Source organism: Sus scrofa, chromosome 17 (genome assembly GCF_000003025.6).
Source record: "Sus scrofa isolate TJ Tabasco breed Duroc chromosome 17, Sscrofa11.1, whole genome shotgun sequence".
In the NCBI taxonomy this organism is placed as follows: Eukaryota; Metazoa; Chordata; class Mammalia; order Artiodactyla; family Suidae; genus Sus; species Sus scrofa.
The window spans coordinates 8,072,837-8,144,925 of record NC_010459.5 but is presented as its reverse complement, the minus strand read 5'-3'; the positions used below and the strand labels follow the sequence as shown (position 1 = coordinate 8,144,925).

At 38.4% G+C, this 72,089-nt stretch overlaps 1 long non-coding RNA gene across 1 annotated transcript; it reads left to right on the top strand.

Annotated features, from left to right (window-relative positions):
- On the top strand, positions 25,908-33,616 carry LOC106506594. Its single transcript, XR_001301998.2, has 3 exons — positions 25,908-26,283; positions 28,372-28,483; positions 33,510-33,616. It is a non-coding gene; the product is annotated as an uncharacterized LOC106506594 (long non-coding RNA).

Sequence of the window (72,089 nt, the reverse complement as noted above, 5' to 3'; positions counted from 1 at the left end):
AACACAACAGACATTTATTAGACACCATATGTTATCACATGATATATGTATGCACATTAAGCAAGGTTATTGAAGTAGATATAATCCAAAGAATAAAAATATTGAAAACTTAGGGCAAAGGGAGATCTCTATAAGAAAATAAAAATAGTAGCCTCTAAATTGGCCTTCAATGACCTCACCTCTTTGTCTCCATGTTTTGTGCAGTTCTCTCCCCTTGACTGTAAGCTGGACCTGATGGTTTCCTTTTAATTGAATGGAATATATCAGAAGTGAGGTCTCATCATCACGTCAAGATTACTTTACAAAAAGATAGTTTCTTGCATCTTCTTTATTGCTTTTTCTATTGCTTTCTTAGTCTGCCATGAATGTGAGCTGAGGCCCTTTGACAAGGAACAGAGCAAGGCCTCTGACCACAATCAGAAACTGAGGACTTTAGTCCAACAACCTGTGAAATGCCAGATCCTATCAGCAACCATGTAAGTATCTTTGAAGCAGATATTCCTTTCTATAAGTCCTTAGTTGAGAAGACAGCCCTGGTCAAAAATTAATTATAAACTTGTGGCAGACCTTGGGGCAAAATCACCTGGCTAAGCTGCACCCACAGAAATTATGAGATAATAAGTGTTTATTGCCCTAATGTTTTGGGTAATTTGTTATGCAGCAGTAGAAAACTAATACATTCAGGAATAAATATATATTAATATTGCATAGTTGATACACAATTACTAGAAACAACCCTAAGTCTTATCTCTAAGTTAATGGAGAGCCAAAGTGAAGAGGGTCACCACCATTTAAAGAAATAATGTCCAGACAATAAATATGACTTAATTGTTTATGAGAATCATTGCTTCATTTTGGAGTCAGAATAAATGCTTCCCATTAGTCCTCTTAAGGTGATCTCAGGTGATGTTTTCACTACAGTGAACAGTGATCCAAGAGGCTCACTCAGTATATTCCATCTCTCTCTATATGTCAACAATGGAATGCTGAAGCTTTTTGTTTGTGAGTGTTTTTACAAGAGACAACAAAACCGGTGTAAAACACATTATTTTGATACTCAGCCTTGAACTTAGATAATTTAGAATATGCAGATATATGGATGAATTCTAGCTCATTCTTAACTGCAGTTGGAGAGTATAAACTTCAAGGTTGTAATCAAAGTCAAGAACCAAAGTAAAGACATTTCATGTTGCAATTTTAAAAGAGGTCCATAAATTAAAAAAAAAATCTTTAGGGTAGAGAGTAGAATAAAAGTCCTTTTATTAAAATTTAGTACAATAAAGTACTGATGCTTTTGTATCAATGCAGGCAAGCTACCATGTCTTGGCTATTGTAAATAGTGTGCAATGAACATTGGGGTGCATGTATCTTTTCAAATTATGGTTTTCTCTGAATAGATGACCAGGAATTATTGTTCTATTTTTAGTTTTTTGATGCACCTCCATACTGTTTTCCCTAGTGGTTGCACCAATGTACATTCCCACCAACAATGTAAGAGGATTCCTTTTCTTCACACCCTCTCCAGCATTTATTATTTGTAGACTTTCTGATAATGGCCATTCTGGCTGGTATAGGGCATACTTAATAGTAGTTTTGATTTGCATTTCTCTAATAATTAGTAATGTTAAGCATCTTTTCACTTTTTTTTGCTTTCTGTATGTCTTCTTTAGAGAAATGCCTATTTAGATTTTTCTGAACCTAAATGTCCATCAACAGAGGAATGGATAGAGAAGACGTGGCACATATATACAATGGAATAATACTCAGCCCTAAAAAAGAATGAAATAATGCATTTGCAGCAACATGGATGAACCTAGAAACTATCATACTAAGTGAAGTTAGATAGTGAAAGACAAACATCGTATGAATTTAAGATTCCACTTATGTGGAATCTTAAAAAAAGGATACAAATGAATTTATTTGTATAACAGAAAGAAACTCACAAACTTTGAAAAACTTATGGTTACTAAAGGGAACCATTGTGGGGCAGTGGATTGGGGGTTGGGATTGACATATACACACTGAGTATATGGAATGATTGGCCAACGGGGACCTGCTGTAGAGCACAGGGAACTCTCCCCACTATTCTGTGATCATCTGTGTAGGAAAAGAATCTGAGAGAGAATGGGTATGTGTTTATGTAGGCTGGGTGGGTCACTTTGTTGTACAGCAGAAATTATCACAACCTTGTAAATTAATTATACTTCAATAAAACTTAAAAAAAATGTAGGCATGTTACCACAATTGCAGGTAGTTGTTGAAAATGAGGGTAAGACCAGAAGTCTCATCCTCCAGCAGCTGTTCCAGCCAATGTCAACAGGTATGACATACAAGCTGGTTGTGAAACAGCCCGTGGCTGGTTAACAAAACTTTGGGGTGTTCATAATCTCAGTTGTAGTAAGTTCCTTTCCTTGAAACAGCTCATTTTATCCTAAACTGGGAAATAACTCATAGTAGTTTTGATTTGCATTTCTCTAATGATTAGTGATGTTGAGCATCCTTTCATGTGTTTTTTGGCCATCCATATGTCTTCTTTGGAGAAATGTCTATTTAGATCCTTCTGAACCTAAATGTCCATCAACAGAGGAATGGATAAAGAAGATGGATAAATAACCCTAGAAGGTGTTAAGAACTGACGAGCATCTGTTTTCCTTTGCTCACTAGTAGCATATATACCCACAGAAGGACAGTTTATACTGTCTTCAAACTCAAGTAACCTTAAAACAGGAACCCTGATTCCATGTACTGTGAATGACTAGGTAATAACTTTTCAGTTAAGAAGTTTTATTAACATGACTCTTTTTTCCTTTTAATCCCCTTTAATTTCAACAAATATATTTCTGTCATACCTATCTCCTTGATACAGTGGATCACGTGGGGTACTTTAAAAACACACTTTCTGGAGTTCCCATCGTGGCACAGTGGTTAATGAATCTGACTGGGAACCATGAGGTTACGGGTTCGATCCCTGGCCTTGCTCAGTGGGTTAAGGATCCGGCGTTGCTGTGAGCTGTGGTGTAGATCACAGACGTGGCTCGGATCCCGTGTTTGCTGTGGCTGTGGTGTAGGCCGGCGGCTACAGCTCAGATTAGACCCCTAGCCTGGGAACCTCCATATACCCCGGGGAGTGGCTCCGGAAAAGGCAAAAAGACAAAAAAAAAAACCCAAAAAACAAAAAACACACACTTTCTACTTATACAACCTCATTTTCTGCTCTACGTTTTTTTTTCCCATTTGATTGAAGGGAACATGAAATCATCGGATTTATGGAGGGAGATTTGTCAGTCTTCTCGTATTTATTTCAACTGTGAGATATAACTTGATTTGGGGCCCTTTCTTCAAGAGTATGTTATTTATTATCAAATAAGTTTATGTTAGTGAAACAGACCTGGGTAAGATGTTTCTATGATAACCTTTTAAGGTGGGTTTGAGTGCTCTGGATTCTAGAATAATGGCTTGCTTGCTTGCTTTCTTGCATGCACAAACTTGGCTTTTTTTCCCCTTAGTACCTCATTTGAACACCCTTGGTCTGCTGGAGAATGAAAATCTTTTTATGTAAAATCGAATATTCTGAGGACAGCTGAACTACTTATTGCCTCCAGTTTAACAGATACAGAAAATGATCACGTTTGCCTTAGTGACTGTGATCGTTATTGATTGAGAATAAAATCTACGAGAACCGGTTAATAGTGTAATGCCTGCTTCCTTGCTTGCTGAACTCCTGTGACTTTAGTAGATAGTAATTGTGGCATTCTGGAGTTTGAGGAATAATCAAAACTTAAAGATGAGAAGATGATTAAAGCCATTTTAAAATATGGTTGGTATATGTTAATATAAATCAGTCATACGAATTTCTTAGTGGACTAATTCAGTGTTTAAATAATGATTTGGGCATGAAAACTGTGAGGACATCTGATATTACCTGAATGTATTAAGGAGCATTTGCATATGTGGAATAAGGTATTATCCAAAATAATTAAAATTCAGCTGCAATTACAGAATGAATAGATCGCATCCTATATCTCAGCACTTTATGTTTCTTTTTTAAAATTGGACTTATTTATTTAGTGATTAATCTGGGTGTTTAGTCATTTGCATTGGGGCTCCTCATCACTACTGAGAATTAACAAAACGGTTCTGTTGCCCTTAATAATTAGAGTAGGAAATGAGGAAAAGGCAACACATTCTAAGGGCTACTCAATACTATCTTTATCTTTCTTTGATGTTTGTTAGCTAAATATGGAATTTTCATTTCCTCTCTAATTACCAAGGAGTCTTTTGCTAAATGGGCATACCTTCCAGGCACCACTGCTTATTTTCAATCTATATTTTCACTCATTTTTTAAAAATGTGGTATTTATAAACTTGCCTAGTAGTTCACCAGCATTTCTATGGGAAAAAAAGAAAAAAACTCACCAATATTAAATAGCATCTGAGAGTTTTAAGCCTTCTCCTGGACATCTTCGATCAGGATCCTCTGAATAGAGTGGGATGGACTGGGAGTTTGGGGTTAGTATTTAAACTGGGTACATAATGAGGTCTTATTATACAGCACAGGGAATTACATCTAATCACTTGTGATAGAACATGATGGAAGATAATATGAGAAAAAGAGAAAAAGACAGAAGATAATAGATGAACAACTAGGTCACTTTGCTGTACAGCAGAAATTGGCACAACTTTGTAAATCAACCATGTTTTAACAAAAAGAAAAAGAAGAAAAGAAAAAGAAATGGCTATAGGGAATATGTGTTGCTAGGAGAAAACAGGCTCCTTGAAGTTATGTCCTCAGCATCCCATGTCTGGGTGGGTAAACTGAGATCCAAACTTAGGTAGGTCGGGTTGTAAAACCCACAGTTGGGACAAAGCAGTGCATTCTTTTATTTATCTTGAATTGGCTTAGATTGGCCATCTCATCAACATCTCTTCTCTGTTACCAGTCGGCCTGTGATGCTTAATAGTTTTCCTACTTTTACTTTGTCATGGAAGATCAGAGATATTCAAGCTCAAGTGCTGCTCTTTTCCCTAGACGTTGCATATTCTATGTAAACTAATTCTGGAGAACTGCAATCTTCTTATGTTAACATTAACTATAACATTAAGTATAATATCTGAAATTTGAGCTAAAACCATCCCCACAGCATGTTTCTTTAGTCCAAAGAATTCTAGCAAGCTCAATAAAGACTTGTCATTTTGGTCAAGTTTTATGTGGCCAATGTAGTAATAACAACAACAACAACAATAATAAAAGTAATAATGATAGCTACACTTTACTGATTAAGAAATACAGCCTAGGATTTCACACACACAGAAATATTGCTGGGTAAGTTAGGATTATCCAAGTTTTCAAAGAGGAAAGATGCAGTATGTTGTAGTTAAGAAATTCATCCAAAGTCTTACAGCTAGTTAGTGGCAGTGTTAAACTAATATTTAAAAACTAAGAGTTCCCATTGCGGCTTAGCTGGTTAAGAACCCAACATAGGGAGTTCCGTGTGGCGCAGTGGTTAACGAATCCGACTAGGAACCATGAGGTTGCGGGTTCAGTCCCTGCCCTTGCTCAGTGGGTTAACGATCCGGCATTGCCGTGAGCTGTGGTGTAGGTGGCAGACGCGGCTCGGATCCCGCATTGCTGTGGCTCTGGCGTAGGCTGGCGGCTACAGCTCCGATTAGAACCCTAGCCTGGAAACCTCCATATGCCAGGAGCAGCCCAAGAAATGGCAAAAAGACCAAAAAAAAAAAAAGAAAAAAAAAGAACCCAACATAGTGTCTGTGAGGATGTGGATTCTATCCCCAGCCTTGCTCAGTGGATTAAGGCTCCAGTGTTGCCGCAAGCTGTGGTGTAAATCACAGATGCATCTTGGATCGTGTGTAGGCCGGCAGCTCCAGCTCCGTTCGACCCCTAGCCCAGGGTACTTCCATAGGCTGCAGGTAAAAAGAAAAAAATTGCCCATCATTGGTTAACATTTTATATTTTCCTTGTACTGGTTATAATGCAGCATTTTCTCCTAATATTGGCCTTTGGTATTGCATTTATCATGTTAAAACTTTGTGTTTGTTTTACCAAGATTTATCATGGTGACCACTGAAATAATTTGGAAATCAGTGGCAATTTTTAACACAAAGAGAAATTTTTAAAATTCACAGTCCTTCAGGAACGTCTCGCCAAGAAATTAGGATAAAGATGATATCATTCTTGCTTTTCCCATAAGGGGAAAACAGAGCCTTCTGTTCTATAATCTATCTTTCCCATGTGGTTCCCACTGCACACCTTGAGAGGGTTGTCTCTGAATGCCAAGACAACTATTGTCAGAAAATACCTTGCAGCTAGTGCTGTGCCTTGTACAAATCCCACAGACCAGCAGGTTGTGGTACCACTCACGTGGATAACTGGCTCTGAGGAGATGGATGACTTGGATTAAAACAAATGAAAATGCCATCTTCTTTGTGGTTGGATTATTAACCTCACTATGATCAATAGTCAGGTATGGGGATCTCTCTATAACTTTAGAAAAGACCCTGATCAAGCCCAAGTATTATTACGACAAGTCTGTAACAGCCAAAGCTTATGCCTAATTGAAAATTGCCATTCAAAAATTTTGAAAAGAGAATATTATCAGGGGTCTTGGTTGATATGGCTAAAATCAGTATTTTAGGTATAGAAGATACTCTCATCCCGAAGTCCTCCAAAACTTCTGTTGCCCAGTGCCAACTTGTACATATATTGACACATTTATAAAACACACAGTAAGTGCACTGTTACACATGTACGAAAATAGAAAGTAAAAGTTATGAAATAAAATTTCTTTCTGCACTTGTAATGGATTGCAAAAATCCCCTTGGAATTTTACCCTTTGCAATGTGGAGACTATTGCCTAATCCAAATTTTTGGCTTCATAAATCAGTTCATATACCTTAGAGAGAGAGTTTAATTAGCTATAATTTGGTGTTATTAGTCATAATCTTACCATGTTAGGTAAAATATGTATTTTCCCTAGTAAAGTTACAAAAGGAGATAAGTCTCTCATTTCATATGTTCCCCAAATGGTGATGTGAACCTGATTGGAGAAAACTATTCCTATTAATACTATATATCATCCAATGACTTCTGTTGACTGCACATCTTGCCCTTCTCAAAGAGATGAACAGGTCAGGAGTTGGAAAGAAGAAGGGCATTTGAATGGTATTTCTTTGCCAATTCATATTTACCACTTTTAAATCATATCCTCTTATTTTCTGTTGCAAGAATATAGGCAGAGAGATACGTGGATGAAGCCAGGAAACTGCCAAAATAGAGAGGAAAAGAACAGATAAAGAGGGAAGTGGAGTGAAAACAGACAAGGGCATTTGTGAGGGATATTATCTACTGGGGGTGGGGCAAAGTGAAAGCCAATTAGGCTACCAAGAGACCCCCCCCCACGCCCCGCGCCTTTAGCAACCTTCAGTGAGCGAATGGCTTTTTCCCAGCTGAGGGGGGAAGCCGGTTGTGTAAATTACCCCAAGTGCTATTGAAATATATCTCCTGGAAGATTCTGGAACATGTCTTTATTCGACAAGTCTAATAATTATGACAATGACAAATATCCCTTGTGGGACACTGAGAGATGATAGGAAACGAAATTTGGGCTTTTGTGATTCCTGTACTATAAAATATATGCCTATTGATTTTTCTTTTCTTCTAAGAAAATGTCCCTTTGATATATTCTGACTGCAAAATTGGAAAGTGTGGCTTGTCTTTTTTTGTTTTGATTAGATTTGATTTGGTTTCCCTCAAGAGAAATGATCCATGGCTTCTGTTGGGGATGGGAGGTTGTCACGTAAAGTGTGATGTTCCTGTGAAATATCTGGTCCTTGAGATTATTGGCATCTCTGGCGCTTGAGTGATATGTAGATTCCAAGTGATATGTAGAGTCCAGTTCCAAGTGATATGTAGTGATATGTAGATTCCAACTTTCCCCCAAGTTTCAGAGGGACAAAAATTACCAAGGGCCAGAAAATAGTACGAATAAAATTCATTGTATTTTTAAGGTATTATCTTAAAGGAAATAAAGCTCATGAAAATAATCCGCATATTGATGCTTTTCCTATCTTTCTCTTCATCAAATTATTTTGTTAGGCAGATTTATTTATTTTTATCTGTAAATATATGTATATATATAGTATATATGTAACTGTTATTCTTAATCCTTTTGTAAATGATTGAAAATAAATTGACAAAAGTTAGTTTTTCTGCTTTTTAAATGCAGTTTTTTAATGCACCGTAAACGTTTGACAAATATTATTTTCATGTATGTGATTTCTAGCATACAAGATAATCTTCTGCTAGCTGTTTTTAATGTCTGTTGTCTTAACGATACTGACATCTAAATGAGAAAATAGCGCCCCCCCCCGAAATCTAGAATAGTGATCTTAAGACAAATATTTACAGATACTTAAATAATTATCTACATGACAAATGGCATGAAAAGGAGTGGCAACCACTGAATGTAAAGTAAGGTTTTCTGCAATGGTTATATTTTATAATTCCCCTTTGACATCTAATTCCTCACACGAAATAAATTTGACTCTTTATTAGCTAATTTGAATATACTTTGTGGTCTATATGAAGTAAAGTTTGCTAGGAATTTATAATCCAGAAAGCATTCTTGGTACTTTGAAATCTCTTTGGAGTGACATACAGTTATTTCATCCAAGATTACACTTTTAACAGGAGAACGTTACCAAGTTAACTGTGCGAGAGAGAAGAAAAGCTAATTGAATGAAGTGACAAGAAACTTGGAATAAGTATTTTTATTTTAATCTCAGATCTTCTAAAATAATTTTTGGAAAGACCTTGGAAAAGTCATTTAACCTCCTTTCATCTATTCATGAAAGAGCCTACAATTGTATTTAATTTACAGCCTAAGAATTTTGTGAGACCCAGAAATACTGCTTGTACAAATCAGGGTGAAAATAAAACCGGCTCATGTCATAGACTTTAAAAAGTTAGAATTTGTTGAAAACTAAGTAGGGAATTAATTTTTAAGTTTCCCCCCTTTGTATTACGTCTGGATTTATGGTTACAAAAGAATCATAAACCCTGAGACCTGGAAAGAGCTTAGAAATAATCTATTTTACAAGTGAGAGACGTAAGACCAAAACAGGTAACATGGCATGTCCAAATCCCCACATAGTTGACATGTGCTCTAGGTAGCATTGTCTTTCTGCTAATTTATTCTTTTTAGCATTCAAATAAGATTGAAAATCATAATCACACACCACCACATCTTCTGTGAGCAAACCCCACCCCAGCTTACAATCTGGAGTTTGACAGAAGCATCTGTGTTTTCTTGTTAGGATGCCTCCCTGGCAGTAGTTGCTTGGTCTAGGGATGTTGATGATGATGCTAAAAACAGCCATTGCTTGTTCAGTGCTTGCCACAAGCCATACACTCTTTGAAACCCTTCAGATGCCTACATGCATTTAATCCTCACAACACTTTGGGATAGCTACTGTTTTGTCTACATTTTCCAAATGGAGAGACTGAAATAGAGGTTACGTGCTTCATCAAAGATCACGCATCTGGCAAGGAGCAGAGCTGTCATTCAGTGTGGCTTCAGAGTCTGTGCACTATATATAAGGCACTAAGCGTAGTCACAGCACAAGCTCCTTAGAGGATGGATTTCAGAGAAGTATTGCAGGAAAAAAAAAGTAATATTCTGAAGTGCTTAGCACTTGATTATTTTTCCTTTGCTTTCATTTATTCACAACCACTTCCTCTGTGTCAGCCTCTAGGTTTTGTTTCAAGCAAACAAAACTAAACCTGGGTCCCATCCCAAGAGAACTTACATTCTCAGGGAAAGAAGCAGAAAGTTAAGAAAAAAACAGTAAGTTTTCAATAAGTTGTTGAGTGCTCTGAAGGGAAGCGTGGTGTGTAGTGCCACGCTCTGGGGCAGGTCTTTGGGAGGAGACGTGGAGGTGGTGAGACAAACCAGCAATGTGAAGATTTAGGGCAGGGTGTGTTTGGCCTGAGGAACGGCTATGGCAAAGGCACAGGCAGGTAAGGCACTTGTCTCATTGAAGGAACAGAAAGCAGACCTCCATAGCCGTGGATAAAAGAGCTAGCTGGAAGGAGAGTGTGGTGGGGAGTGGGGAGTGAAGACAGAACTGGGCTAACAAATCTGGATTTGAATTTAAAGTCACTGGAAGGGAGTTCCCGTTGTGGCCCAGTGGAAACATATCCGATTAGGAACCAGAAGGTTGTGGTTTCAATCCTTGGCCTCATTTAGTGGTTTAAGGATCCCATGTTGCCATGAGCTGTGGTGTAGGTCACAGACACGGCTTGGATCCTGTGTTGCTGTGGCTGTGGTGTAGGCTGGCAGCTGTAGCTCCGACTGGACCCCCTAGCCTGGAAACCTCCATATGCACCAAGTGTGCCCCTAAAAAGCAAAAAAAAAAAAAAAAAGAAAAAAGAAAGTCACTGGAAGTTTTGAAGTGGGAGCAACATGATTGGACTTGTGTTCTGAAACAGAGATGGACAAGCATTTTCTGTAAAGGGCCGATAGGAGATGTTTTAGGCTTTGTGGATTCTGTTGTGTGGACTGCACCCTCATTATGCGGTCCTGCAGCTGTGGTGCTGAAGCAGCCGTAGGCCATATGTGTACAAATGGCTGGGTTCCAGTAAAACTTTAGTTTTACCAAAGTTTGCACCGCTTATCTTCTAAAACATCATCCTGGCTGCTCTGTAGGTCTGATGAAGATCTGATAATTATAAAGAATCAGAATCCCCTGTGCAGTTCAGTCAAGCATATTCTCAGGGCTGAGTCATGCTCAAAGAAATGCCAATCCTATTTCAAAACATCCTTGTAAAGCAATTGTGAATCTTTTCAGGGGTGCCTCAAAAAAATGCCAGGAAAGAGTTCCACTGATAATAAACAAGCCTTCCTACAATGCTTGTGTATATGTTCACATACAGCACATGCCAAGCTATCCCGAGGTGTTTCTTCCTCTCCCCAAATTTCTCCAAACTCAGCAATGTGAACTCTGATCTTTTCTTGCATTAATTCTTCAAAACTTATTATTCTGTGTTTTCAGTGTTCACTGACTCCATGACACTTTTAAAATTATCTGTAATCCTCAACCTTACTTTTCTTCCTCCATATTTTAATTTATATTGACTATAAGTCTAGTTGTTCCCTTGCAAACAACCTTAACTTCCGTGCCTCTCTTTGCCAATATGATTTTACCAGCAAAATCCTGAACTTGCTTAATCCCAACTCTTTGTGTACTAAAAGTCTCTAAAGATGACACACAAGCCAGTTTCCTGAGCTCAGCCTAAATCAGTGCCCACAAACCTCACCTGACGGTCTCTGCAACCCTCATCCTCACACCTTCCCCTGCACAGTTTGCCGGTTTACACTTTGAAACAACAATCTTAGGTCTTGTCATCTCTCTGCTACCTCCAATATGCCCCCATTGTTTTAATTAATCGGATAATGACATCGTCACATATTTTATTGAGAAAATAGAAGTTTTCAGAAGGAAATGTCTTCCTTTTTGCCCACCATCAAATCCATCTGAATACTTTCATCTTCTGGGAGTCACCTTTGTGGCTCAGTGGTTAATGAACCCGACTAGGATCCATGAGGATGCGGGTTTGATCAGTGGTTGTTCAGTGGGTTAAGGATCCAGCATTGCCGTGAGTCGTGGTGTAGGTTGCAGATGCAGCTCAGATTTGGCATTGCTGTGGCTGTGGTGTAGACTGGCAGCTGTAGCGTCTATTTGACCCCAGGCCTGAGAACTTCCATGTGCTGCAGGTGTGGCCCTAAAAAGCAAAAATAAATAAAAAAATAACTACTTCCTTCTCCATCCATACACGGTACCTTCCTCCTCTCCTGTGATAGCGGGTGAGGGCTCCAGCCTCCATCAAGAGCCTTTCCTTCGCTGGTGCTGTGGGTCTCATCCTTCTCTGCTTCTTAGAATTTTACCCATGAATAATAACCCATTCCCACACCTTTTTTTGGCATTACAGTTTCCCATTCTCTTCTGGATTATTTTTATAATTATCAACTTGTTTTTCACATGTCAGGGCTTAAGAAAACCATTCTTTGAGGACATTGACCTGTAACTGCTGCCATGTTTCTCCTTTCTTCGTTCCACATTTCCTTTACTGCCCACTCCATTTTGGGCTTCCATTACCATCAATCCACAGAAACGATTCCTGTCAAGATCACCAGTGAGCTCATGTTATGTAATCCAATGGTCAAATCTCTGACACCATAACACCTTCTCTCTCAGAAGCATTTGACACCACACTCATCTCTCCTCTTGAAAAGGCTCTCCACAGTATCCCAAGTTTCTGGCTTCCTTTGTCTTACTTCACTGATACCTGTGTTCTTCAATATCTAAATTGCTATCTTCTTCTTCTATGCGTGGCACCTTAATATTTGGGACTCAGAGTTTAGCTAGGCCCTCTACATGTCTGTATTCAAAACCTCTCCCTAGGATGTTTCACCCAACATTGAGGCTTTGATATCATTTAGATGCCTATGACTCTGACATCTGTATCTTCAGCCCAGCCACTCCAGACTTACATGATCATCTGCCTATTTGACACAGATGTCTATTAGAGAGCTCAGATTCAGCATGGCTGAAAGGAAACCTTTATGGATTCTTTTATCCCTAAATTTATTTCTCTCCCTGCCTTTTCATCCACCCAGTTGCTCAAGACTAAAACCTAGAAACTGTCCTTGACGCTTTTATTCTCAGTTTCCATATCCGATCCAACATGGAGTTTTGTCAACTTTATCTCCAAAATTACCTGGTATTGACACACTTTTCTTTTCACCTCTATGGTCATCTCCACATTTCACGTCACTCTCATCACAGCATGGAATGCAGAAACGTCTTGATTGGTATTCCTGTTCCACATTTGCCTCAATTAATAATTTTTTAAAAATAAGATAGCCTGATTTTTTTTTAAATACCTAAAGCCAATCACATTTTATTCCTGGTCAAAATCAAAATCTTTCAATGGCTTCTATTACCTTTAGATTAATATGAATCAAATTGAAATCCTTCATCATAGCCCACTAGATCCTGTTTTCTCTGCATCTTCATCACTGTTTTTCTCCTCTCACGCATGACATTCCAGTCAACAGTCTATCTCTTACTGCATTATTGTCTTGTCACTTCTTGCCAAGCCTTCTTAAGGCCACCCAATCGTGCCTAGGCAATTTTTGGCATTATTACTTTGTATTACTTTTCTAGAAACCTTTGATTATACCTGAAATTATTTTTGTTTACACAAGTATACAAGAGGGGGGGGACTGCATCTGTTGAGTTTCTTTACTGTATCCCAGCACCTAGAACTGTCTAACACCAAGTAGGGACTCAGTATATGATATATGATCCCTTACTCTCAATATACGATCCCTTATTCTCAACATAGGATCCCTTTAATATATGATCCCTTACTGTCTTTGCTTCATCAACACTACATTTCTTACCTTTAACTTAAAGGCTCAGGAATTGGTTAGGCAGAGATAGGCCATTCTTCTGTAGGCAGAAGATAAGAATAGCCCATGATTCTATTAATATTATGAATGAGTAATTAATAATAAATCACCTTTTATTGAATTTTCTAATGTGCTTTTATATATCATCTCATTTAATCTTCCAACCACCTTGGACTGTGTGTTATTATTATTATAATGGGAAACTGTTTTTGCCTCTCTGTTATTGCTTCTCATTTGGCAATAATTCTGGAAAAACCTTGCAGTTGGGTGGAATTGATCTTGCTCCCCTGGAGCAAGTGCTGGCTGGACCTATGACCTGGATAATCAGAATTATTTTTCTTCCTGAAACCACCATTGGTTCAGGGTTGGTCACATGATCCAAGCATGAGTAATTGTTTCTTCCTGGGAAGGTGCCATTTTTGTCTCTGTTGCAGAATTATATAAGACATCTCAGTTTATACTTAAAAAAAAAAAAAAGGAAAGAAAAGAAACAAAGAAAGGAAAGAAAGAGAGAGAATGAGAAAAAAAAAAAAAAAAAAAAAACCGGAACCAGCAACTTTCCCACCATGTGTATAGGCCCTGACTTCTGGCGCTGGGAATGAAGCCAACCTGAAGAAAACAGTCACAAGCACTGGAGAGAGAGAAAGAGCCATTGTTTGACCACAGGGATACTGCTTGAGTAAGTTAGCACTTACCACTTTCAGCACTTTTCAGTAACCTACAGTAGTAAATTCCTTTTCACACAGAAAAGGAACTAATTTGAATTACCTTTCTAAAACTTGCATCCTATAAAATCTTAACTAATACAATTATTTTGCTCATTTTATAATGGAATGGGAGCTCAGAGAGAAATTAAGAAATTTGTCAGAAAGAAAAAAATTTGAGTCAGCCTCTCCACTTTAGGTCCCATGCTCTTATACTGCATTTCAATAAATCAGCACACTCAGAAAATCTTCATGGATAACACTGAAATCTCATCTTCATGAAATACTCCTTTCAAAATTTGATTCTAATGGTAAATAGAATAGATCTGATGTAGAGACTGTTTCAATATTTTTAGTGATTTTTGAATTTTTTTTCCATTTTAAATCCAATGTTTGTATTTTTTTTCTTCCAATGTATATCCAAGTTCCCACGCAGGAGAAATAAATATTACATTAGCGTAATGCTTTGAATTTTATATTTGATTTTTATTCTGGTCTTCTCAAAACCCATTATTTAGTAACTGGAATGAAGCTCAACTATGTGATGGAATTGAAAGTCATTGAAAATTATGTAAAATTATATAGGTATCAAGGGAAAGGTTCATAACATTTAGAAATGGATACAATTGAAGTAAATATGTAAAATTGATTACCTAGAGAGTGTACCATCTTTTTTTTTTTTTTTGCCATTTCTTGGGCCGCTCCTGCAGTATATGGAGGTTCCCAGGCTAGGGGTCGAATTGGAGCTGTAGCTGCCAGCCTACACCAGAACCACAGCAACGAGGGATCCGAGCTGTGTCTGCAACCTACACCACAGCTCACAGCAACGCCAGATCCTTAACCCACTGAGCAAGGCCAGGGATCAAATCTGAAACCTCATGGTTCCTAGTTGGATTCGTTAACCACTGGGCCACGACTGGAAATCCGAGTGTACCATCTTTTATGAAAGTAAAATATAAAAAATTTTCCTCTCCTATACTGGTTACATTTGGAATTACACAAAAGGCTAATGGACTTCTAAGTAGAAAAAAATGGAAGATACATTTTTATTTCACACTATTGGTAAGTATTCCAGAATGCAAAAATCAGCAGACGCCACAATAGCTAATGCAAGAATGAGAAAGGCCAAACTGAAATATTCTTTGATTTATGGGAAAGGTTGATGGGATTCAAAGGTTTAATGAATACTGAATTGCACCGCATTAGCAACCTCACACAGATCTTTTGCTTTTTATAGATGATTGTATTGTCTCTTCTGTTCATCAGATCAGAAGACTTAATCATCTTAGGCCTTTCCCTCTGTTCAGTTCACCTTCCCAGTTGTTACCATTTCAATATAGTCCTTGTGTCTGATCGATTCCTTTTCTTCTGCTTTATTGAGACATAACTGACACAATTATAAGATATTTAAAGTGGACTCTGATGATTTAATATACACGGTGAAAGGATTCCCCCAACTAAGCTAATTAACAAACCACTACCTCACTTACTTACCCTCTTCCCCCCTTTTTGGGGAGAACATTTAACTTCCATCCTCTTAGCAGATATCTGTTATACAATACAATGTTATCAACTGCAGTCATCATATTTTATATGTTAGATCCTCAGATCTTTTTATTTGTAGCCTTTTACCAACCTGTTCTTATTTTCCTCACCCATTATTGATTCTTAAAGTGACTGCTGGCCACTGCCCCTAGTTCAGGATCTCTTGCTTGCTCCAGTGCTATGTCTCATCTTCTTATTAGGCTATGATAGTCTCTGCCTATTACCATCCAGCCTCCAGATAGCTGCTAAGTGATTATTTAAAAGCAAAGAATCAACCATGTCACATTTAGGCTTAATACTTTTAAACCTAAATTCCTATTACTTAAAATGCACAGTTTAAAAATAGGGTCATCCAAAAGTATCTATTTTTAGGCACCTAACTTGGAGATGGGATACAAAGTGGAATTAGCCTTCCCCTAAAAATGAATATAGATATGTGATTGGTGAGGTGGGAAGTTAGCCAAAAACTGGTCCTTTTAATTTAATATGGAAAATGTTATTCCAGAGGGAACCCAAGTGTAATGGAGCTCGGTGGAGAGCAGACCTTAGGTTTTCAGGAAAGTTTCCCGGTGGGATGATGCCTGAGCTGAGGCTTGAAGAAGGGAAGCGTAGATGATTATCTAGGGGAACATAGGAGCAGGAGAAAATGTATCAAAGAGCAACATCAAAGGGCTAGGTGTCTGCACTCCTCAACATGGAGGCCAAGAGTATTTACAAGCTGCCCCCCACGCCATCTACCTTAAAGTATCACTTTCCAGCACCCTTTTCTTTGAAAATTTTCACCCCTTTCCTTAACTGCACAATCTGATTTAACCATCAGGAAACTCTCTGGAAAACATTGTATACTTTTATGCTTCCATCATGCTATATTCTTTTCCTTAACTGCTCCCAGTCCTAGGTCTACCCTTACCCCAGCTTCACCTAATACCCATTTCCTTCCCACCCAAAGGTCACGTGGAGACATATCTGAAAATGCTTCAGATCTGATAAAAATTTCCCTCAAATTGCTTATTTAGATGTATATGAAATCCAATACATCCTTTCCCACATTCCCAAAGATTTGCAGACTATTCCTTCTGATGTTTTCATACCTTGCTAAAATAGGATTTCCAAGAGGCCGAGAGTTATTCTTTCTTTCTCTCTGAACTTTTGGTGTCTAGTACAAATCCTGGAACTTAGCACTCTTGACATTTTGTTGATTGACCAAGTGAATATCTGCAGCATACATGTGAAGGATGGAAGGCTTAAAAATTATTCCTTCAATTACCTAGATGTGTACTATAGCTTGGAAACTTTAAAACAATATTAGTAATATTCAGATCCCCTTGGAATTCTCCTTGATGGATGTTCCTCTTTTGCACCTTCTTATATTACTTTATGACTTTGAGTTGAATAACAGCCTTATATGTGTAATTAATAAAATAATGCAAACAGTTTGTGTCATTATCTTTCAGCCTACATATTATAATGAATAATTGTTATGTTTGATGTGTTTGGTGGTACATCTTCCTTCAAATGACTTTTAGCTCAAAAATTAATTGTATATCTCACTGCTCCATTCATTCATCAAACATACAGAGATCAGTAAGAATAGACCTTCCTTGTCATACATTAGATTCTCAGACTTCATTCATTTTATAGATGAAAGTTGTATCTTTTGCCAACCTCTTCCCCCCCCCACCCCTACTGCAGACCTTGGTGACTAGTTTTCTCCTATCTATTTTTACGTTTGATTTTTTTCTTAGATTCCACATGTAAGTATTCCCATGCAGTATTTGTCTTCTCTATCTGGCTTATTTCATTTAGCATAATGCCCTCAAGGTCCATCCATGTTGTCCCAAGTATCATGATTTCCTTCTTTCTCCTGGCTGAATAATATTCTGTTGTCTGTATATACCACGTCTTCTTTGTCCATTCATCCATCGATGGACATATGGTGACTGCAGCTGATAACACTGTATTGTACAATTAAAGGGACATGCAATCCAGTAGACAACACTAGGAAAGAAGGCTGAATTTCTTCTATTTAGTAGAACTTCTGCCTACGGAGAAAAGGATTCCAACTTTAGATCATTAGCCTGGAATTTCTTTGATGGGAGATTCTCCAGATTGTTGGAGGTTATTGTCTGGAGTTTCCTGATCCCCACTTTAGTTATCATGGAGAAGGCATGTGAAACTTGGGCTATGGCAGGATATCCTGGAGGGGAGCTGATGCCTCTGTCTGTTTTTGCAGAGTACACTCAGCCCTCTGTATCTGAGGGTCCTGCATTCAACCAACTGCAGATCAAATATATAAGGAAAAAATTCCAGAAATTTCCAAAAGGCAAAATTTGATTGCTATGTGGTAGCAACTATTTATTTACCATTTACATTTATTTATAAATATTAATGTAGCATTTAGATTGTCTTAGGTATCATAAGCAATCTAGAGATGCTTTAAAGAATGTGCATAGGTTACATACAAATAGATGCCATTTTACATACAGAAACTTGAGCATCTTGGATTTTTCTGTCCCCTGAGGTCCCGGAATCAATCCGCCAAGAATACTGAGGGAGGATTGTATCCAACACACAGGCTAAGAGAGAATAGGCCTGAATTTTTCAATCTCTAAATTCTTTTTTTTTTTTACACTTTTTAAAAATTATAGTTGATTTACAGTGTTAGGTCAATTTCTGCTATACAGCATAGTGACCCAGTCATACATACACATACATTTTTTTAGGAGTCAAGGTTCCAGCCCCCATCCATCACTTTTTTGTTCTCCGCAAGTGGATGAAATACTGACCTGATTGCTCACATTTGCATTTTAAGTTAAGTGTGTCTCCTTAGTTCCTGACTCTGTAGAGCTGGCTGGATAAGAAAGCCAGTAGAAATCTTTTTTCTTTTCTTTACCTTTCCTTATATGTAAATACTGGTTGCTTTAGTTTCTTGTGGCCATCTGGTGGTAAGATTCATTCCTGGGGGAAAAATAGATGCCACTTGGGTCTAGTTTAAACCATCTGCTCAGTTCACTTTACTCAGTAACTGAGTTTTTGTGGTTTAGCCTAGTTAATAATTAAATGACATTTTGACTTCCTTTTTATTTGTGCCACTTACATATCCCCTTGGAGAAGGAATATGTCCTTTTATACTCTGGACAAAATCATATCTTATTGCTCTTAAAAGAAACTTTATACTTTATATGCTTTATATGCTCCTCCATCAGTGAGGAGTAATAAAATCATACTTGGTTATAGATCTATACACATTGGTGTAATTACACAATCAGAACAACTAAACATTCTATTTTGCACTTTTCAAATTGTTTCATGTTACATGTGACTGAATGGATCATAATTAGCAGTTTATATGAGATTTTTCTCCCTTCTTCACTACAATTGACTCACAGACATGACCCGTGTGAGCTTCATGGAGATCAGGCCACGGTCCCAGAGATATTCTCATATTTGTCCTAAGTCGGAAAGCTTTACCTGAAAGCCTTTTGAGGCATTCAAAAGAATGGAAATCAATGATTTCTCTTCAGGGAGAAATGGGTAGGAATTGGAGCAACTATTACATATAGCAAAAGCTCTTGAGTAGAGCTATTGTTAGACTATAAGATAATTATCAAGGGAAACATTAAGCTCCTTCATTAAAGATGTGCAGAAATTGTCTTGGTTAGACAGAGTCCTTCCTGAAAAGCAATAACAGTATTGCTTTTATGTAATGCAAACATATCACTCAATATTTTTCAGTACCAAAATACTATACCACATTAATACTTTTATGGTTACATTTGATACTACATTTACCACGAAAATTATAACTTAAAAACCTGTTTTTCTCCAATATAGGCAGTGTAAGTTATGTCTCCTTTTTTTGGTACAGTTGATGATGGGCTCCATTATCTGAAGTGTGCAATAAACCAACTGTTTCATTATGCTGATGACTTGATTGACAAAACTGCTAACTTCACAAAATGTAAAGGTTTATACATAAATGGAGAGAGACTAGATTCTAGATTAGCCTCTTTACCTCAATTAAGAAAAATCCTCACAGGCCCATGTATTTACTAAAAAATTGTGTATGTTTGTGTGTTTGGTCATTAACTTCACAAGTCATTTACACTATTTTGAATATAAGAGGCCAGTTTGCTTCTATAATACAAATATGCAAAACACTTCAGTTTTCTCTTTGTTTCCTCAGAAAAGAATTTACCTGCCTTAATTTCCTTTTCATCTTTGAAGTCCCTTTTTTCAGATAGTTGATCACATTCTATGATTGAGTGGTGGCTTTGCACATTCACAGGTGGTTATTAAAAATTGTGCACTTCATTTCAGTTCCAAACCTCAAATAATACAAAATTTCTAGTTATTATTATTCTACAACTTAGCATTTTCTAAAGATTTGCTGCTTTATAGCTGCATGGGTACATAATATGGTAAATGTTTTCACTAAGATAGACAAGAATATGAAAAGCATTAACACAATTTGTCCTCTGAACATCTGTTGATTTTTTGAGGTCCTTTGATGTTCATAAATAAAATACTATTTTATCTATCAAAGATTCACTTGACTTTTCCCATATTCTCTTTAGCAAAATTTTTAAAAAATTATTAAAGTATAACTGTTTTACAATGTTCTGTCAATTTCTGCTGTAGAGCAAAGTGACCCAGTCATACATATATACATTTTATGCATATCTTTTTCACATATTAGCTTCAAAATGTGAAACACTATCCATTGAGGGTATATAACTTTTTCATACTTAATATAATATTGCCCAAATAAAGTTCTTAAACTTCAAATATTATGTTACAAGAATCAATGACTGAAAATATAAATAATTCACATGCGTGTGTGTGTGTGTGTGTGTGTGTGTAGAGAGAGACATGTCATAACTTCTAAGATGATATGAAAAACATGTAGATTCTTTGTGCCTATCTGATGAATAGGCATTCAGACAGAGAAATGATTTAAGATAATATTATCTTTCCTAACACAATGAACATTCAAAAATGTACCCAAATCCAGATGAAGTATTTAGAATGTTGGAAGGAAAAATGGTCATTTGTTTTCTTACACTTGTACTCTATCCAGTTCAAGATTGGAAGCAAAAATTATAAACCACTGAGAAATTGCTATGTTGGGTCATAGAGTCTAACCTCAAATTACAGACTATCTTTATCCTGATCATCATCCCATATTTACTACCTAAATTATTTCCAGAAGCCAAATCATTCTTCAGTAGTCAGTTAGGCACATAGGAAGATGCCTACAAAGTTTAAAATCCCTGAAGAATCCCAGGCTCTGTGCGGGGTTGTTTTTCTGTGCTCTGCTGTGCTCCATGTCTTTACTCCACATCCTAGATGCATCCACCCAACTGAAAAACTGTCATAGCCAGGCTTCTGCCATGTGGGCTCTCCAGCTTTTAGTCCTGCAATGCTGGGACAGTCTTCTCAGTCTTAGGGTATGGTCTCGACATTGTGCTCTGTACCATACCTGGGTGTAGTAACAAGGTTACTAAGTCAGGACGATAAACCAGTTCTGCAGCCTGGGTCTCTAATAATAAAGAACAAGATAACTTATCTTCCAAAGAGGAAAAATGCTTCCTGTGCTGCAGTTTTCCTCAATATACCCTTTAAAATAACTGTACAAAAGCCATGTATTTGGATTAAAATAGGAAATGTTTATTTAATCAACAGATTCTGGATGTTTATATGCTGTCCTATAGACCTCTACAAAAGTGAGGTTTTAATAAGAAAAACTGTTTTTAGGTATCATCTTCCATTTTCTAAACCATTTTCCTCTGCATGTTGAAGTTTCATGGGTTTTGAGATAGAGATAGATATATGGAAAGTTCTACAAAGATTTTTGACTGGGTTGACACATGATAACATATTTTTGCTTTCAGATATTGTTTCACTTTGATTGAAAATTACAGTCTAATATCCTTATGGTCTTTGCTTTTCCTCTTGTTTCTTTCAACCTCCCACCTTCCATCAACTTGGAACCTCCCCAGAGTAGACCACAAGTCATGTGCCCAAACAAATGAAAACATCAGGGTTTAGAGCAGAGAAAAGTTTATGGCATGGCCATGCAGGGAGATGGGCAGCTCATGCCTCTCAAATAACCCAAACCCCAGGACCAAAATTGCAAAGCACATTTAAAGACAAGTGAGGGAGGGGGGTTGTTGGTTCTTGCAAAGTTCTTGGTGTGAAAATCCTTTCTTCTTGCAACTGCCCACAGAAGTCAGGTCATGATGTTCCTGTAAACCTCCAACAAGATACATGTTATACTTCAGAGAGGAGCTAAAGCAGAGGGTAAAGGCCCTAAAGGGTCCTGCTCAGTTACAGAGAAAATTGACATTAAGGTTTTTTATTTCTTTCCAAGAATACCTTTCTTTTTTTCCTCCCTCCCTGTATAACTCCTTTCTTCCTCCCTTTCTCTTTTTATCTTTCTTGTCTCTATTTATTCCAATGTTCAAAAGAATATTAAACAAGTGTTCACATTGGTATACAGAACTCACATTTTCAAATATTGTGCATGGGAAATAAATTGAACTTCTAAGGGTTAGACAAAGCTTAGTTTGAGCCTTTAAAAATGTGTGAAAATGAAGAGTGCTAATTAATTCTATTCAGATGTGTATGTGTGGAAAATGGCTTTATAGTATTCAGCCTGTTTGCTGAGTTTGTTTTTTTTTGCACATCAGAGTGATAGTTTCAAAAGCTCTTTTGCACCAATCAGTAACAGGCCACAACAGTAAAATGAAGCTTTTGTTTGCTTCATTTGATTCTGCCTCAATTGCCTTCTCTCAGATCCTGTCAACATGAAGAATGAAACCCAGCCAACGCTGGATCAAAACATACAGAAAAGTTCCTGTAACAGAGAGAACTGTTCCGGTGCCCAGTTTGACCCCTCCAACTTTTGATTTCTTCTGGATCCACTCTAGCATCTTCTAGTGATAAAAAGGCAGTTCTTGTTAGGTTCTTATCATTGGTGCTTGCGAGTTAAGAGGAGAGAAAGAGGAAGCATTTTATGTGCCTCCTGAGTACGGCAGTCTTGGAGTGGGGTTGCAGGTTACCAAGAGCTTGAGTTCAACATCTTGCTGTATGCTTTTCAAAAAATGCTTCTTTTATATAGCTTAACTGCTGAGCCCTCAGGGCAGCCAGCTGGAGCACCCTGGTTGAGCAAAGGTCATGAAGGGGTGAATGGAGCATAGGGAAATCTTTTAATACACACTTTATATACTTCAGATCACTAATGGAAGCTATACAAACATATCAATTTGAATATCTACCCCTGGGGCTATATTTCTGTTATGAGTTTTCTGGTAAGAGCAGGGATCAAAACACTAAGACTGAAAAAAAAAAAGTAAAGAAAAAACAACGAAGACTGTTCTTTTAAATATACCTAACTGATATGGAAAAAAAATGGATAAGTAAGTATTGCTCACTGGTTTTATATATTTTAAGTTAGACAAAGAAAAAATAACCTTGGTCTCATGTATGTCATCAGGAGAGTAAATAAGTTATCAAAAGGTAAAAAAGCAACAGAGAAATTACCTAAGGAAGAAATGCTATATATGCAACCTTCCATTAACTTTATTTTTGTGGCACATGTGCCTTGCTTTGACATTATTTTGAAACCATTCAGATGATGTCAAAGCCACCATGTTTAAATAAAAAAATAAAAAAGTTCCTTAATGGGGCCGCTTTTTTTTTTTTTTTTTTTTTTTGTCTTTTGTCCTATTTTTAGGGCCACGCCTATGGCATGGGGAAATACCCAGGCTAGGGGTCTAATCAGACCTACAGTTGCCGGTGTAGGCCATGGCCACAGCAGCACCAGATCCGAGCTGCGTCTGCAAAGTACACCACAGCTCATAGCAACGCTGGATCCTTAACCCACTGATCGAGGCCAGGGATCGAACCCGCAACCTCATGGTTCCTAGTTGGATTCATTTCCACTGCACTCTGACGGGAACTCCATAATGGGGCCACTTTTTAAAAAGCTTAAGGGTATCTCAATAGTTTAATATGTCCCCAGATTTTTATACATCTTATTTTATGTAATTATCAGATGGTCTTGCAGGGAATTCTTGTCACTTTTCATTTTATATAGGAGAAAGCTAGTCTCACAGAGGTTTGAGCATTTGGTCCCGGTCACAGTGTTAGTTAGTAGAGAGTAGACCCAGGACTGAAGGATTTCTTTTCATATCACTGAAACTCTTGTATATTTGGAAATTATTTTTTAATTTTCCATTTTCATTGAGCTATAACTGACATACGGCACTGTGTTAGTTTAAGGTATAGAGCATAATGATTTGACTTACCTATATCATGAGATGTTTACCACACTAAATGTAGTGAACATCCATCAGGTCAGTTACAAAAGAAAAGGAAAAAAAAAATTCCCTTATGATGAGAACTCAGGATTTACTCAACTTTTGTGTATAACATACAGCAGTATAATACTGCCACAGTACCTACAAAAGACAGATTGACTCAGAGCAGTTTCCTCTAAGACTTTCTCCTTGACCACTGACATTATCTGTATGTCTCTGAGCCGTCTCCACAGTGAGCTTCAGCAGCTCATGAAATTGAAAGGATTATAGTGCTGGATCATTGAAGAAGCAGGGTGTCCAGGAGCATCAATTAGCTGCAATGTGCTGGTAAAGAAGGATCCAGTGCTTTTCTGACTCTTCCAGCATCTGCAGATACATTGAGCTTGGTTCAGCCCTGCTGCTCAGATGGAAGTGAATTGTAAGAGAGATTTTGACCTTCTATAGCAAGATAGTAAAGGTAAAAGGAGAGAAGTATTCTAGGCAGCTCATGCAAACTTTCCATCAAATGAGAAAGAAGATGCCTATATGTAGTAGCTTCTTAAAAAAAAAAAAATAGGAATGTACAGGTATACAATAATATGAGAAAAAAGCACAATGTAAAACACAATTCAAGAAAGCTTGATGCTTCCTTCTTTAATTAAAATTCACCCATCGACTCTAGTAAAAATATAATTCCATTGGTAATGGAGCAGAAATTAAAACTCATGGCTGGTGTTTTATGCGTTTTGCTAAATTCACCAAGTATCAGTGACTCTTTGAACTGAACAATTTTATCCCTTTGGAGGCAAATGCTTGAATTGCAAAACATCTTGCATTTCGGTACTATGTAGCCATACTAGAAACAGTAAAACACAAAATGAAAGAAAACAAAAATGATCACAAAGACAAAGGTGTTCTTATCTTCTAAGGAAATTCCACAATACAGAAGCAAGAGAGAATTTTTTTCTCTGTTGCATTCATATCAGTGCATAATATTCTGATTACAACTTATTAAAACTGACATATACTATTTGTGAGAAAACGAGACAGGAACAATAAGGTGAGTGGTTTAAAGAAAATGAAAAGCCTTGTCCTCTAGGAAAACCACCCTTCCTTGAGAGATAAAGTGTTATAAGACCAGCAGCAAGACTTATAGTCTAAGCTGTAGGATCTGTAAGCTCTGCCTCTTTCTATGTGACTTGGGGCAAATCGCTAAGCCTCTTTGAGTTTTGTTTTCAATATGCACTATAAAGGGAGAAATAATACAAATGAGAGTGTAGACTGTGAGACATTACTGATACCAGGTTCTGTTATTACTGTTTATCGATAGCTATCTGCCCTCTCATATTTCAATAACTATAAAATCTATAGACCTTGTATCACTGGCACTGTGGAAGGACTTGTTACAATATTCTTGCCCTTAACCATGCAGTATATTTTTCTCCATTCTTGCAGCTCAAAAAGTTCAGAGTTATTCTTGGCACCTTCTTGGAGGTATTACCCAAAAGCCACTGAGTGGAAAATGATCTAAAGAAACTGCCCATCCTCACCCCATTACCTTCTCCAGGACAGCAACAAATACCTGCATCTCTCTCATACTCACACCTATTACATCTGTGGTCACCAGAGAAGCCTTTGTTTCCTGGACCATCTGAGATTCCTGCCACGTTATTCTCTTAGCTCTCTGGCATAATAAGGAATTTTGATGTAGCTCTTTTTCTGCAATTCAGACTTCAGATAATAGAAATTTCCTGAGGGCCGCTCTGCCTAGCTCCTACTGTCATGCATATTTCAAATAGCAAAATTATTTCAGTGCAAATATGAGACATTCCTTTAGTGTGTGTGTATAGCATGTGAGAAATGCAAGAAGTGAAGTGAATGGTTGTGGTTTTTAAAAAGCAGCTAAAATGAGGAAACAGTATTAAAATCTGGTTGGCATTATGAAATAGACCTACAGAGGAAATGCTAGTTTAAAAGGAGGCTCAGCCCTGTTCTTAGAGCCCTAGAAATTCAGGTTTTTCATGATGTGTCTGAATCTGCATTCTCCTCCCCCATGTCTCCATCCTGTTCCCCTCCCACCACCAGTCTGATTGAGCTTGACCAGCAGCTGCTGACTCAATCCTACACTGGCTGCACATGGTTAGAGGAATGTTAATTATTGCCTGTAATCTGCATCGTTTCCTGGAGAAAATGACAAGGGTAACTAGGCTCGTTTAAGAAATATAGACATTTAGAGAGGTAAGTGCTGCACTCAAGGGCACGGGCGTTGTGTGGGCACATATTTGGGCAAGAATGTGGGTCCTCCCATCTTCTCCCCTTTGTGGGCACCTGGGACAGAGATCCACTGGGCAGAGAATGTTAGCACCCATGTTCTAAGGCTCAGGGATCCTAGCAAGCATCTATTCTTAAGGAATCTGAGGTTTGAAGAGACTTAAGTCATTTGCCTAGTTTAACAGAGACAGTAGAAATTTATTGGAGGAGCAAAAGGAAAGCAAAAGTTCTGAATTTTTACCTTAAGGAGAGTCCTTCCTTAAAACTGTAATTAGTTTTAAGAATTTCCATTGACATGAACACATATTCATCCTTTGCTCCCGTTTCTTTGGGATCTGCAGCACGGATGAAGCTCTAGTCCCTGCATTATATAGATGCTGAAAAACAGCTCCCCAGTTGCATTCTCCACTCTCGGGGGATGGCTGATGCTCTCCCTCTGGTCCTGAACATTTTAGCTTTCCTTAAGACTTGATAAATTAGGGAACAAAAGGAACGCCTTCTGCATGACAGCAGCGCTTTGGGGAGGCTGAACATGTACCTCTGACTCAAGGCTGAGTTATTATAAGAAAAACAGAAAAGGAAGGAAGAAGGTTTTAATTTCCTACTACTGAAGACAGTTTGTCAGGACAAGAGGCAGACACACAGACGTGCACAGACTTGCACTTCTGTTCAGCAATGGATAGGGCAAGGGTTTCACCCCTGTTGTCTTCAATGCATGGCCTGGAATACGCAATGACATGGTGTTTCTGGAACACAATTCAGTTTGAAAGGCCAAGAAAAGGTGATAGGTTTTTAATGCACTTTGGGGTATTTTCAAGCTTTCCTTCTATAACCAGAATGGAGATGTTCCTGAAAAGCTGTCTATAGAGGGAAAAACAATCTGGTTAAAATTCCATTATGTTTTTCTGTGGCCTGCATTGTATAATTGAAGATGTCTTCAAAACAGAAACAGATCGTTGCTTTGTGTGAGGGAAGGAAAAAAAAAACAGCACACATCAGATTTCAGAGAAATAGAAGGAGAAGAGCATTTCTACTCTCTGAGTAAGAAACAAGTCACTTTCACGTTCAAAGTTCCTTCTGCCCATACTCCTTTCCCTTTTTCATAAAAGCAATCCTTCTGGTCTTTCTGCCACCAGAGACATCTTCCTGAATTGATCTGATCTTGCATATATTCTCAAGATCAGATTGATATTGCTTTTTTTTTTTTTTTTTTTTTTTTTTTTCTTTTTAGGGCTGCATCTTCAGCATAGGGAAGTTCCCTGGCCAGGGATCAAATCGAAGCTGCAGCTGCCAACCTACACCACAGCCACAGCAACTCAAAATCCATGTTTGCAATCTACACAACAGCTCATGGCTGCAACCTACACAACAGCTCATGGCCACGCAGGATCCTTACCCACTGAAGGAGGCCAGCAATAGGACCTGCATCCTCATGGATACTAGTTGGCTTCTTAACCCACTGAGCCACAAAGGGAACTCCTGGATTGCTTTGTTTTAGTAGAAAATTTGAACTTAGTTCTACTAGCTCCTCATCTCCCTTTCCTCCAAATTGTCAAATCAACTTGCCCCTGTAAGTCTCACTTTTAAAAACCCTATTTTTAATTCCATAGTGGCTTGACACAATTATTCTCTTTTGCCCAGACTATTCTACCCATTCTTCAATGTTCTGTCCATTCTTCCATGTCAAGTTGAGCTGCTAGATCTTTCAACAGTAGATTTTCTTGCATGAAAAGAATATGGCCATCCGGTCAGGACCTGCTGCATGGGTGTGAGACACACAAAGTCCAATGAGGCCCCATATTCAGAAATGGCGCCTGCCTGGTTCAATGCTCTGCTCTGGCCATCTTGAAATTTGAACAAGGGCCTCTCTATTCTCATTTTGCACTAGACCTCCAAATTATACAGTCAGGCCTTCCTCTGAAACTCCTTAAGTTAGCAATTTTATGTCTCTGCTCTAACAATCCACACTGTGGTTTTGAAGTTATTTTGTGCAGAGTTACCCCACTTGAGAGGGAGCTCTGGAAAGTCATAGACCTCCTTTGTGTGTTTCCACAGGTACCTGGAAGAATGGTTTTCTCAGAGTAAAGATGTTGATGAGAAGGCAAGAAAACTGCTCAGAACTCTTCTAGGAAAAACAGAAGAGAGCCAACATCTACAGAGAATAAAGGTAAAAAAATTAAAAAGTTTTGCGACTTAATATGTAACAATCACTTGTGCTTTGAATGCAAAGGAAACCCAATCTAATTCTCACAATGTGAGGAATAGGGACTATTAGGATTTTGTTTTCCAGACGAGGAAACAGGGGCTTAAAGAGGGAAGGTGGCAGAGGGCACATAATGATCGGCAGAATTAAGTGTCGAAGTCAGGTTTGGTTCATAAAAAAAATCAATGAGTCTATGTGAAATTTTCAAGCAATTAAAAAAAAAAAATTCTGGGAGTTCCGGTTGTGGCTCAGTGGTAACAAACCCAATTAGTATCCATGAGGATGCGGGTTCAATCCCTGGCTTTTCTCAGTGGGTTATGGATTGCTCATTGCTGTGAGCTATGGTATAGATCTCAGACAAGGCTCGGATCTGGCATTGCTGAGACTGTGGTGTAGGGCGGCTGCATCTCTGATTCAACCCTAGCCTAGGAACTTCCATATGCTGTGTGTGTGGCTCTAAAAAAAAAAAGACCAAAAAAAAAAAAAAAAAAACCCCAAACAAACTAAGCATATTCTTTCTAGAACAAAGGCCAAGGCAACAAAATTGGCCTCTCTAGCAGTCCCAATCCTGAATTTATAAAATTTCCCTACACACACCCAGATTTAAGTAGTCAAACCAGTTTCTAGTAAGAAAACATTTTTTTTTTAGTTTCTGCCAAGATTTTGCTAAGCATGCCTGTAGCCCTTTCCCCTCTCCTGCCATCTTTGTATTTTAGTTATCTTTTAGCATAAAATTCAGTATGTAGAGAGAAAAAGTGTTTCAGGTCCTGAAAGACAGAAACTCTAGGAGAAAGCAAAATTGCAAAATCAGCTGAGCAGGCAAACCCAGCGAGAAGTCAAGCCCATGTCAATTCAGACAGATTCACAGGGAAGGCCACGGTTCTCCATCCTCCTCCAGGTATTCACAGGCACCCCAAATCCAGGGAATCTGACTGCCAGGGATGAGGGTGAAAAGACATTTTACTGAGTTGTGTCCATTAGCACTTTTTACTCATTGATGGTTCAATTATTTTTTCCCATAATGAATGAAGCAAACCTTCTGTTCTGCTGCTTAATCCAAATTTATACCATGGATGAGAAGCATACAATGCCTTGAATACATTACTTTAAGAATTTGCATTAAACACATTAGGCTATTTTCCAACACAAACATACATATGCCATAGCCTTGGATATGTATTAATTTCTTCAGCACAAGGGAGATGTTTCAATAAAAATGTCTCTGAGTCTGTCTTTCACATTTTTAAGCTTTTGAAGTGTTCAAAATCTTGAGCCTTTTTAGATTTGCTCTCCACCTCTATCCTTTTCAGTCAAAGATACAGCTTTTGAACAATTATTATCATATCCCTGAGATTCCTGGGGCTTTGTGTTGTTTTCAACATTATTTTTGAAAATTCTTAAATAAATTTCTTTTTTTCTCCTACTCCCCAAAAGTGTAATATCAAGAAATAAGAGGTTTGGTTTTCTACTTGGACAAAAAAACTATACTGATACAGCATATATCCATTTTTGAAATGTTGCTTTAAGCTATCTAGATGCATACTTATTTGCAACCCATGACAATCATGATTCCGTTACATAGTAATTCCTACGTAACTCTAAGTTCAAGCTAGACTCTTGTGTCATAGTCCCAGTTGGTCCTTGTTGGATATCTTTTTGATCCTAATTTGGACACTTAAATGCATGCATATAGTGCCTGATAATGGTCAAGTTGTGATTCTTATATCACAGAAATGTTGACTTTGTTTGTGATGGAGAATTTACAAGAGGCATCAAATCTCTTCCTTACCGAAGTCTTGAGTCAGGAGGTTTATAGTTTTTCTAGCTGACAAATCATTTGGAAATAAAATCTTTTTTAAACTACAAAAATGAAATTTATTGGATTTCCCCTTGAAATAGTAAACAGATCACAAAGTGCCCACAAAAACTGCCATATAATGAACAGCTATAATTGTTGTATATATTTTTATTTGTTTGTGTTTTTTTTGTCTTCTTTTAGGGCCACACCTGTGGCATATGGAGGTTCCCAGGCTAGGGATCCAAATGGAGCCGCAGCTGCCAGCCCACACCAGAGCCACAGCAATACCAGTTCTGAGCCGTGTCTGCGACCACAGCTCATGGCAATGCTGGATCCTTAACCCACTGAGCGAGGCCAGGGATCAAACCCGCAATCTCATGGTTCCTAGTCGAATTTGCTACCACCGTGCCACGCTGGGAACTCCTGTATATACTTTTACTAATGTCAAACCAGTCGTAATCCAATCTACATCCACATTTGAAGATGATAATAAGTCCAAAAATCTATTTCCCAGTCAGATATTGAGTAATTCATTTGTCCCCTTATCTGAAGGACAATACATTATCGGAAGGAAATCTGTCACAACAAATGAGAGTAGAACCTAAGATTCTTTACACCCAGAAATAAAAAAAAAAAAAAAAAAAAAAAAGAAAACCTGTACATTATGCTGTAAAAACCATTCTGGAAGAGAACTCACATTTTTTTTTTCTTTTTTTGACCACCTCTGTGGCATATGGAAGTTAGGGGTCAAACTGCCAGCCTACACCACAGCCATAGCCACAGCCACGCCAGATCTGAGTCACATCTGTGACCCACACCACAGCTCAGAGCAACACTAGCTCCTTAACGCACTGAGCGAGGCCAGGCATCAAACCCACATCTCGTGGATAGCTAATCCACTGAGCCGCTACAGGAACTCCAAGAAATCACACAATTTTTTTTCAGCATCCACCTAGTATTCTTCTAGGTGCTGCAGATGTTAACTAACTTAACCTTAACAGAACTGACAAGCAGGAATTCTTCTTTCTCTCCGCAGACAGAGAAACCAAGGCTGAAATTAAGTTACCACTCCCAGACAGGACAATAAGTCTGATTTATCTAATTCTAAAACTTAAATTCTTTTCACCATACAATGGAAAGAGTCATTTTGATCTTATAATTGCTTCAAGTCTTTTAGCACTTTGATCTTTAGCTTCATAAGCAAATGAGAAATGTGTTATTCTATAGGTGTTAATCCCTACATGGCAGATAATAAAAGGTTTTAATTTATCTATGAATTCAGTAATGGCAAAATGCGTAATAATAATCTGGCCATAATGAAGGATAACTCCTTTTAGCACTCCCTGCAAAAATTCAGACAACGATTTATCTTTCTTTTCTGATTCTTTATCTATAGGTGATATTTAAATTGAAGTCATCAGCAGATCACACTGGGAATCAGTTGGTGCCACAAGGCAAAAATCCATCAACCGTATTAGAAGAAAGGTTAATAGTCACCTTCACTAACCCCAGCTTTTGTACCAGGTTTATTATCACCCTTGAAATAGAATCTGCACAATCAATTTCAAATACTAGAGCATAACACACACTCTACAGGGAACCCATAAAAGAAAGCAGAGAGGCAATAGCTCTACAGATAGGAAAAAAACGCAATTTTGATCGTGTGTGGAAAACATCAAATTAAACGTGGTCCTTGGTATTGACTCAGCAGACCAGCTTCTCCCATCATTCTAGCTGAAGTTAAATCTTCTGCTCACTCCCTGGAGTGAGGCCTTGACCCCTGTGGCCCCCCTTGCTGGCAATGCAAAATTGAACAGGTGCTGGCTTCAGGGGAAGCTTGTGATTCATTTCTTCAAATGTGCAAAATAATGCTTATAGGAGAGTGCTCATAAACAGCTTATAATTCAAAAAATCAAGAGGAATGAGGTTTACAAAATTTCTTCTTTTTCCTCTAATTAATCTCAGATTTGATGAAAAGATCATTTTAGAAAGATTTGTTTTTCTATGTTCCCAGCTTGGTCTTCAGTCCTCTTATCAAAGACTTGTTCTCATTTGCTTTCTTATCTCTTTTATTTCTGCATAGTGGTCGACCCCAGTGGTCTGCTTCCATAACACCCAAGCTGAGGCCATGATAGGGTAGAGAAAGACCAGAAGCATAGAAGGTAATGTTGAGAGGGTCAAAGTTATCAGAATGGGTTAGAAAAGGTGGCCAATTTACTTACCACTGGCAGACCCCAGCTGTACTCTGGAAATCTGGAAGATAATACCAATGCACAGGTGCCAAGAAATTCTAATACTGCAGGGAAGACCAGCAATTTAGAGTCATTATTTCACCATGTGACAAGTGCCAAGGATGCACATTTTAGGTGGATAAAGTTGTCATAGTTCTGTAGTATTTGAGGATAGCAGATTTGTTGAATGAATGACTGGATGAGAAAGAAGTATGAATTCCATAGGCAAAGGCAGAATGTCGGCAGGAAGCACTGAGAGGGAATCTTCTACCAGTGTGATAAAAGTTCACTGAAGCCTGAGCAACCAAGTGGAGCTGACATTTCCTAATTACTGTGTGCTTGGCACCATGTCAGGTACTTTACGTGTAAGATTTATTTCAATGCCGACCACCACCCTACCAGTATCTTCTGGTGGCCAGACTTGAAGATGATGATGCCAAATGCTCCTCGCCTCCTGGAATTGGCATCCTTGTGTGCTCTCCTCTCACAGCAAACAGGGCTGACTCACGTCCACAATAGGATTTCATACAAAGGATGGTGTGTGACTTTGAGTCTAGATCACACTGCTATGTGGCCTCTGCCTTGCTTATTGTTGGGTCACTCTCTGAGGGAAGCCAGCTCCATGTCATTAGGACACTCAGGCAGTTCTATGAAAAAGACCACATATTGAAGGTCTCCTGTCAACCACCTGAACTGGCTTTTGAGCCACCGGAAAGTAATTTTTCCAGCCCCATTTAAGCCTCTGATGACTTCAGTCTCCTGACTGCAACCTCATGAGAGACCTTGTCTAGTAGACCCTAGTTCTAGGAACCCAGCTAAGCCACTCCCAGATTCCTGGCCCCTAGAAATTATGTGAAATAATACTTTAATTGTTTAAATTGTTGAAAGCCACTAAATTTGGGGGTCATTTATTATACAGCAGTAGATAACTAATAAAACCTTTATTACTCTCATTTTACAGATGAAGAAGCAAAAGCTATGAGAGCTAAAGGCATAAAATACTAAGACTTCCCTCTGTTCAGTAGTTGCCGTGGAACACATAGGCCATGGAAACTGGATAAAGTATGACACAGGAGCCAAGGAGGAGAGTAGCCAGTAGTGGATGAAGAGGCAAAGTTCACTTATTTATTCATTTATCCAACAAATAAAATCTTGAGGATCTACTAGGCACCAGACACTGTTTTAAGCCATGAAGAAGCAGCAGTGACCAACATAGATAAAATTCTCTGCCTTCTTTGAGCTTTCATTCTTGGAATGATGGGTGAGTGCTGATAAAAGAACACATGAAAAGGTAAATAATGAAATTGAATACAAGTTGAAGGAGAAGCAGGCCTAGGGAAGAACAAGACCATGAGGAAGGCAGCCTGTGCTTGCTTACTTCCTGCGCAGAGAATTCTTATGACAAATTCTTTTATCTGAGGTTTCCTGAATGCGCTGCTCTGAAACATGAAACATGTTAGACTCAAGTCATTTTTCTCTTTTGTACACTCATGTACCCCATGTGCCTAAAGCTAAGCCTGGCACATAATACATATTTCGTAAATATTTATTGCAATAATTTAATGTTGCCGAAGAATAAAACTTTTAGGGAATTTGGCTGCCTAAGAAGCTCAACATTCTTTAGCTGTTTTAGGTTGAGCATGTTAATTAAGACAGAGTGTATTCTTCCATTTTCCATGGAACAAAACTCTGTGTGATGGACATAATTTCTTCTCAATAGCTGTGCCACATTAATTTGAGTGTGCAAGCTCTTACATTCTAAAACCAACATCATCAACATGCAGGACAGAGTCTCAGATCTTTCTAGAATCAAAATATAAGGTATAGTTATGAGTCCTCAGAATATGAATCTATAAATGAACCAGGATGCATGGTGTAGGCCTATATTGAAGGGAGACTTAGACTTTGACCTGCAGATGTAACCATAACCTTTTTGTCAGAATTAGCGTCATTGGGGTTAGAATGGCTTCAGCATTTAGCAACTACATAAGACTGGATTTAGCAACAACGACTAAAAGGTGAATCCTTGGAAATCAGGGTGATAAAGCTTTGCCTCTCTCTGATAGGATTGATTCAGAAACCTGATTAGGTGTGTAGGCGTGTGTTAGAAGAGTGAGCGTCAGAGGGACAGGATGTGACTTGACTGGCCGGCGCTGGCTTTGAAGATGAGGGAGCTATGAGCCAAGGTATAAGGGCAGCTTCCAGAAGCTGGGGAAGGCAAAGAAACCAGTTCTCCTCCAGAGCCTCCAGAAAGGCATGAGATCCTCCCAACAGTTTACCTTTAGGCCCAGAGAGATAATTTGAAACTTTTGACCTCTAGAACTCTAAGATGATACATCTGTATTATTTAAATGACTATGTTTGCGCTAGTTTTCTACAGCAGCAATAGAAAATCAACTCAGTGTTATATACATTTCCACATTTTATGAAAACACAAATGATTACAAAAAGAGAAAGATTCAGAGGGTGCTTTAGCTCATAAACTGAGAAGTTCCATCTGGAAGTCAGATCCCAGAAACAGTCCTTTTCCCTCCATTCAGCCTCATAATCAATGATACTCATGTTATTTTGTGGGTACTTGTTGACGCCTTGCAAAGCTGTACCCCATGCCATACATTTCCTAAACAGCAGAGTTTAGAGCAATCGTTTCCATTCAAATGCTACTTTCAACAACCATTTGTTTTTTTTCTTTCTTTAATGCATTTTAATTAAAAGTAAGAAGAGAATTAAAAAGAGATGGAAGAACTTAGGCAGCTGTAATGTGTAGGTGTATATTGCAGCCTGAAGCCTTATGCTCAGTTTGAAGGTACAAACGCAGTGATTATAGATATATTTCTAAATGAAATTCTGCATAAACCCTACCTTTGAACATGAGACTTTATGGAAGTTAAAAAAGACTTTGATTCTTTATGAATGCATGCTGGTTTTTCTTGATGTTTAACTAATTCTTAGGATGGAAGTCTATGCCACAAGTGCTCATTTGACAGAAAGACGTCTTGTTTTAAAAATACAAATAATTGCACAAATAATTGTTGGGTAAATGCTTCCAGTTACTAATAGCAGTCCCAGTTTTGAACATAGCATTTTAATGTAAAGAATTTGCCCTTACCAGGCAGTGAGAAAAATTGCAAAATCAAACAGTCACTGTGAGAATTTAAAACTATACAAAGGAGAGTTAATTTAATACTTGGTTCCTTCAGGGACTCTGCTGCATTTAGACCCGCTGAAATGTGCCTTAAAAAGCAAACTCATTTTACCATTAGCATAAGCAAAACAAGTCTGCTCAAAAATATTCTACTGTAAAAGGTCTCTGGGTCACCCACTGCTTTAGGTATATGTTGGTGTCTCTATTACCATTTAGATTATCACAAGTAATCCTAAAATTTGTTAAGACACATTAGTAGTATAATATAGAAGTCTATAGCAAAACTAGAATAAATAATACCTTGTTTCCTACATCATTAGACCAACAGAAAACACTATAGGGATCACGGTAACTGCTGATGTGTTATTGTCATTCATTATTAATACTAATAATTTTCTTGCCATATAACTAGTAGCTTGCTTTGTGTTTTAAAATACAGTTAAGTCCCCTTGGCTCCCTATCTACTCCATATTCAATGCTTACTATTTTCTGAAGTTCCATTCTCTTTCTATTGTAAATTCTGCTTAAGCCTTTCAATATCTTTATGGAAATTAATATCTTGCCGAATAGAGTTGAGGGAGTTATTTTTTATTTATACAATAAATATGTACATATACAAAGCTGAAGCAAACATACCCACTTCCATTAAATTATTTAACAGTCAAAAGGGAAATTAATATATGAACTTAATATTAAGAATGCATCTATTTAGAGCAGGAGAATCTTGAATTTCAATCCTGCTCCATTCCTGTCTAGTCCTGTGGTCTAAGACAAGTTACTTAGTGTATTCGAACCTCAGGGGGGTTTGCGGCTGTTGTTAAAAGATCAAAATCTTCCCCTTCCTTATAGGTTGGTTGTGTTACATATGTTCATCTAAACTATATACAATATCTAAAACATCCTACCCCGACCCTTTTTTTTTTCCTTTCCCACCAGCACCTTGATTTGGTTCTTAGGGTACGGAGATTCTAGAAGTAGGCATGATCTCCACTGGGCAATGAGCTATAACAGGAAGATTTTGGAGCTTCCTTCAAAGATTGAAGGGAACGAGGAGACTCTTTCTTCCTTGCTCTTAATCACTTTGCACCTTCACGCACAGTTGCATGAAAACACGATGCTTAGGATGGTTCCCCTATCGGGGACCGAGAAGGCAATTTCAGGAGAGATTCCAGTGGCTATCCACTTGAAGAATTACCATTTGGTGGCCGGAAGCTCCTCTTGGTTCAGGACTTTTGGTGGGACATGCTGCTGTATTCAGATAAACCCTGTACTAGTAGGGATTTATGGATTGTAAATGTACCATGCCTTGTTCATGTTGTTTTAAGACAGTTTAAAGACAGTCACAAGAGGTCTTGATAATATGTTTGATAAGTTCCCAAATGGAAGAGAGAAGTGCAATGGAGAAAATTATAGCTTTCGTGGTGGAGAGATCAATCCCTTTGGGCTTTGATGGGTTTTTTGGTCTCTGAGTATGGAGAGGATGGAGGGGGCATGTGACAGAATTCCAGTTGGAGGGAGCAGATCCTTTTCCCACAGGTGCAAGTCATGCTTCAAGCCTCAGTGTAATTAGGGGATCAAAGGGGATGTGCGAAAATTCAGAGCTTCTCACTTAATATTGGGGGCTTGCCTTCTTTCTGAAAGCTCTTCCAAGTATATTATCACTGGGTTATCTAAGGACTTCCACCCAGTAAATCATAGGTTCAGTTTGGCTTCGTTTTGAAAAAATATCTTGATAACTGGCTCTAATAGTTTTAGAATATAGTTTTGTTTCTGTTTGAATTATTTTCTGGTTTATTATTGTTATTATTATTATTTTGGCCATGCCTGCAGCATGTGGAGGTTCCTGGGCCAGGAATAGAACCCCCACAACAGCAATGGTCCAAGCCACATCAGTGACAATGTTGGATCCTTAACCCACTGAGCTACCAGGGAACTCCTTGTTTCATTGATTTTTAAGGAAAAAAATCATTAATTTAGTTCGTGAGTTGGTAAAACACATATATTAGCCACGGTTTATTTTTTTGTCCTGCACAGCATTATGATTTTTGTTACCATGCATAAACAGATTTTAAAAAGTGAATCTTGGGGCTTATACAACTTGGTTTCTATGTCAGCACTAATCAACATTTGGTGTAGATGTGACAGAGGGTCCCTGATCAGAGAAAGACTGGAGTCTGTGATTATTCATAGCAGAGGCTGGCCATAGCTGCCCTCTGGGCATCATGACCCTGGCTTCAGCACAGGATGTCCTGCCTGCTCCAGGGCTGATGTACAGTCCAAAGCATCTCAATGCCAGAATGACTCCCTCCCCATACACCTTAGAGGTGTATCTAAGGACCTTCAGGCCCAGAGGCAGAGGTGGGGTGTATAAGATCATGTAAGCTGTTGATTCCCTCATGTTCCCTGGCTAGCCCTGAACAAAACCAGAAATAGAAGAGATGAGACTTCCTCACTGTCACAGTATCTCATCATCATGTCATCTATTTTGGATCTTTTCAACTCTTCATCAGCTTTTCCAAAATGTTTATCTTTTTAGGTTTTACCCATTCACATTTTTAGAATTTTTCTATTTTTTGCAGAAGTCTATTTGTGAAAGAAGCACATCTTTGATTACCTTGAATAATTAGAAATAAAAATAACATTGAAAAGAAATGACAGAGTACTTAAAAGAATAGACAAGAGCCATGGCAGTTATTAAATATGATGATGATAGGTAATATCATGACTTCATTAGGTAGCATTATGATGTAATAATACTAAGTCCTATTATTTTGCAAATCAGAAATTTTCTCACAGTTAGATGTTAGAGGTGAAGTTAGGCTATACCCTTAGTTCTGCTCTTTTTTCTATATCATGAAGCTTTACTATAGCTCAATACTTAGCACATTGGACGGAAGATAGAGAAAATAAAAACAGAAAAAGAAAAAAAAAACCCTCTAGTTTTGAATTCAAATATCTGATCTCTAAAGAAAGGGAGTCAAAAAGGTCAAGTACAGAGGAATCATTTGATTGCTGCCAAAATGATTGTTATGTATATGCGTATTTTTTTGGTTTGTTTTTCTTAGGGCCCTGCATTTTAAACACTTAATGAAAGAGAAGTTTGGTAATACACTGGGATGAAAACAAAACATATTCCAGATCTAACATACTTACCTTTAAATAGAAATCATAGGCAACAGTGATTGGTGGCATGTCTTCCAGGAACCAGGTATACTGTTACACAGAGGTTAAAATTATGGTGCTTGCCTTTTCCTGAATATATTATGTCCCACGTTGAGAAGTGTAATTTTTCACAGTATTTTGAAACAGGTAAAATGGGTGTTAATTTAAGACCAGAAAATATATATTTGGGATCAATTCTCACTTTGTAATACTAACAATTAAGGTGTGAGATAATTAAAGATTTTAGAGGAATAATCAACATTTAGCTTAAAAGGGTTTTCAAATAAAGACTATTTTAGGCTTTAAAAATCACTGTTTATATTTTTCAAATTAAATAAATGTGACATTTAAAACACTATGCATATCCTGTTAGTTTGGGGGATTGTATGATTTTCAAATAGCTCTATTAACCAAAAAGCAATCTTAAATAATCTTAAATATTTGCCATAACTTTAGAGCATTCAGTAAAATGGAAGTCAAGTGTTTTTAATAGCATCGCTTTAGGGATGTAGTGTACACCAAAACTGTATTCACCCATGAATTACTACATAAATTTGATTAACTTAAATGTGTGGTAAGTTCCTTCTTGTTAATGTAAATGGAACAAATTAGTGTTCTAAATAGAAGAGGGGCATAGAATTAGTAGAAGCAACACAAATATCCTAGATTATCTCGGCTGTTTTTAAATGCTTTGTTTCTTTAATTAAATGAAATCTCCTTTCTATAATTGAATTTTAAATGATTTTACCTCAATAATTAAATTTCCCCCAATATATATGTTTCTTTGGTAACATTTAAATGTTACAGTGTAATATGTATAGTCATAGGGTGGTCTGAGTGTCTTTTAGAGCAACTAGGATTTTATGCTTTTAATTCCCTCCCTCACTTTATCATATTTTGTTGCAACAATACCAAAATAAACTATTTTTTGCTGTACTTTTTCTACTTCTGAGGGATGAACTTACATAACTTTTTTTGTATTTTTTGCAATCCCTGAGCATTTCAACCATCAAAATATGAACATCATTTAAAATCAGAAAAAAAAGTAAACTCTTCTATTTTGAAAATAAATCATTTTATTATTAAAAACTTATCAGAGCAGGGTAGAATCCTTATCATTTTTAATGTTCAGGCACATTATTTATTGAGGATGACTTGTCAGGGAAAATTGAGTCCATTATCCTCTGGGGTTAACCATGGCCTAGTACTGGGTGGATTAGTGGATAAACTCATAGATCTTGGCATGGAAGCTCTTGAGTATAGATCCCAGCTGTGCTGCTTGTTATCTGCTTTACCAAGGGCAATAAAAAGAAAGATATTCATGGCAGCAAAATTTATAACACTAAAAGTTTGAAACAACCTAAATCTCTATTAGCTTCCCCTTCTGAAAATAGCTATAAAAATAGTAGCTGCTTCATAGGGTGGATACCAGGATTTGGTATATTAGTCTATGAAAGGCCTTAGAACAAAACCTGACACTGTATCATGCTATATTAGGTGTTATTATGGGCCATAATAGAGTATGAAACACTCCAGAAAAAATAAGTTTGAAAAAAGGACTTATAGAAATATTAAGAATAACCCAAAACTTTCAGTGGCATTTTCCAAGAGACTTTTCTCTGTGGGATCACACTGTTCCAGAGGAGAGGGTGATTGAGTGTTTGCCTAAGGATAGAGGTGGTTGATGCCTGTAGATTCACCAGCAGTGGACACACACAGATAATTTAGCGGAAAGGAAATAAATACAAATGACCAATTAACAATGAAAATTCTTCACCCTTACCAAGAATTAAAGAATCCCAAATTGAAAAAAGGACAAGATATGATTCACTTATCAAATTTGCAAAGATTATCAAATAAAGTCTAAAATACAAGGTTTCAAGGGTCAGAAGCACATTTTTATACATTGCTGATAGGAGTGAAAATTAATCAGACTTTTGAGACCAATCTAGCAATATAGAGAGGAAACACTTAAATACTCATAACCTTTGAGTTAGCAATTCTCCTTGGGTGGAGTTATGCTGAGGAAATAAAGAGAAAGACATTCATGGCAGCAAAATTTGTAACACGAAAAATTTGAAATAACCTAAATTTCTAGTAGGAGGTACTTAGTTTAATAAACGGGAGTACACCTTCACGATAAATGTGGTACAACTGTTACACCAATATTCCTAAGTAGTTTGGAAAGGCTGAATTTAGAAAAGTAGTACTACTTAATCAGTACTGATTATGTTCCCTAGGTGCAAGGAACTCTACAGTTTTGCCTCCTGGTTTTATTCTGCCCCATGACTCCTGCTTCTCCTGGCATAGCTGCTAACTTTGGGGTGAAAAACTGGATATGATCTGCTCTAGCCTTTTTTTCCTTTGGGGATCCAGCTGCTTGCATAGGACTTCTGCTTTCTGTTCCTCTCCATTGACAGAATTTTTTTCCTGAGTCATCTTCTTTCCAACCATGCAAGAAAGCTTGCTTCATCCAGTGCTACCCATGATAGTGTTTAAGTCTGCTTACTTCTAATATTCAGTTAGCAAGATTATTTGGCTACCCCACTAAGGCACATACTGAAGCTTAGCTTTTATTACTAAATGAAGGTATATTGACTTCCCATCTCCCAGTCCTGTTTTGTATCTCTTCTTCAAAATCTTGGTGGGAAAGAAAATTGTTATATCCTATAAGGCTCTCCACATTCTCCAACATTTGAAATTGCCCATTCATAAAAACTACAGAACAACGTACTTCAAAATGTAGACATTATTTTAAATCTACAAATATTTTTTATCCCACACTCTCTGTGGATCAGGGATCCAGGCCTGGTTTATCTAAGTGCCACTGCCTCAAGCTCTCTCAAAATGTTGCAGTCCAGGGTGGGCTGTGAGTGTTGTGGGGCTTCAAGTCCTCTTCAGGGAGATAGAACTCAAAGACTCTGGCCAAGACAAAAAGGAGCAGACCCTTATCATCACCCCACCCAAATCACTGTAGTGCCCCCTCACCCACCTTGAGAATCCTGGCCTACTCTTTACTGCCCCTACTAGGAAAGGTATGTGGCCCACTCCTCACCCCACCCCTATAGGGGTCTTACATACCCCCAACAAACAAGCAAGTGTATCCTAAGACCCCTCTTCCCCCAAAGAGTCAGCAGATCAGCAGGTGTATCACAAAAACCTCTTCTCTCTCACTGGGCTATAAAAATAGACAAGACCACATGCTTAGGGTCAGCCCTCTCTGATTATCCGGAAATTGTCCCACTGTGATAGCAGCATCTCTCATCTCAATAAACTCTTTTCTCTTAACCTAGCTATGCTGGAAAGCTCCTTTTCTAACCCATGCACACCAATCATGACAACTATGATCTCATGTGATGGTTTCCAGGTTCATTCATGCTGTTGTCCGAATTTCGTTTCTTGCTGGCTATCAGCAAGAGGCCTCCCTCAGCTCCTTGCCACAAGGAACCTCTCCCTACGACAGCTCACACATGGCAGCTGGCTTCCCTTGGAGTTTAAGGAGAGCAAGAGAATTTAATACCAGACAGAAGCCACCCTCCTTACACCCAATTCTCAGAAATGATATCCCCATTCCTTTTGCTATATTCTGTTCTTTGACATTGAGTCACTAGTTACTTCTCTGGCTTGAGTCACAGTCCAAGATCAAAGGGAGATTACACAAGGATGCAAATACCCAGAGGCTAGGATCACTGGGGACCATTTTAGCGGCTGCATACCCCGGAAGTGTGACATTCATTTATCACAAGCCAGGCACATAGATTATCTCGTTTAACCTTTGTAACAATACAATGAGGCAGTTATGTAATTAGTCTATTTTTAAAATCAGGAAGTTGAGGCTCAGAGATGTTAAGTATATGACTTAACATCTCACAAGACAATAAGCGGCTGTCAAGGGATTGGAACTGTGGCTGTCTGCTTTCAAATTGTGTCCATTGAACTACTTTCCTTTTATTAAGGAAAAAAATTAAATTTCAGATATGTGAGTACATTTCAAGCTCTTAGTTATGTTAAAAAATATGTAGAAAAAGATGGAAGAAAATTTGTTAAAATGTAAGAAAAAATTTTGAACCTTTGGGTTAAGGCATTATGAGTGGCTATTTTTTTGTTTTCCTTTTTATGTTAATCTTTATTCTCCAAAATGCTTATACGGACCTTTCATTTATCTAATATGAGAAAAAGCAATGAAAAAAAACAAAAGCTCTCTTTCTGATGAGGTTTACCTTGGTGCACTAAGAGGGTGTGGTCTGTTCTGAATGCAAGTAAAAGCGTGCACTGTCTGTAGAGAATTAAAGAAAATTACCTGCTGATAAGTCAGTCATCTTTTTAATATCACTCAATTCTAAACAATATCAGTATTAAAAAAAAAATCTTCCTCCTGGGACTGCTACTCTCATCCCTTCCCCCTCAACCATTTGATTAGTCTGGAAATATAGAAAATAAATATACACATATGCATGTGATTATATCCAATAGTAATGAGTTATACAAAAAATAAAGCAGGGTCTAAGGAGAGAGCAGATAATGGGAAAGGATACTTTTAATCTAGGGCAATCAATGAAAACTTCTCCAAAAGGTGACATATCAATAGACACTAAGTTGAGGGAACAGGAATTGTTTTTATAATCAGAAAATAAGACAAAGGCAAATACCATATGATATCACTTATAACTGGAATCTAATATCCAGCACAAATGAACATCTCCTCAGAAAAGAAAATCATGGACTTGGAGAAGAGACTTGTGGCTGCCTGATGGGAGGGGGAGGGGGAGGGAGTGGGAGGGATCGGGAGCTTGGGCTTATCAGACACAACTTAGAATAGATGTACAAGGAGATCCTGCTGAATAGCATTGAGAACTGTCTAGATACTCATGTTGCAACAGAAGAAAGGGTGGGGGAAAAACTGTAATTGCAATGTATACATGTAAGGATAACCTGACCCCCTTGCTGTACAGTGGGAAAATTAAAAAAAAAAAAAAGAAAAGAAAGAAAACACTGGGTGTCCCATTGTAGACTACAATCCATGACAATTTTACCACTCACTCGTTTCTACTTTCAATCTTTTAGTCCTTCAGTTAAATCCACTTTGATTGCGTGCCAATTATGTGACAAGAACGCTGCTAGGCATTGAGAATTCAAGACTGAGTAAAGCAGGTACGGTTTCTTCTCCCATTAGTTTGAGAATAGTATGAGGGCTGTGGTTGTTCATCACTGGGCGACTGAGAAATATAACTGCAAATGGTGGCAAGTATGATAAAGGACACTCTCTCCCAGGCTGCCGTGGGAAAGAAGAAAACATCTTCAGGGGTCAGTGAGCTCCACCACAGAGGTTATTGAACTGTGGCTATAGATGACACCTATGTGGGGAAAACTATATAATAAAAATAGAATCAGGTTGAGGAGAGCACCTTGACAGACTCCAAAACTCAGTGGCCAAGTATAGAGGAAGAGTTGCATGACTCACTGAGGGGAGCCAAACCCTTGGAGAGGTTGGGATGGGAGGAAAGTCTAGTGACTGGAAAGGAAGACAGCTTCTTCAAAAGAAAGCACAGCAAGAAAGTGAGTGATAGCTTAGATGAGGAGTGAAAAGAATGATTAGAAGTTAGTGACTTGGATGTTAGGAAGTCTAGGGACAGACTAGGAAGATTGGGGTGGATGGACACATTAATGGAAGAAGAGGAAACAGAGACTGTGTGTCAAAGTATCTTTTAGAAGATTTCTAGCTGTAAAGGAGGGGAAAAAAATGAGATGGTGTCTAAAGAGGAAAATGCAGCCGAAGAAAAGTTTGGGATGCATTTGAATTTTTTTTAAATATGAAATAAATTACAGTTACTGACATAGTAATGATTTTGTTCCAGTAGGGAGAAAGGAGGTTGGCTGCGGGGTGGGCATTTGGAAAAAAAAAAAAGTGCCAGTGCCTGAGAAGGAGGTTGAGAAAGGAATCTACTGAGGTCTAGAAGAGACTGAGGTCTCATGAAAGTTCTTTTTTCTCTTTAGTGGAGGCAAAGGGAACATTTCAAACTTTTAAAAATGGAGAAGCTTAGAATTTGGGAGCCATAAAATGCAAACTTTACACCCAAAGATATTTTCATTACCAATCTCACTTTTTAAGGTATTTTTTTATGAATCCATTGTTTTTATTCCCATAACAACCTGGTGAGATTGATCAGGACATATGTAAATCAATTCATGTGACTTATCTATGGCAGCACAATGTCAATCATGCTGTTTATAAAGTATCAAGAGACCCCAATCTCTTGACTGTCCTGTCAATGAGCTTCTTTAAACCACACTATAGCTCCCTGTTCTCCTAAATCCCTTAAGTGTAATGATGAAGTTCAAACTACAAGTTGAAGACAGTGGAAAAACATGGAAGAGAAGATTTGGCTCACTATATCTGGAGACACAGTTAAGTGTTTAATTTACACTCATTGAAAGGAAGTTATAATATACAAAATATGCTCATGAGGCACACATGCAAGGATCTTTTATACAAACTGAAGCACATTGTAAAGAACTGTCTGCTCTTGGACTTTTTTTTCAAATGTCTGCCTCCTCCGTACAGTTCACCTAAACTGGCTCTGGAGCTCTTGAGATTCAAATCCCTCAGACTCTGAATAGACTTCTGAGGCCCCTTGTGCCTCTTGCTTAATAAAAGAGTAACAGTTTAGAAACCTCTGAAGTTTGATATCGTGTATATTTTTACTAGATGTGTATGTGTGAATGTTTGGAAAAAATGCCAAGCTATATGGAGATAAGCAATAACAGGAACAAAATTAAATAAATGATATTGATGCCTACTGAGTACCTACTATTTTCTGTTTTCAAGGTTGAGATGATCTCATATCAGTGTTATTTCATTTTTACTGCTTAGTCATGGACACAGCACTGATTCAGCTGTCAAACACACACCATGGCTGACTCATATATAGAGACCAGGATTTTCTTGGAAGCACAGGTAAGCTTTTTCCAAGAGATGATGAGGGTCCTAGGAAATAACTGATCTTATTTCAAGCTCATCATTTTTCTCTAAGACACATCGAGAAGCACAATCAATTCTTTCTCCTCCTTTCCCCCAGTCATGCTGAACTATGCCATGTTCTCTTTTAAGTCCTGGCATTAGTAAATCCTGCTTGCCCTCCTTGGGATGCTCTTCTCTCTGCTCTCACCTCCAAACCCCATCCTGGCCTCCATGAATCTTGCAAATTCCAATTCAGCCCTCAGGTCTTTCTCCAGAAAGGTCACTCTGACCTCTTCTCCTTGCAATTCCAAGACTGCCTAGAGAGTAGTCTCCGATACCTCCCCATAGCACTCTCTGTCTCCATGACAACCCCTCAGCCAAACATCAAAGGACTGGAAACTTCTTGAGGACAAAAATTATGTCTTGGTCACTGTTCAATATCCAAGGCCCAGCACAGGATCAGACATAGTTAGCATTTGAATCCAGGACTGTTGATCGGCCTTGGGCCCTTGTTGGCTCCATCTTGACACTAGTTGCATTTCTCTTTAAGCTGAACTGATTGTATCTACTTTTCAAGGCCCTGTAAAAATTGGACAATACTTATAAAGCACCAATTGATCATGATTTCATTTAAAAATTATTTTACTTAAACCAGTGGTCCTCAATCAGGGCAGGTTATGCCTGGAGAGGTGTTCGATTGTCAGAGCTGGGGCTACTGACATCTAATTGGTGAAGGCCAGGGATGCTGTTAAGAATCCCACCTGCACAGGACAAAAATGTGTTGAGTGACCCAAAACGTTAATAGTGTGGCAACTGAGGAATCCTGCTTTAAGACTGTTCTCAGTCTTTTGTTTACGTGAGCCCATCATTTCTTCTTTACTGTAACTCACCAGCTCTTTATGGCATGCACTGCCCTTATGCCACATTGTACCTGTACAGCTTGCTAGGGTAACAGGCCAACTGTGTTTGGCAGTGGGATTTAGTGCATAAGAATAATCCTTTCATCACTTTGAAGTGAGGTTGTGGAATCAGGCATTTTTTTGTGGCTGGACTAATTACCAAACACAAATATTCTAAACTAATCACATACAAAATGTTCTGGGAAATTATTGAGATAAACTAATAATCTGTAAGTGTTAAATTAATTTAATTCTTTTCAGTTACGTTGGATTGTGTAGGAAACAGAAGCAGCAGAAGTAATAAGATTCAGTTTATGCCTTTTTTCTGTGCAGGTTGTAGGGCTGGGATTTACTTCTGAATGCTGCTGCTGTGCTAAATTTTCCAAACAAGCATGAGGATAACTTTTCAAAGAACTTGAAAAATATATTTTATTTGACCTCAGTCATATAAGGAATTCAGCTAACCTCATGCACTAGGGGATAAGTCACTCTGTAGTAGATACGTTTGAATCCTGTCTTAAAAAGACTTGGTTCCTAATCATCTTGCAGTGATTTTATAGTTATTTTTAATTTTTTTCTGTTCCACTCTATGAGTTGCATAGAACTTTTTTTACAGGAGGCAGCATCATGCCTGTGAGGGTTGGTTATTCCATTTCAGTCTTCTCCTTAAGATTCATGTGGTATCATTTTTCTCTTCTCCCAGATTCTTTTTTCTTCTTCAGGGAATGCCTGGTAGTTCAAACCAGGTTGATCATTTACCTAGTGCCAAAACTACTGGTGGTTTAGTTAATTGCACCAGACCACTTTAGTATCTGAGTGTACTTATTAAAATTATTTTTTATTTTTATTTTTTGTCTTTTTGCCATTTCTTGGGCCCCTCCCATGGCATATGGAGGTTCCCAGGCTAGGGGTCGAATCGGAGCTGTAGCCACTGGCCTACGCCAGAGCCACAGTAACACGGGATCCGAGCCCACGTCTGCAACTTACACCACAGCTCACGGCAATGCAGGATCCTTAACCCACTGAGCAAGGCCAGGGATCAAACCTGCAACCTCATGGTTCCTACTCGGATTCGTTAACCGCTGAGCCACAACGGGAACTCCATGAGTGTACTTGTTAAAGTTAATCTAAGTGACAGGCCATATTGGTCAAAATGGCAGCTTTATTCACCATTGCATAGTGAGGAATAAATGAAATACAAATCTTGGAATCTGGATTCTGTGTCCTATTTTAACACATGTAATTAATTGTTTTCAAGTATAAATAGTGGAAAGTAGGGAGAAAACTGAGATAAGGGGAAATTTGGTTACAATGGAAAGCCTATGCGAGACAGCTTCAGGGCTGGTTTGATTCAGCAGCACGTCTGTCTCTCCTCTTTGCCTTCTATGATGTTAAATTTTTTGTAAGATTGACTGCCTTCGTGATAGTAAAAGGCTGCAGTTCCAGGCTTTTATGGATAATTCGCACAGACTAGAAGAGGAAATATTTCTTTTGGAAGCTCTAAAAGGGTAAGATTTCTTTTTCAGAAATCCTAGTCAAACTCCCCTTACATCTCATTGGCCCTAAAATGTGTCATGTGCTCTTTTCTAACAAAATTATCTGACCAGGGTAAGGTCAAAACTTACTGACTCAAGCTGGAGAATGGAATCAATTTTAAGAACATGAGGCTGGTGTTACCCTGACGGAATTGATCAGTTGGTGTTTGCCCCTGGAAGTGGGGATGAACATCTTTATCCATGTTCTATTACCACTGCCTTTTTTTTTATTATTTGTATCTGTCTATCTGCCTACCTAACTAGGATGCGAATTCACAGGCTTGGGGCTTCTGACTTACTTCTCTTCATATTTCCAGATCATAGTGCACATCCTTTTGCATCATGGGTATTCAAAATATTTGCTCATTGTGAATAAAATAGCAGTTCCCAATATAAGCTGCTATTAGGCTTGTTCCCTTTCATTGATTCCAAAATCACTCACATAGGCGCCTACATGATACCAGGTGTATGGAGGCCCCCTGGGAATAATGACCCAGTTTTCTGCTTTTAAGGAATATACAGTCTTAGAAGAAAAGGTAAGTATATAAACAATTTCAATAAAACGCAACAGTGCTACTGCAGAGCAGGGCGGAGCTCACGGTCGAGGCACTGACCAAGCTTCCTTGGATGAGGCTGTATCTCAGAGGAAGTACATAAAAATAACAATCTGGTTGGAGTTCCCATCATGGCTCAGTGGAAATGAATCTGACTAGTAGCTGTAAGGACACAGGTTCCATCCCTGGCCTTGCTCAGTGGGTTAAGGATCCGTCATTGCCATGAGCTGCGGTGCAGGTCGAAGATTTGGCTCAGATCCTGAATTGCTGTTGCTGTGATGTAGGCCAGCAGTTGCAGCTCAGATTCAACCCCTAGCCTGGGAGCCTTCATATGCTGCGGGCACAGCCCTAAAAAGACAGAAAAATACATACATACATGCAGACATCACGATCTGGGATGCTTCTCCAATAGAAGAGAGGTTGAAGGAAATGCAGGAAGGAGAGTGGTTCACCTGTTATGATGCTTATCATTCACTTAATAAAACCTCGCTGGAGATGGTAAATGCTTAGATGGGAACGGCCAGATCACTCCTGCGGTATTCAGCTGGCGTAAAAGAAGAGAATTCTGTGGAAGTAGCTCCTACAGTGTTTCAGTTGGATTAGCTCTCATCAATGGGGGGTGGGGGGCTTGTTACTTAGCACAATTCACCTTAGAATGAACTTTCATTGGAAAATAAGAGGCGTGCAGGTTTATAGAGTGCACATTAGGAAGAAGCCTGCATGGGTGAAGTGGGTGGTGTTCAGCAGGTGCGGATGGTGCAAATATGTTGGAGACTTTCCCATCCTTGTAAGAACATGGTGTAGGTATGAAGCAATCTATAGCACCTGACCCCTTAGGGAAGATGCCGGAAGCTTGACTCCTTAATTATTCTGTGTCCGACTATTATTTAAGAGCACATGAATTATAATATGAACTGGGTGTTACCTGTAACCTGTGATCACTTCAGTGCCAGTGAACCTTTCATGAATAGTATAGTGATACCAAACAGGACAGGAAACTGCAACTTCAAATGAGTTTACACAACACATGGTAAGGATTGTTTTGAACCTGTTGTCTAACTCTCACTCGCCTATCTCTCTTGACAATGATCATTATTAATAATAAAAGTCTCAAAAATATTTTTTTTTGGTCGACCAGTTGACTTAGGACATTTCCAAGAAGCCCAAGGTCAAGGAAGAACATGGCATGTCAGACAATGCAAACTTTTCTATGGGGAAGAACACCGTATGTGAGGTTGGAAGAAAATGAGGATTGTGTGGCAGGGAGCCCAAGGGAAGGGGGGATTACAAGGATGCAGGGTCAAATGCTGCATAAAAGTTAAAAACATAAAGGCTGGAACATGTGCGTTAAATTTAGCAACATGAGGATTGCTGACAGCCTGGGGGAGTGGAGTTTATAGTGCGTAAGTGGTAATTGCTGTTTGCTATGTGTCTGGTACTTCTTGGAGTGTGTTAGCTGTATCAACTCCTTTGTTGAAATAAGTATGACTATACTCCCTGGTTTTTCAGATGAGGAAGCTGAGCCACAGAGGGATTGAGTCACTTGTCTAAGGTGGCAGAAATAGTTAAACATTGAATCTTTTTTTTTATTTTTAAATTTTATTTTTTTAATTTTATTTATTTTTTCCACTGTACAGCATGGGGACCAAGTTACACTTACATGTATACATTTTTTTCCTCCCTTTGTTCTGTTGCGATATAAGTATCTAGACATAGTTCTCAGTGCTCCACAGCAGGATCTCATTGTAAATCCATTCCAAGAGCAATAGTTTGCATCCGTTAACCCCAAGCTCCCGATCCCTCCCACTCCCTCCCTCTCCCCCCCGGCAGCCACAAGTCTCTTCTCCAAGTCCATGATTTTCTTTTCTGTGGAAATGCTCATTTGTGCTGTATATTAGATTCCAGTTATAGGTGATATCATATGGTATTTTTCTTTGTCTTTCTGACTTATTTCACTCAGTATGAGAGTCTCTAGTTCAATCCATGTTGCTGTAAATGGTATTATGTTGTTTTTTATGGCTGAGTAGCATTCCATTGTGTATATATACCACATCTTCCTAATTCAATCATCTGTCGATGGACGTTTGGGTTGTTTCCATGTCTTGGCTATTGTGAATAGTAAACACTGAATCTTAACCACAGCTGTGTGGCTCCGGAGCTACCAAAGGAGATGCAGTGGGTAGAGAGGTGTCTTTTGAAAAGCCTGGCTTGGAGTTCCCATTGTGGCACAGCAGAAATGAACCTGACTAGTATTCATGAGGATGCAGGTTCAATCCCTGGCCTCGATCGGTTGTTGGAGACCCCAAATTACTGTAGCTGCGACATAGGCCGGCAGCTGTAGTTCTGATGCGACCCGCAGCCTGGGAATTTCCATATGCTGTAGGTTTGGTCCTAAAAAGCAAAAAAAAAAAAAAAAAGCAAGACTAGCTTAATGCCAAAATAAAGAATAAAGAAAGAAAGAGTATAATCATTGGCGAGATCTAGAGAGCTAAGGGATGTTTTTTCTAATTAGAGAAATTTGAGAATGTTTATAAACAAATGAGAAAAAACTAGTATATATACAGAAGAGAAAAGAGATAGCTGGACAGAAGTTTCTCAGGAGGCAGAAGGGGATGAGATCCAGGTAAAAGGGGAAAACTTTTTAACAAGAGGGAAGAAGGAAAAGATTAGAATGGATGAATGTGAGGAAGTTTCACAGTGGAAGTGGCAGGATACTGAGAGAATTGGGGGCTGATAAAATTATTTTCTTCATCAAATGTGAGGAAAGGACTTCTCTTGTGGTGCAGCGGGTTGAGGATCTGGCCTTGTCACTGCAGTGGCTCAAGTCGCTGCTATATTGCAGGTTCGATCCCTGACCTGGGAACTTTCACATGACGGGGCAAGGTGGGGGGGGGCACAAAAAATGTGAGGAGAGTGAGGAAGGACTGAAATAAGAGGTCTGAGGAGGATGGCGTTTTGGAAAATAACTCATAGAGATTGGAGTGGAAGGTTGATGATGAAACGTAGATGGATTATCTGGTAAAGATGAGCGCCCAGGTGGGTCTGGAGAACAGAAAAGGGACAGTGGAATGCTGATAAATTGGGTCTTTGGAAAAAAATCAAATGCCCTGATTTGTGGTATTTACCAGCTTTGCTGCAATAAACATTCCCAACATGGCTGACGTCAATGGTTTAACAGTCGACTTGCAAAATGTCTGAATTTCTAATCATGAGCCTTTAGGGACAGTATAATCAGCTCTGGTGTTTTACTGCACTGCATCTGTGTGCTTGTGTGGTCTCCTCCCCAGTGTGGTGTGACAATGGAAGGAAAGTTCTTGGGTTGGTCCAGGGTTGGGATTTGGCCCCATGAAAGGTACAAAAGGAAAAAGGGGCAAGAAAGTTCAAAATATTGCTAAGTGAGTGTTTAATGTGATATGATCACAGGGGCTGTAGATTGGATAAGACAGCAGAGGTGTGGAGATTAAACGCTTGCTGAAATTGAAAAACAAATGTACTGGGAATAATGGGTATTAATAACAGGAGGAGGGGATTACTTCTTTAAGGAATGAAAGATCACCTTGAGGTGATCAAGAGCAAGTGGGAAAAAAACCATTAAAATCCTCCAAGTGTTCCAGTGCTATTGCCACTTAGCAAAAGCAACGTGAGTAGACAGTTTACATACTAAAGTAAAGGGCAGGAGTTCCTGTCGTGGCTCAGGGTTAATGAATCTGACTAGTATCTCGAGGAATAGGTTCGATCTCTGGCCTTGCTCAGTGGGTTAAGGATCTGGCATTGCCACAAGCTGTGGTGTAGGTCGCAGATGGGGCTTGGATCTGGCATTGCTGTGGCTGTGGTGTAGGCTGGAGGTCCAGCTCTTGTTTGACCCCTAGCCTGGCAACTTGTGCTGCAGGCGAGGCTCTAAAATAAATAAATAAATAAGGTAAAGGGCACCTGGGGATAAGAGGAAGGCGTGTGAATGAGATGCACAGGATGCCAGCTCTGTGTACCACACCTTAGACACTTACAGGTGGCCAGCTCCCTGTTGCATGGAGGACAGTGCCGCCTGACCTAGGACCCTAAGGGAATGTATACTCTCAGAATTTCACATCTCTGTTTGAAAAAGCCAAAACCCCCTAGCACCAAATAAGCTACCTGATGTGTCTGGCTTATTACCACTTTTCCTTTATTCACCCTACCTACTCCACCCTCCTACCCTCACAGCTGCCAGACAAGAATGTTCTGTATTCTGGAGTTCCCATCGTGGCTCAGTGGTAACAAACACAGCTAGGATCCATGATGATGCAGGTCGGATCCCAAGCCTTGCTCAGTGGGTTAAGGTTCTGGAGTTGCCATGATCTGTGGTGTGGATTGAAGATGTAGCTCTGATTTGGCGTGGCTGTGACTGTGGCTGTGCTGTAGATTGGCAGCTCCGATTGGACCCCTAGCTGGGAACATCTATATGCTGCAGCATGGCCCTAAAAAGACCTAAAAAATAAATAAATAAAAGAAGAAAAGAATGTTTTGTATTCTTTAGCCCTCAGCACTTTTACACATCCTATGTCCTTTATACGTAGAATGACTATGTCCATCTCTTATAATCTTTGCCAAATATTGACTTATTCATCAAGCCTCCATTCTAAAGTTTTTCTTTTTATAGAAATTCTTTCCCTTTCCTAGGTAATGCCCTTTATTGTGATAGTATAGTGTTCTGTGTGACATAAGTGGAAGTATTTCTCGCATTGTATTCCTATCTTTTATTTATTTCTCTCTCTCTGGTGCTAGGGTGCCGTCTCCTTAAAAGCAAGAATTGTGTTTTATTCATCCTGATATTCCTATTACTTAGCATAGCGCCAGATACTTAAGCTCCGTGCTTTTGTTTTTATTTGTTTAATGGTTGAGGTCTAGGTTGCTTGCAGACAGACAACCCTCAAAAGATCTAAACCATTCTGAAAAAAAGGGACATATAGACATAATCCATATCTTCAGTGCTGTTCTCTCATGTTAGTAATAAGATTAACGTGAGACTATAAGGAAGATATGTGGAAGTATTGAGGGCAGAATATATCAAGCTAGTGAATTGCAAGGTGAGTGATACATGCAACTTTTTCCTGTTCTGTAATACAAAAGAGAAATTGCTTAACTGATAAGGACCCTTTCCCACAGAGCCAACACTCAACTCTAAAATCTTTTTCAGCAAAGCCTTCCAAATGGTCACAGCTAATAGTACGGAGTTGGTAAGTGGGATGAAATGTATATGTCACCCAAGCGGAGTGTTCCTCTTCCTAGTATGCTGGTCCTCGTGGTAAGGAGCATCCCCTTTGCCTTTGGTTCACTGATATGGTTCGAAGAATATGCTCCTTTTCACCACAACATGAAGAGGAACAGATTGAATTTGTACCCAAGCCTCAATTATAAATCATTTTATCTTCCATGAGGCATATGTTTTGATTTTTGAAGGCATTGACACTGTGCCAAACCTTAGCAAACATAGAAAAGACTTCTGAATCTTATGAAACTGGATTTTGCTTAAATATTACTGTAGTTTATTGTATAATAAGTCTATATCTTGATTTTTAAAAGACTATCTTTTATAAAATAAATACTGCTGGCATAACTCTTTGTGTCTAGCTGGTCCATAACTAGTTGAACACAAAAGTTTTTTAAAAATCAATTTTTTCTTTTTTTTTTAATGTGTTAGGAAATCAGTGTCCCTTTCAATTAAATACTTATGCCCTTCTTTAGATTTTGAACTTTTCTTTTTTATCTTTTCTTTGAAAATTCCATTTAAGTTTTCTTTCTATTTTCTTCTGTATCTTCAAATCTTGCTGTCTTTAAGCTTTTTATTTTTTATTTCTTCACAATTGTTTTCTAACCTTCTGTTGAGTCATTTACTTCAGCTATTATATTTAAATATCTTTTATTCCCTTTTCCTTTTTATAGTATCTTGTTTTGCTTCAGAGATGTCTTATATTTTAGATTTGTCTGGAGTTCCCATCTTGGCTCAGTGAAAACCAATCTGACTAGTATCCCTGAGGATGCAGGTTCGACCCCTGGCTTCGCTCAGTGGGTTAAGGATCCGACATTGCCATGAGCTGCAGTGCAGGTCACAGATGTGGCTCAGATCTGGTGTTGCTGTGGCTATGGTATAGGCTGAAAGCTATAGCTCCGATTCAACCCCTGCCTGGGAACCTCCATATGCCATGGGTATGGCCCTAAAAGACAAGGAAAAAAAAAAAAGATTTGTCTAAGAATAGTAATCCAACTTTTTAAGTTATTTTTTTCCCCAGTGTCTTCTTCTCCTTTCTAAATTAGCTCTTTTTACTCCAGGGCTAGCTTTTTTTGCATGTTGATGTTTTCAATTTATTTTACTTTCACATATAAAAGTAAAGGTAATATTTGTATCTCTTTATAGTTTCTGAATGGGCCAAATTTCATTCAGGAAAAGAGAAACAACTCTGGGTATTTCTTTAGAGGAAGAACACTGGAAATTAGAAGTTTATAATATCATAGGAAGCACTGGGGTGTGTTTTAGGTCCAGGAAGTTTTTCCAGTCTTTGGAAAATCAGCAAATACGGAGACCAGAGCCCAGTCACTCCCAAGTGGTCCCGTGAACAGTGATGGAAAACTCTCACCTCTCTGTCTGCGGAAGTCATGCCTCCCGCTGATGCTGGAGCAAGCCCAGCTTCCTGTTCTGTTGCACTGTCCAGATATCATGCAGGTGCCTCCACCAAGTCAGTCTAGGCAAAGCACTATCCAGGCTTCCCGCCTGTACATCAGGAGAAGCAGAGATGTTGATGAAACACTCACTCACAGCAGTGTTGCATTCGCATTCAATAGGCAGGTGGGAATCTGGTGGGAGTGGCACTTGCTGCTCGGTGAGTGTGGCTCTTTTCTAGCCAGGTCTCCCACCATCTAAAAAATGTGAACGGAGGCATATGAAGAGAGGCAACGCAGACTGATTGGTTAACCCACTTCCCAGTAAGTGACAAGGAGCCAGCTGTCAGACTCCAAATCCCCAATACCAGGACAGAAAGATTGATTCTGGGATGTCAGCAATCATGTTGGGAGCAGCAGCTTTCCCCAAACATTTTCCATGTCTTTAGAGAAGAACTTCTGGGGTTTGGCACTGGGGTAACATCAGCTTTTGTTTGCTTTCCATTTTGGATAAGGAGAGAGGGGTGTGAGTGCTGATTCAATTAATCTCACTCTCTCCAGCTGCACAGCACAACCTCAGCCCTCAGCAGGTCCTGTGGACTGGAACCCTGGGCCCCTCAGAGCCCCATGAGTGGACAGCCCCCACCCTTGGCCCCACCTCTCAGCAGTAGAGTAGGCTGTGCATACTCCTGCCCTTCAACGATTTTCAGAAATCTGTTGCAATCACTCATTACAGTTGACCCTCAAGTCTATCTCTTTTTTGGGGTCTTTTTTAGGGCCATACCCATGGCATATGGAAGTTCCCAGGCTAGAGGTTGAATCGGAGCTGCAGCTGCCAGCCTACACCATCGCCACAGCCACGCCAAATCAGAGCCACATCTTCAGTCCACACCATAGCTCATGGCAATGCTGGATCCTTAGTCCACTGAGCGAGGCCAAGGATTGAACTTGAGTCCTAGTTGATACTAGTCAGATTCATTACCACTGAGCTACAACAAGAACTCCCTGTATCTTTGTTTTTCTTAGTTTAGGTTTCTTCTTTATTGTACGTCTGGGCTTTTATTTCATTGAGGCCCTACAACAGAGGATGTATGCAAATGCCTTTTGACTTAGAAAGTTTTGCCTGCTTTGAAAGGTATGGTTGGGTTCTGAATATGGACTTTATCTGATCCTTGTAATCTGATTTTCCATAACTCTCCAGTGCATGTGCAAAATCCCATTTTTCCTATTGGAAAAATGGACTTGAATTTTTTTCTGATCTGAGATGCTCACTTTTTTTTTTTTTGTTAAAAATGTTTGTTTTTTTCTTTTTAGGGCTGCACCTTTGGAATATGGAGGTTCCCAGGCTAGGGGTGAATCAGAGCTACAGCAGTCGGCCTACACCACAGCCACAGCAATGCCAGATCCAAGCCGTGTCTGCAGTCTACACCACAGCTCATGGCAACACTGGATTCTTAAACCACTGAGAGGGGCCAGGGATCGAACCTGCATCCTCACGGATACTAGTCAGAGTCTTAACCCTCTGAGCCACCTTGGGAACTCTGGCAATGCTCACTTTTGACTCCATTTCTTTCTAGGCTGCTAGGACCCTCTTCCCCACTTTCTTCTTCTATGTATATGAGCAATCCATCAAGGCCAGATGAATTCTTATTTTCTTCACCAAAGTGAATCTAGCTAATTGTGCTGTCTCCCTTCTTTGAATTATAATTGAACTATTGTTATGTGTCTATACAAGATGATGTTGCAGTAAATATACTTTTTATTATATAATTATTCATTGGTTCTGATTAATTAACTAATACCTTACTTGATGCCAGAAGTTATGTAAAACTATATATATCCCACTGCATTAGATTTAACCAGCTCAAATTAGTGTCTTTTTTTAGCTCATGGCATGCTGCTGAAGATTTGGTAAAATATCAAAACATATATGTACAGTTTATTAGTTATGTGAAATTTACCTTGTAACCAACTCCGATCTATCTTTCTTTTATGTTTTTGTTTTTTGGGGTTTTTTTTTGTCTTTTTTAGGGTCACACCTGCAGCACATGGAAATTCCCAGATTAGGGGTCGATTCGAGCTGCAGCTGCCAGCCTATACCACAGCCACAGCAGCGCAGGATCTGAGCCTCGTCTTCAACCTATGCCACAGCTCACGGCAATGCCAGATCCTTAACACAGAGCAGGCCAGGGATCAAACCCTCTTCCTCATGGACATTAGTTGGGTTCATTACCACTGAGCCACGACGGGACTCCCTATCTCTCTTTCTTATACACGCTTTCTTTTTAATTATCTGCTCATTTTTTTTTTCCTTTTCTGAATCTTCCAGGGATATAGCCAAAGACATCAAAGAAATTACAAGAGATTAAAAAGAAAGTGGAAACAATTTTAAAAGGTATTGATGATTGATACCCAGCTGGTCCCTCTCCTTTTCCTCATTACTTTATGAATTGTGTTTATCTTTGCTTATGCAACAATAAACATTAGGTTTCTCTTACGGTAGGTTGGTATGTGATAGCTGAAAGGACATTCTTATAATACTTAGGCAATTGCATACCATGTCTTGTTAAATTAACATACCTTTAGTGAGCTTTACAACTTGAACATGTTCTGTATCCTGTTTTTAATTTTTGTAACAAAGAACTGTCCACTGAGAAATAGCAAAATGAAACTCTTTTCATTTTGATGATTGGGGAAAGAGATGAGAGCAGTATTTCTACTGTTAAAAGTACATCTCTCTGGCCAGACACCAAAGTACATTGCTGTGGGGTTTTGACAGACTTGTTACATTATTAAAGTCCATTTCTTTCCTAGGAGCACACACCATTACAACAGTATTCTCTGTAGGAAAACCTTCTTCCTGGTTTTGGCTGGAGGCACCCCCGCATCTTTGAAATTATTGCTTTGTTAGTCAGAAGCTCCCTAAACGGCCAGCAGTTTTCCCCTGTGCTGTTTGAGCTTTGACCTTGAGCAATTTTTATGACATATTACTTAAGACTCTTTGAAGGAGTGCTTTGTTTATTTTCCTTATCTAACATTCACACTGAAACCAAAACCTAGAAATTATGAATGACAGGAAGGGGAAATTTAAATGAGAGACTTAATTTACCTCTTTACACTCTGTTTAAATAATTTATTTTTCAGTCGCAGAGGTAGTATTTTATATGACTGGTCTTAGTTTCTCATTCCTTTTTCCAGGTGTGGATTAAAACTTCATTTAAAAAATAAAGTACTCCTTGGAGTTCCCATCGTGGTGCAGTGAAAACGAATCCGACTAGGAACCATGAGGTTTCGGGTTTGATCCCTGCCCTTGTTCAGTGGGTTAAGGATCTGGCATTGCTGTGAGCTGTGGTGTAGGTCGCAGATGTGGCTCGGATCTGGCATTGCTGTGGGTCTGGCACAGGCCGGCAGCTACAGCTCTGATTTGACCCCTAGCCTGGGAACGTCCATATGCCGCGGGTGCAGCCCTAAAAGGACAAAAAAGACAATAAATAAATAAATAATAAATAAATAAATAAAGTACTCCTTGAATTAACAAACAATAATGGTAAATCCTTAATTTAAAAAAGTGTAATGTAATTTTAAGATGTAATGCTACCATATAAATTATGTATATTTTTATGTCCACCTAGCATTTTTCCATAACATGAATGAGAAGAGATTGTATATAATATTCATGTGTTACTATATTTTATGTACCAGGACATTTAGAATTAGATCTGGATATTTTCAGAAAGCTAGCTAAATCCCTAATTGAAATGAACACTCCAAGCAGTGTAGCTATGGATTATCACACTATGATACACAGGCTGGTTATGTGATAGAAAGCATGCAAATTATTGAAATAAATGGAAAAGACTGGAAAATATAGCCACTAGGTGTACATCAACTTGATTCAGAAGTTAGAGAATCAGAACTGAAGAAACAGAGGAATTTGAAGTAGGACCTCTGGATATTTAGCATTTTATGCAAAAAGTTTTATGTCCTTTATTTTTCCTTTTCTTTCAGCCTTTGTTTTAAAGAGTCCTAAAAGCTATTCTTTGGGATACATAAGCGGACTATTTTTATATTCTTTTTTTTTGTCTTTTTGCCATTCTTGGCCCGCTCCCGTGGCATATGGAGGTTCCCAGGCTAGGGGTTGAATCGGAGCTGTAGCCATTGGCCTACACCACAGCCACAGCAATGCCAGATCCTTGACCACTGAGTAAGGCCAGGGATGGAACCCGAAACTTCATGTTCCTAGTCATATTTGTTAACCACTGTGCCACGACGGGAACTCCCCATTTTTATATTCTTTTCAAGTAATATATTTTTAAGTTTAAATTCTGAATTTCATGCTGTAGACCAGCAAAGTCCAATAGAACTTCTTACAATGATAGAAATCCTTAATATCCACACAGTCTAATAATGTAACTACTAGCCACATGTGGTTATTAAACATCAGCAGTGTGAGTAGTGTGACTGAGGAACTGAATTTTCATTTCTATCTATTTTAGTTCATTTAAATTTAAGGCCACACATGGCTAACAGCCCCTGTACTAGCATAGTTGTAGACTATTCAATGTATTAATTTGCCAGTGTTTGATAGCTAAAGTGTAAGATGTTTCTTAATTACACAAGGACAACTTTTTGAAAAAAATATTAATAACTTTTGACATACATGCATTAACTAATTTTAATTTTGAAGTGTAGCATAAATAAATATATATAGAATATATGCACATATATATATATATATATTATGTAAACCAGAAAGATTTCAAAATGCTTGGTTATACAGTAACATTATATAGAAACTGAAGAAGTTGCTATAAAGTAGCATGGCTTAAAAAAAAAATCCATGTTATTGTCAGTAAATACTGGTACATATCTAGCCATGAAACACAGTTTAATTTTAAAATAAGTCCCGCCATACATGCAATACCCCAAAGCACAGGTGGTAATGCATTTTAATGAATCTCAGTAACTAAAATGCAAGGCAATGAAAAATAAATTTGATTGAATTCCTCTGTAAGTAACCATAATTCTTGAAGACAATCCACCAAAAAGCTGCAGTAAGTATACCTAAAGTTGTAATTTTTTTTTTTTTTTTTTTTTTTGTCTTTTTATCTTTTTACGGCCGCACTGGCAGCATATGGACGTTCCCAGGCTAGGGCCGCCAGCCTATGCCACAGCCACAGCAATGCGAATCTGAGCTACGTCTTCGACTTATACCACAGCTCAGGGCAATGCCGGATCCTTAACAACTGAGCAAGGCCAGGGATCGAACCCACAACCTCATGGTTCCTAGTTGCATTCGTTAACTACTGAGCCACGATGGAACTACATAAAGTTGTAATTTTGAAGAAAATCCAATGTAATGCTCTGGAATTCAGAAAAGTAAATATATCTGATTATTATTAGATACCTACTTGTAGGTGAAAAAGATAATAACTAGATAGCTTTTAATTATGGTAGTTATATACTTTAACCTAAAGTATTAATAAAGCACTCAAGGAGTTTCTGTTGTGGTACAGCAGAAATGAGTCCGACTAGTATTCATGAGGATACAGGTTCGATCCCTGGCCTTGCTCGGTGGGTTAAGGATTCAGCATTGCTGTGGCTGTAGTGTAGGCTGGCAGCTGCAGCTCTGATTGGATCCCTAGCCTGGGAACCTCCATATGCCACAGGTGAGGCCCTAAAAAGCAAACAATAACAACAACAACAAGTCATATTTTATCTTTGACCACCTTTGTGAAATAAGATTTACTGTTTAGGTTTAATAGAATGAAGTGACTGGTAAGCTCTGATTTCTGCTTTGCAATGATGCATGTGGGTGCTTCTTGCCATCATGAGGATAACACATCTTCCCAACCCCCTTATCTTTGATGCTGAGCCTTCCCTCGTTGCTCTTCAGACACATAATAATTTGGGGAGAAATAGATCTTATTCACTGGAAATATATTAATGTAAAGATTTTTTTATATGTACCTAATAACTCAGTTAAGTTCTAACCCTTATGGTAGATGTGTATGAGTATGTGTGTGAGGGGCACATTTGGGAAAAGGGAGGTAGAAAATCTTTAATCTGCTAGAACTATGAATTAAATGATGCAAGTCTGTATCCAGTCACAGATGCCATTACCAGAAAAGGAACAAAATCCAAGACAATGTGATAGGTGGTATTTCAAATTATTTCTGGCAGAATCTTAAGCTACATTTGGAACAGTGAGATGCTAACTCCTATAGCTCTGAAGCTATTTCTTTCATCTTTTTCTTTTTTGCTTTTTAGGGCCACGCCTGTGGCACATGGAAGTTCCCAGGCTAGGGACTGAATCAGACAGCTGCCGACCTACACCACAGCTCACCTCAATGCTGGATCCTTAACCCACTGAGCAAGGCCAAGGATTGAACCTACATCCTTATGGATGCCAGTCAGGTTCGTTACCACTGAGCCATGACAGGAACTCCTGAAGATATTTCCTGATTGCTGCTAAATCTATAGTTGTAGTTTAAAAGGATGATAAAGAATTATGTGTTTGAAAAAAAAAAAAAAAGAATTATGTGTTTGTTCTCTCAACCATTAGTTTAAAATTTCTTTGCAAATGTGTACATTGAAAAGAAACACAAATCAAGTAGTCAGGAGATTGTATTACTTTTCTGACTCTTCGCCTTTATATCTCCCTGATCTACAACAAATAATGTCATTGAATCTCAGTTTCCATCTTCATAAAATGAGAAAATTATATAGATGTTTTGTACGACACAGTTAAGAAATAATTCTCTGGAATGAAACAGACAAAGCATTATATAAGCAGTACTGTTTCCAGAAAAGCCTCCTGTCTTAGTTTTCAAGGGCTGATCTAACAAATTACCACAAGCTGGGTGGTTTGTTTGTTAATTGATTGATTAATTTATCTTTTTAGGGCCATCTATGGCATATAGAGGTTCCCAGGCTAGGGCTTGAATCAGAGCTGTAGCAGCTGGCCTACACCATAGCCACAGCAATGCCAGATCCAAGCCACGTCTTCACCTACCCCACAGCTCATGGCAACACAGGATCCTTAACCCAGTGAGCGAGGCCAGGATCGAACCTGTGTCCTCATAGATGCTAGTCAGATCCATTTCTGCTGAGACACGAAGGGAACTCCAAGCTGGATTGTTTAAAACCACAGGAATTTATTCTCTCCTATAGTTCTGAAGGCAGGGCCGGGCTCTCTCCAAAGTTTCCAGCGACAGATGGTTCCTTGCCTCTCCCTAACCTCTAATGATTGGCAGATGTCCTTGGTGTTCTTGGCTTGTAGGCACATCATTCCAGCCTTTGTCTCTGTCTTCTTGTGACCTTCTCCCATGTATGATATCTCTGTGTCCAAATTTCTCTCTTATAGGGACACTATTCTAATCCTCTATAACCTTATCTTAATTTGATCACATCTGCAAAGACCTTATTTGTAAATAAGGGTGCAGTCACAGTGTGGGAGTTTAAGAATGAAACATATCTTTTGGGGATACAATTCAACCCACCAGAACATCTGAAGGCATGGTCTATTTCTGTTGAAGAAGGCACCAGTCTCAAACAAAGTAGTCATAAAACTCTGAGATTTAGACATGTGGAAGGAAGAAAAATGGACACATATCTATGAATATGTTTCCCATCTTTCGATACAAAAGTATGCACACATATATAGACATAATTGGCACTCATTGTAAATGCTAGAAATAGGAAATAAAATAGAAAACTTCATTTTAGTTTTAACTTGTGGTTTTTTTTGTTTGTTTGTTTGTTTTTCTAAATTATAGTTGATTTACAACGTTGTGCTAATCTCTGCTGTACCACAAAGTGACCCAGTCATACGTATATATATATTCTTTTTGTCATGTTATCTTCCATGGTGTTCTATCCCAAGAGATTGGATATAGTTCCCTCTGCTCTACAGTAGCATCTCATTACTTACCCACTCTAAATGTAATCCCATTTTATTTATTTATTCCTTTGCTTTTTAGGGCCACACCTGTGGCATGTGGAAGTTCCCAGGCTAGGGGTAGAATTGGAGCTGCAGCTGCTGGCCTACACCACAGCCACAGCAACATGGGATCTGAGCCGTGTCTGTGACCTACACCACAGCTCATGGCAATGCCAGATCCTTAATCCACTGAGCGAGGCCAGGGATGAACCTGCATCCTCATGGATACTAGTGGGGTTCGTTACCCCTGAGCCACAATGGGAATTCCTCGTAATCTCATTTTAGTTTTAAATAAAATGGACTCATTTGCTTGGAAAATCATGAGGGAGGTCTCAAGAGGAAAAAGCAGCTTGAAGAGCCCCAGCGCTTCCACAAGATTGCCTTTAACTTAGATCACCCAGGCCCATGTCTGTTTACCCTTGAATTCTCAGAGACCAGAATCTTACTGGTATGTCAGAATTGTTGGGACTCACATGTGTGACCTCAGGTTAGTGCTGTTTAAAGGAAGTGAACATAGCAATTAGCATCCTGTTAATTTCCAGTGGCATGCCTCACAGCCAAGCTGGTCAGAACTCAGCAGTTGTTAGATAGTCTGATCTTATAATATGCTACGTGGCAGCAAGCCAAAGTATGAGAGTCATATATGTTCAAATATTTAAGACATTGAGTTTTGCTAGTCAGGTGTATCTATCTTCATAATAGGTATGTATTTGTTTAAATGGTCTAGATACTTGAGTCATCTGACCTATCTTTAGAAAATCAGTGATTTGGGCCAAATAACCCTATAGAGTATAATTTCAGAATGAGAATAAACATCTTTTTCTCATGCTTTCTGAAATTATGTCTGAGGGTGAGAGAGGGTTGGTTTGGGGGAGGGTGGTGAGGGAGACCAAATAAATTATATGAAGTCCCTGATAAGGACCAAGACTAAAATATATACATCTTCCTCAGTTTATGCACATCTAATTCTTCTTCTCAATGGATGTCAGAGAGATAAGGATTACTGAAGCAAAGTAGAAATATGTATTTGCACAATTCTCATTATTCATGGATTTGACTTTTTCTAATTCACCTACTTGCTAAAAAATGTATTTGTAATTCCGCATCAATATGAGCAGTGCTCTCATGGTTATTTGCAGATATGTGCAGAGCAGCAAAACATTTGAGGTGATCTGCACACATTCCCAACTGAAATGGAACAAGGAAGCCCTCTGCCTTCATGGTTCTGCTCTCATACTGTACACAAGTATCATTTTCATGATCAATTTAGTGCCATCTTTTCTCCATTTTTATGGTTTCTTTTTTTTTTGCTGGTGATTTTGCTATTTAAAACGCCCCCCCAAACATTGTGCTGAGTGCATTCTAGTGCTCCTAAGAGCAGGGCTGTGTTATCTTATAGAGAAAATTACTATGATAGATAAGATTCATTCAGGTTGTCTGAGCTCAATGTTAGTAAATCAACAATGTGCATTGAATGGGGTATCTTTAAATAGAAACACACATAAAACAAGACTGTGTATTGATTAGTTGACAAAAATGTGACCATAGGCTCACAGGAGACTAATCCTACATTTCCTCTATTCTCTAATTCAATGTTTAAAATGACTGTATAGGAGTTCCCATTGTAGCTCAGCGGAAACGAATACAACTAGTATTCATGAGGATGTGGGTGTGATCCCTGGCCTCACTCAGTAGGTGAGGGATCTGGCATTGCAGTGAGCTGTGGTGGAGGTTGCAGACTCAGCTCAGATCTGTTGTAGCTGTGGCTGTGGGTAGGCCAGCAGCTGTAGCTCCTATTTGACCCCTAGCCTAGGAACCTCCATTGCTGTGGGTGTGGCCGTAAAAAGCAATAAATAAATAAATAAATACATTAATTAATTAATTAATTAAGTAAAATGACTGTATAGCATAAAACTTCCATGAATAAGGAGAATCGATGACTAAAAATATATATATAAATGCAAAAAAATAAAGTGGAACTCCTTACTCCTTATACAAAAATTAACTCAAAATGCATCAAAAACTTAAATGGAAGAGTTGAAATTATAAAACTCTTAGAAGAAAACAGGGGAAAATCTTCATGACATTGGATTTAGCAATGATTTCTTGGATATGACACCAAAAGCACAGGCAACAAAATGAAAAACAGATGATTGAACTGCATCAAAATTTTAAAAACTGTGCATCAAAGAACTAAATCGACAGAATGAAAAAGACAAATGTACAGAATGGGAGAAAATATTTGCAAGTAAAACATTTGATAGGGGTTAATATCCAGAATATATAAAGAACTCCTATGCCTCAACGACAAAAAATAAACAACTTGATTAAAAAATAGGCAAAAAACTTGAATACACATTTCTCCAAAGAAGATACATATATGGCCAATAAGCACGTGAGCAGACTCCCAACATTGCTAATTTTAAAAGATATGCAAATCAAATCACAATGAGACGTACCACCTCATGCCCATTAGAAAAGTTAAAATTAAAAAAAAAAAAAAATCAGAAAATAACAGGTGGTGAGGATATGGGAAACTTGCCCTGTTAGTGAGGCTGTAAGATGGTGCAGCCACTGTGGAAAACAACATGGCAGTTCTTAAAAAAATTGGAGAGAATTATCCATCTGATCCAGCAGTTCTACTTCTGAGCATTTACCTAAAGAAGTGAAGGCAGGATCTTGAAAAACTGTTTGTAGGCCCATGATTATATCAGCATAATACATAATAGTAGCCCAAAGTGAAAGCGATTCAAGTGTTCCTCAATGAATGAATAGATAAAATGTGGCATATATGGGCAATGGACTACAATTCAGCCTTAAAAAGAGAGTCTGACACATACTATGACATGGACGAAGATTGAGGACATTATGCTAAGTGAAATAACCCATCATGAAAAGATAAATATTGCTTAATGCTACTTATATGTGGCACCTAGAGTAGTCAAGATTCAATGAAACAAAAAAGTAAAATGGTGGTTTCCAGGGACTGAGGGGAGGGGGAAGTGGAGGGTTATTGTTTACAAGGACAATTTCAGTTCTGAAAGATAGAGTTCTAGGAGTTCCCGTCGTGGCGCAGTGGTTAACGAATCCGACTAGGAACCATGAGGTTGCCGGTTTGATCCCTAGCCTTGCTCAGTGGGTTAAGGATCCGGCATTGCCGTGAGCTGTGGTGTAGATCGCAGATTCGGCTGGATCCTGTGTTGCTGTGGCTCTGGTGAGGGCCGGTGGCTACAGCTCCAATTCTACCCCTAGCCTGGGAACCTCCATATGCCACGGGAAGCGGTCCTAGAAAAGGCAAAAAGACAAAAAATAAATAAATGAATAAAAAATAAAATAAAATAAAAAGAGTTCTGGAGATGGATAGCAGCGATTAAGTACAATATGAATGCACTAAATACTACTTAACTGTACACCTAAAAAATGGTTAACATGGAAAATTTCAGGTGTATCTTGCCATGATTTTAAAATATATATATACCTTACTAGAGTACAATTTAACATTATAACACATTCTTAGTCTGTCATTTTTAACCAATGAGCCTGCCCAGTTTCAATGGCATATAACTGATAAGAGCACGGAAAGGGAAATTTAAAAAAAAAATCTATAAAATCTTATGTTTTATATAAATTTTCTCCAGAGGCTAATGAAATTATTTTAAAGGAAAAAAAAAAAAACTCTTAAGAAGTTTGAAAGAAATGATATACTTCTTTTTCAGAAGAGGTGACAGTGGATTACTTCATTCCTAACTGGGTTCTGAGAATAAAGTTTAGTGTTTTAGGAAAGCTTAGATATTTGAGAAAAAAATTTCTGCTGCAATCTGCTATGTGTAGATAATTTTAAGAAAGGTGGCTCTTTCAAAACACACACATAATATATTCACACACACATTAAGAGCAGCTGTGAAGTTCTCGGAGCTAAAGAAATAAAACGTGAATGTCCTAACACTTATTTACACAATTCATGTCTGTACAGCCTCAGTTTCCATTTACAATTGCAAATGCTTGTTTTTTGAAAAAAGTTTGCATGTGCATCTATTTATTTTGCATATTTTAATTCATATTGGGCGTGCATGGTACAGTACATGACTGTTACTCAGAAGGTGATATTTGCAAATCTGATCTGTTAAATGGATGTCCCTTTGGTCCATTGTTACCATTCTGCTCAGCCATGAGACCTTGGTAATGGTGACGGAGTGACCTCTGTGGGCTGTGTTAAGAGTGGCGTGGTGTATGGAATGCTTTCTTATCTTCAGTGATTGCAGGTGAAGTGCCTCTGGGAAGACTTTTTCTCAGGTTACAGACTCTGCTTTAGTAGTTCGTGAAATGATCTGAGGTGTGGAAGAAGAAAGCCAGCCAGAGCCTCTTTAACTGTATTTATTCTAAAGCATTACTTCACAGCTTCAATATGAGGCCTTCGAGGCACTTTTGCAGGGAGGCACAGCAGAGTGGAAAGAACAGGGGGGGCTTTGGTGACAGACTGCTCAAGATTTGAATTGAATTTGGCTTCTTTAAAAACGTTGTGACCTTAATTCAGTTAATTAACCTCACTGATCTTCAGGCAATTTACATTGGAAATAACAGGATCTCTGGGAGATCATGGCGTGAATTAAGAGAGGTGATATATGAAAAGCAGGTGAAGTGCTTGCACGTAGTATGTGCTTAGTGAACGACAGCTCTTTTGGCCATTTAAATTCGATTCCTACTGAATTTGTGGAGGACTCTAGGGAGAGTACGCTATTCTTTGAGAATTCATAAAAGACTCCTCACCCTTGAGGGTTGAGAGAATCACAGAGGAAACTTCAGCTCTTCCCTCCCTATAGCTGTGAGTCACCAGATTTGATTGATTTGGAGCTTTACATTACAATCTGATAGTTTCAGAAGCATGCCAAAAAGAAGAAGGAAAAATTCAGAGACCACCCTCTCTGAGACGAGGTTCATCTTAAAGATGAAATACACATTCCTGGAGGGAAGACCCAAGGCTGTCAGTATCATTATTATTCTTCCTCCCAACTTTCCTGTATTGAGTAAAAAGGTACCCTGTTAATTGAACAGGCTTGAGTTCCTGGGAAACCTCAGAATGAATTACTCATGTTTTTGCTACTAAAGTTGCATGGAGATATAAACTTACTGCTTTACATGAAATCTGCTAGAGAGATTTAAAATTTATCAATCCTCTTAGCTTTGCTGCTTTTAAGACCACAAAAAAAAATGGCCTGTCGAGGAGAAACTTGCATATTACAATTCAGTTTTTAGACATGGCAGGAGCTCATTCACAGTGGAATTTATTTCACATTACATTTGGGGCATGCATGAGATTTAAAAGCAATGCTTTTTCTCTAAAGTACTCACTACAAAAGATATATCACACATACTCAGGCTATTTAAAACTCGGCAAGGGGACTATCAACAGACTTTTTTCCAAGAATGCTCTCTGATCAACTGGGGAAATAAAATCTTTCTTATGGAAAGCAAGGAATTGAAACAATTCTGTTGCATTAAAGCCTAGGGGTACCTATCCTATTTTGTTGGAATTTTTGGCAGCTTCAAATATAGAGGTAGTGTTTATGTAGGTGTATGTGTATATGAATGTTATTTTTGCCTTTATGAATGGTTTTCTGACAGACACCTTCAGTGCTTTCAGGAATATTTATGAAAGAACAAAATACCTTTAGTGATTTTTTTTTTTTTTTGGCTTGGGTTACTTATATCAATCAAGAGCCCTTTCTTGTCAGTAACTAAAATCAAACTAATGCTGTTTTTCTTAAAAAGGATATTTATAGGCTCAATAGGAAATTCCAGGAGTGACTAGCTTCAGATACGGTATGATCTGATTCAAAATTATCGTCAAAAATGCCCTTTCTCCAGGGAATCCTTATGCACTGTTGGTAGGAATGTAAATTGGTGCAACCTTAATGGAACACAGTATGAAGGTTTCTCAAAAGATGAAAACTAGAACTACCTTATGATCCAGCAAGCCATTTCTGGGTATAGATCCAAAGAAGATGAAAATGGGATACAAAAAGATATCTGTACTCCCATGTTTTATTGAAGCATTATTCACAACAGCTAAGATATGGAGGCTAAGTGTGTGTCAATGGATGAGTAGATAAAGATGTGAGATACACATATATAATTAGTATTATGTATATTATATGTTATAATATGTTATGTTAAGCTAAGCGTCTGTCAATGAATGAGTAAAGATGTGATATATATAATTACTATTATACATTATTATACATAGTATTATTGTTATATATTATATATAGTATTATATTATTATATTATATATTGTTATACATAGTATTATTATATTATATATTGTTATACGTAGTATTATTATATATTGTTATGCATAGTATTATTATATTATATATTGTTATATGTATAATACTATTCTGCCATGGGAAATAAGGAGATACCGCCATTTGTATCAACATGGATGGACCTTGGGGACATTACGCTAAGTGAAATAAAGCAGATAGAGGGAGAAAAATACTGCACATGCAGAATCTTTAAAAAAAATCAAATTCAGAAACAAAAAGTAGAAAAGTGGTTACCAGGGGCTAGAGGGTGAGAGAAACAGGGAGAGGTTGGCAAGAGGAGGGAACAAATTTTTGGTTATGAGGCAAATAAGACTTTTTTTTTCAAAAGACAAATCTGTGAGGTGATGAATGTGATCATTAATCAATGGGAGAAATCCTTTCACAATGTACACTTTAAATATCCTACAATTTTATGTGTCAACCAGATCTCAGTAAAGTTGAAAAAATGCCCTTTTCCCCCTTCCTCCTAACATGTAGATATACATGTATGTATCTTACTGGTTTTGTTTTCCAGAAGAGAGTCAAGAGTGGAGGGAAAAAAGCATCCTTTTTTTTTTTTCTTTTATGTTCTAATATATATTGAGAGAGAGAGAGAGACGAAGGATCTGACATATTCCCGAGGGAACATCTGAAGGCAGTATTTCCTGTTTTCCAAATGCCACATGGTTTCACTGTTCCTTTCTTTGCCAGTGTTCTACCTTCTGCTTGTCTTCTTTTTTGTCTTGGTATTTTCTATACTATCCTCAAAACCTATCTTTTCGAAAAGCCTCTGCTGATTTGCCAGTCAGTTTTTTTGTTTTGGGTTTTTTTTTGTTTGTTTGTTTGTTTTTTTAGGATTGCACCTGCAGCATATGGAAGTTCCCAGGCTAGGGGTCAAATCAGAGCTGCAGCTGACAGCCTACACCACAGCCACAGCAACACCATGTCTGAACTGCATCTGTGACCTACATCACAGCTCATGGCAATGCTGGCTGGATCCTTAATCCACTGAGCGAGACCAGGGATTGAACCCGTATCCTCATGCATGCTAGTCGGTTTCATTACCACTGAGCCACAACGAGAACTCCCTGCCAGTTTTTTCAGGCATTGTGTTTCCTCTGTACTCTGAACAAACATAAACTCTTTGTCCTCCTTGAAGAGTCTAAGCAACTCTAGGATTGGGATTTGCCAAGGCGTGACCTTTAGTTGTTACTATTTGGAGATGGAGTGAATGGAAGCAATGTACCATATGTCATTTGCTTATTCCCAAATTCTTTGAAGGCACTGAGTTGCATATAATTTATCTGAATTGATTAATATAATTAACTGATATAGATCTAGTCAGATTGTGGCTGAGAAAGTCATCACATAGGACAATCTTCAATACCCTCTGAGTTCTTGACAAAATATCTGGACCCGCAGGTTTCTGAATCCTGTTCCCTGTTGTGATTTTTCTATGGAGGGGCTCAGTCACAGAAGACTGCCCTGTTATAGCCAATCTTTTCTTGACTTGCTCTTCAGCAGGATTTTTCCTTCTGGGAGAAACAAAATGGTGATAAATGAATACATGAATAAGCTTTGTGAAATAGATCTAAACCAGCCTCTGACTTGGGTACCAAGATTTTACTTCTACCCCTATATCTAAGATACTGTAGATCTGTAGCACCTATTCAGTGTCTTGTATCATTATTATAACATCTTCTGATCTTTAGATCTATGGCCCTAACTCAGCATTGTGTGTTACTGCAACAACCTCCAATAATTTCCCTTCCTCTGACCTAACCCTCCTCCGGTGTACACTCCACACTACTTCCCCATTCATCTTTCCAAAGCAGAGAACCAATCACGGGTTCGCTTTTCATGGTATTTCATTCTTAGAAAAAAGTCCAAATATCTCTGACATTCCTCCAAGCTCTTCCTTTTGGCCTTGGCAATGTCTCCTGTGTATCAGTTTCTTATAGCTGCTGTAACAAATTACCAAACTTAATGCCTTAAAACAACAGAAAATTATCTTTCGGTCATATAGGTCGGAAGTCTGATATGGATCTCACTGGGCTAAAAGGAAGGTGTCATCAGAGCTGCATTACAGTCTGGAGGCTTGAGGAAGGATTTATTTCCTTGTTTGTTTTGGCTTCTAGAGGCTCCTTGTATTCCATGGCTGTGGTCCCCTTCCTCTGTTTTCAGAGATAGCGATGCAGGTCAGCTCCCTCTCATATTTCAGCACTCTGACAGGTTCTGCCTCTCTCTTCCATTTTTAAGGATCCTACCAAGAATATTAGGTCCACCTTGATAATCCGTGATAATCTCCCTATGTTATGATCAGTTGGTCAGAATCCTTAATTCTCCTTTGCCACGAAAGATAGCATATTTACAGACTCCAGGTATTAGGACATAGTCATTGCTGGGCA